Source organism: Macaca nemestrina, chromosome 1, assembly GCF_043159975.1.
Source record: "Macaca nemestrina isolate mMacNem1 chromosome 1, mMacNem.hap1, whole genome shotgun sequence".
Taxonomy (NCBI): domain Eukaryota; kingdom Metazoa; phylum Chordata; class Mammalia; order Primates; family Cercopithecidae; genus Macaca; species Macaca nemestrina.
In genome coordinates this window covers 19,836,272-19,899,706 of record NC_092125.1, presented here as the reverse complement: position 1 = coordinate 19,899,706, position 63,435 = coordinate 19,836,272, and the positions used below count along the sequence as shown (strand labels likewise).

The window sequence follows — 63,435 nt, the reverse complement described above, 5'->3', positions numbered from 1 at the left end:
TGTCTCTGACCTCAGCATATGCAGACACCTAGCACTCATGATTCTCTGTCCGGACCTCCTTTCTTGCTATTGATCTCATTGATTGTACCTTGTCCTTGTTTGTCTTCTCTCCTGGGCTGAGAGCTCCCTGGGACACAGCTTTGGTGTGCCTGATGCCTGGCACATAGGAGGGACCCCAGGGCTTGTGGGAAAAAATGATCACAGAGCCAGGTGTGTCCCTAAGACTTCCCAGCGCATCTGCGTATCGCTGGTGCAGCCTATCCCCTGCAAGATCCCCCTTCGCAAAATTTCCAAACAGGCAGTTAAAACCCTTCCTTCCTGCAGCAGCTCACTTTGTTTTTGAATATTGACTACAGTACATGTTTGACCTTCCGGGATTGATAGCTTCCAATATTTAGGCCTCGTGTTTTGTTGTCAGGTAAACAACAACAGGAGTGCACAGGATTCTGTCTGCACTCCTTCTTGACTCTTGGCACATCTCACAGCACAGTCTGTGAACAAGCAGTTATGCCTGCTGTGTTCTCCATCTTAGCAGGATTTGATATTGTAAGAATGGGGAGCTTTAGCTCGAGGGTTGTCAGATGCAATTGAGGTTATAATTGTCCATGAGCCTCTGATCTAAGGCCTAGCCATGATCAGTTGTTGTAGTATTTTATGCTGCCTCATAAATGATTAGGGGTGAGATGTGTTGAATCTCTCACTTCTGTTAATTACACACTCTAAGTTACAGTTGACAAGTCCCCATGTTGAAGCAGAGGCCAGAACTATAATTAGATCTTGGAAACTTAGTAACTCTGCTGCCTTTTCAAAGGAATAGAGGAATGACAAATAGTTTTCCTGCCCTAATTTTAAGACTCACTCTTTTCACCTGACACTTAAATTCTGAATTCTATTTAGGTTCTTTTTATGTGTTTCTATCTGATTTTTCCAAACTTCAGCCCTATCTGAGCTATAAGAACTTGACTCCTGCACTTGGAGAGATCCCACTGTGAGGATCTGCGGTTGCTGAGGGCTCCTTTTGCTGTTCACTGCATCTCCCATCCCTTGACAAAGTATAGGACTCAGTGGCCACCTTTCTTTTCTTCTTTAAAACCATAGTGTGCTGGAGAAACACTAGATGATATTTAGTTTAACAAGAACCTGTTTATAATACTATCAATTGAAATGTCTGTAACAGTAAAACCTTGAAGGGGCATAGCATATTTTACAACTTGAGCGTATTCTCACATTTAGCATTTAACCTGCAGAACCACCCATTGCAGTGGGTCATTAGGCCCATCTCACAAATGAGGGGCCTGAGCCACCCAGGCAAAGGGCTGGCCCAAGGCCAAACCCAGAGAGCAGGCAGCAGCCCTGGTTGCAGGCCCCTCTGCACGGCACAGTGGACGAGGAACTGGGATTTCTGTTGACTGGAATCCTTTTTCCCCAACATTTTATTATGAAAGTTTCAAATATTTTGAAAATTTGTTTTAAGAACAATAAACAGTTCTGATTTTAATTGGTATAGGAGTATTTTCCATTAAAAAAAATATATATTTTTGAGACCGGGTCTCAGTGTGTCACCCAGGCAGGAGCAAAGTGGTGCAATCACAGCTCACTGCAACCTCGAACTCCTGACCTCAAGCTGTCCTCCCACCTCAGCCTCTCAAGTAGCTGGGACTACAGGAGCACACCACCATGCCCAGCTAATTATTTTTATTTATTTATTTATTTATTTATTCATTTTGAGACAGAGTCTCACTGTCGCCCAGGCTGGAGTGCAGTGGCGTGATCTCAGCTCACTGCAACCTCTGCCTCCCAGGTCCAAGCGATTTTCCTGCCTTAGCCTCCTGAGTAGCTGGAATTACAGGCACACACCACCACACCTGGCTAATTTTTGTGTTTTCAGTAGAGACGGGCTTTCACTATATTGGTCAGGCTGGTCCGGACCTCATGATCTGCCCATCTTGGCCTCCCAAAGTGCTGGGATGACAGGTGTGAGCCACCGCACCCAGCCACTAATTATTATTTTTTTTTTTAGAGATGGGCTCTCACTATTTTGCCCAGGCTTGTCTCAAACTCCGGGGCTCAAGTGATCCTCCTGCCCCAGCCTCCCAAAGTGCTGGGATTACAGGCATATGCCTCAGCACCCAGCTAGTACTAAATTATCTGGAGTGAGGGGTAAACTTATCATTGTGAAACCATGTTTTGATTTTTTAGAAAATCTTGCAAGTTTGGTAGCTTGCTTTTTTTTGATTCTGCCTCCACCAAATTGAATTCATTAAATTAAAAGTATTACAGGTTGGAAGTACATGAGTGAAAACGCATGTCAGTTGACTTTCAGAATGCCCGTCACAGTCTGCTTCTCAGCGGTTAAGGCAGTCTGGTACTGACGTGTTGGTTAGATCTTCCTCTCATCAAGGTAAGAAGGTGCCTGTGAGGCCTTCGCAGGGAGGCTATTCTCCATCCTGTATGATTGGATCTGCCTTTCTAGCCGCAGCAGTTACCGTATTCATTCTGGCAGCATTCCTGTGCTGTCTGCCAATAAACTATTGACCCACGCTAGCCCTCACCTGCGCTACTCATCTCTACTTAGTCCTTGAGCAAGAGTAGAAGAAAAATTTCATTTTTCACTCATGAATTTTTCTTTAATCTGTAACTATGCAAGTATTCTACTACTGGCTATCCTCTCTTCCTCTTTTTTATTTCCAGGAATAATTTTGGCTTTAAATGCTAGCCTGTTGCTCCAGACTTCTACCATATGTAGTTACATTTTAGGAAACGTCTAGTGGCCTGAAGTTTAGGCACGGAGTCTGGTGTTTGTTCACAGGGATCTTCTGTGGGGATGATACCTTACTCTGGTTTGTACCTTGGCTGGGTGATATTATACAGGTTTGTTCCATGGCTGGGTGACACTACACAGCAAAGGAATACTTGAGCTGGGCTTCAAGGAAACATTTAGCTATGTGGTCATTGCAGAAAGCACAGATGACAAACGGGGGCTGAGTGTAAGTATCCACAAGTGAGCACAGGTCGAGGCCTGAGGGCATCGCAGGAGCAGGCTGGGTTGCCATGCATTGTCCATGGGGCAGCACGAGAGGTTGTCCTAGGAGGCTGTTGCCAGAAAGTATGTGCTTAGTCCAGACTTCCCAGGTTCTCAAAAACCAGACAGCATCGTGGACACAGAGGAACTTCCCAGTTCTTCTGAAATCCTGATACTCTAAAACAATGAAACAGAAATGGATGCAGCAGTTGTCACAGGTATTAGTCAATAACCTAAGTGTTAAGAACAGTAAAACATGAACTAATAGCGATGTTAATTTTCACAAAATAGTCATCCCTTTTTTTTTTTTTTTTAATGGAGTTTTGCTCTTGTTGCATAGCCTGGAGTGCAGTGGTGTGATCTTGGCTCACTGCAACCTCCACCTCCTGGGTTCAAGTGATTTTCCTGCCTCAGCCTCGTGAGTACAGGTGCCTGCCATTATGCCCGGCTAATTTTTGTGTTTTTAGCAGAGACAGGGTTTCACCATGTTGGCCAGGCTGGTCTCAAACTCCTGACCTCAAGTGATCTGCCCACCTTGGCCTCCCAAAGTGCTGGGATTACAGGCGTGAGCCACCACACACGACCAAAATAGTCATCCTTAACTGGTTTGGACCATCTTTCATTAGTAAAATGAAAAGCATATGTGCACAGTAAAATTCCTTGCTGCAGATACAGGCTCACCTCCCACTGCCAACCCCTTAGCCCCTTGAACTGCTCATGTGAGGACCTCAGACGCACTTCTTTGAACACCGCGTTTCATATGAAAATACTGGAGGCAGAGTGTCCTTCCATTTGTGAGTTTCTGTTATTTTCGAGACAGGATCTCACTCTGTCACCCAGCCTGGAGTGCAGTGGTGTGATCACAGCTCACTGCAGCCTCAACCTCCCGGGCTCAAGCGATCCTCTTACCTCAAGCCTCCCAAGTCGCTGGGACCACAGTTGCGCACTGCCATGTCTGGCTAATTTTTTTGTTTTGTAGAGATGGAATTTTGCTATGCTTCCCAGCTCAGTCTTGAATTCCTGGGCTCTAGCGATCCTCCTGCCTCGGCCTCCCAAAGTACTGAGATTATAGGCGTAAACCACAGCACCTGGCCCATTTGTGTTCTTAGCATGCTTTAAGACTCTTCCACGCTTTCCTTTTTTGCATTTCCTCCTGTCGAGGTCCAGCTTATGACTCGAGGCAGGCAGTGTGGATGTGACACACTCTGATCCGTGTCCTGCACCGTGTGAACACCTTTGTTCAGTGTGTCTGCACATATGGATGTATCAGAAAACTTTCAGGAGCAAAATGGCTAAATCAAAGGCATACTCCTTAAATATCAATAAAGCTACATTGCCCTCTGAAGAACTTGACCAGTTTACCCTCCCACTTACAGAACAGGAAACCCAACTATTTAAAATGCACAACTTTTTAAAAGAGATTTATGGTTTACATTTTGTCTTTATTAAATTGTAATATTGGCCATCCATTTTATGGTAGCCATGAAGACTGTGTCCTTTCATTCTACAAGTAGCAGTCACACAGGCTTCTGGAGCATCGCATTATGATGCACACATGGTGGGACGCTCCGGCGACAGTCCCTGCTGTGGAAGAAAGTGGAGCAGAACCTGGGTCCAGAACAAGGGAGAGATGAAGTCAGACCCAGGGCTTTCAGAAATGCTGAATGAGCATCAGCAGCAGTCCGAAGATGCTGTACTGTGTATTTTATTGTGGGTTAACAGAATCATGTCAAAATTCTGTTCCTAGAAAAGGTTCATTGTTTTGGTGAAAATCCAGGATTTATACCTTATCATCCAAAACTTGCAGAGTTTTAAATATTGTATTGTGCCAGAGCCCCATTCCAGACCAGCAGGAAGTGGAGGGGTCCCGCGCTGTTCTCCTCTCCGCTGCCAGACAGTGGCCTCCTGAGTGGGAAGCTCCACTTGCAGGACCCTCCAGGTGGCTCGGTTATTAGTCTAGCTTAAGAATCACACAGCTGAGACTCTTCAGTGGGAGGGCATATCTTGAAGAGTGGTTGTTTGTATTTGTTTCTCTTTTGTTTTCTCTAGGATTATTTTTTAATGGTTAATGCATTCTTATGGTTTAAAAATCAAAGCCGCATGAAAAGGTGAACACTGAAGGCTCCCTGCCCATCCCATCACTCCATTTCTTCCTCTAGCCCTGCAAGCAGCCACTAGTTAGTTTGTGAATCCGGAGGTTCTTAATGTAGATACAGATATTTTCATTGGCCTTCACTTTCTTAAAAGGTAGCATGTTACGTACAGCATCTTTTGTACACCTAAACTCTCTTGGAGCTCTTTCCACTTCTCAGTACATTGAGAGCTTTCCATTAAAGGCTACATAGGGTTCCATTTTGTGGAAATAATGTTTTCTTTAGCCAGTTTCTTACTGATGAACTGGGTCATTTCCAGTTCTCTTTTGAGGTAATTGCAAAACAATTTGGTTAATGACAGCATCCTTAATTTTTGTTTTCACTCATATGCTCCTCCCATTTATCAGAAAAGGTAATAATTTTCCTTCCAATTTAGTCCTTTCCCTGCACATCGGCAGGAACCATTTAGAAAATTTGATGGAGGTGGGGAGCAAATCCAACGAGAGGTGTGCAGGACTTTTTATTCATGAAAACTTTAAATCCTGCTGAAATAAATATAGGAAGACCGACCTAAATGGAGACATACTATATTTGGGGATAAAAATACTCAATATTAGAAAGCTGTTAATCTTCCAAAATTAGTAAATTCAGTGCAGTTTAATGAAACTGCCAAATGGAATTAAAAATAGAATTTGACGTGCTCATTTTAAAGTTTATATTTAGAAAATAACCAAGAAAAGAGAACAAGGTGGGCATGTGGAGACTTGGCCTCCCAGATACGAAGTAAATGCAAAATTTATTTTGCAGTTTAGAAGAATATGGTGAGCTCAGGTTTGTCCAAACTGATCCATAGAAGAGCAGCACCTAAAAACCTTCCCATGTATCTATAGGAATTTATTTTTTAAAAAATGATGTAACACTCTATATCAGAAAGGACTGTTCACCAGATGGTGTTAAACCCATCTGCTACCCATTTGATTAAAAAAGAAAGGTTGGGCCAGGCAGGGTGGCTCACGCCTGTAATCCCAGTAATTTGGGAGGCTGAGGCCAGCAGATGGCTTGAGCCCAGGAATTGGAGACCAGCCTGGGCAACATGGCAAAACCCCATCTCTACTAAAAATGCAAGCAGTAACCGGGTGTGGTGGTGCATGCTTGCTGTCCCAGTGATGGGAGGCTGATGTGGGAGGATCACCTGAGCCCAGGGAGGTCAAGGCTGCAGTGAGCTGTGGTCACACCACTCTACTCCAGCCTGAGCAACAGAGTGAGACTTGGTCTCAAAAAAAAAGGAAGGTTAGATTTTTACTTCATATTCACAAAAAATTAACTTCCGTTGGATTAAAGCACTAACACCGGAAGCAAGGTTTTTCTTTTAAACCATTGGATGACAATGTTGCATTTTTTATAATCGAAGGGTAAATCTTTCTGAAAGTGACACAAAGTCCCCCATCTGTAAAGGAAAGGTTTCAGATTTGAGTATGCAAATTGATATTTTCCATAAGACAAAAGAAAGCATAAAGGAAAGCAATGGGCTGTATAAAATATTCACAAAATATCTGTCTGAAGATGGATATCAGATATATAGAGAGACCCTAACAAGGTCAGTAAGAGAAAGAAACTCACTTTAAAAAGAAGTCAGTGAGCTTTTCTATATTTTTTTCCAAAACAATTTTAAAAGGATTGGCAAAGCACATAAGCAGGCCATTCATCAAAGAAGTAAAGATGACTGATTAATAAGAAAAAGATGCTAGCATCACTAATAATCAGTAAGTTCACACCTGACTTTGGGATCCCTTGAACCCAGGAGTTCGAGTCCAGCCTGGGCAAGATGGCGAAACCCTGTCTCTACAAACAAAATACAAAAATCACCTGGGTGTGGTGGCACATGCCTGTAGTCCCAGCTACTTGGGGGGGCTGAGGTGGAAGGATCACTTGAGCCCAGGAGTTCGAGGCTGCAGTGAGCCGTGTTTGCGCCACTGCCCTCCAGCCTGGATGACAAAGTGAGACCCGATTTAAAAAAAAAAAAAAAAAAAAAAATCAGTAAAATGTAAATCATTGCATTCCTGATGTTGATATGCATGGCTTCTTTTTTTTAAAATGTTCAGTCTTACTAGAGGTTTCTCAATAATTTTTTCAAAGCAACAGCTCCCGGCTTCATTCATATTCCATTTTTGTTTTCAATTTCATTGGTGTCTGCTTTTTTTCTTCCTTTGTTCTGCTAGATGTGGGTTCATTTTACTTACAGTTTTCTGTTACTGTGGAAGCTCAGATTATTGATCTGAAACCTTTCATAATAAAAGCACTCAATGCAATAAATGTCCCTCTAAGCACTGCATTATGTGTGCCCACATACTTTAATATGCTATAATTTCACTTTTCTTCCCTTTAAAATACTTTCTGATTTCTCTTGAGAATTCCTCTTTGGTGGTTTATTTATGAGTATGTTGTTTAACTTCCAGGCAATTTCAGATTTTCCTGTTATCCTTCTATGACTGAATTTTAGTTCAATTCCATTTATGGTCAGAAACAAATTTTGTATGATTTCAGTTATTTTACATTCTTTAAGGTTTATTTTATAAACCAGGATATGGTCTTAGAGAATGTTCCATGTGCCCTTGGAAGAATATATGTATCACGCTGTTGTTGGGTGGAGTGCTATAAATGTCAATTACAGCCACTTGATTAATGATACTCAATTCTTCTGTCTTGGCTGATTTTCTGTTAGTTCTATTACTGTTAGGAGTATTAAAGTCTTCAACTGTAATGGTGAATTTGTCTAGTTCTCCTTTCAGTTGTCAGATTTGCTTCACATATATTGCCTCAGCACAATCTTCTTTGTCATGTTAGCCTTTTTTCAGTAATTCACCTGTCCACCATCGCCGTCTGCTTCCTGTCGTAACCCTGCTTTTCCTGGGCATACGGAGAATCTTATGTTCTATTTTTCTTATACTGTCTCATTTTTTAGGGATGACGCTTGCCACACTTAGAGTAAGTCCAGCAGGTTTTAGAGAGTGTCACTGTGCTTGTGCACTGTGGGCACAGAAGCTCTGTGAAGTTCTGCTGCCAGGTGCGTACACCTTTAAACGTGGTGCATCTTCTTGGTGAACTGAACCTTTTGTATAAAAACCCTCTTTATCCCTGGTAATTTCCTTTGCTCTGAAATCAATTTCGCTATTGCTTTCTTTTTTGGTTAGTGTTTTTATTATATTTTTTTATTTTTTATTTTTTATTTATTTTTTTGAGACAGAGTCGTCCAGGCTGGAGTGCAGTGGCGCGATCTCGGCTCACTGCAACCTCCACCTCCCAGGTTCAACCAAGTCTTAGGCCTCAGCCTCCTGAGTAACTGGGATTACAGGCATGTGCCACCACACCAGGCTAATTTTTGTATTTGTTTTTGTTGTTTTAGAGATGGGGTTTCACCATATTGACCAGGCTGGTCTTGAACTCCTGGCCTCAAGTGATCCCTCCTCAGCCTCCCAAAGTACTGGGATTATAGGTGTGAGCCACCGCGCCCGACCTGGTCCATCTTTTTCTGTCCTTTACTATTAACCTACTCATATGATTGCATTTAAAATGAATTTCTTACAGACATCATATAGCTGAATCATGTTTTTGAAAAATCATTCTGATACTGTCTTTTAGTTGGTGTGTTTATACTATTTACATTTAATGTAATTACTAATGTGTGTGGCTTCTTTTTCTCTGTTTTTTGTTCTTTGGTTCCCCCTTTTCCTGTTTTCTTTGGGGTTATTTGAACTTTTTTGTTGTTGTTGAGATGGAGTCTTGCCCTGTCGCCCAGGCTGGAGTGCAGTGGCGTGATCTTGGCTCACTGCAAACCTCTGCCTCCTAGATTCTGGGTTCAAGTGAGTCTCCTGCCTCAGCCTCCTGAGTAGCTGAGACTACAGGCACCCACCACCATACCCGGCTAATTTTTGTATTTTCAGTAGAGACAGGGTTTCTCTATGTTGGCCAGGCTGGTCTCAAACTCCTGACCTCAGGTGATCCACCTGCCTGGGCCTCCCAAAGTCTTGGGATTAACAGGCATGGGCCGCCACACCTGGCCTATTTGAACATTTTTAGTATTCCATGTTATCTATTATGATTTTGACCATATCTTTGTATAAAGTTTTGAAAGGAAAACATTAGCCTATTTAGAACCATTTTTGTCACTTAAATTTACTTGGAATACAGAAACCTTCCCACCATGTGGGTGCCTTTACTCGCCCCTCTTTCTGTTACAGTTGTCTTACAGATTGCATCTACATAAGTTGAAAACCTTATCAGATGATGTTATATTTTTTGCTTTCAACAATCAAACATGTTATAAAAACTCAAGAGGAGACTAGTCTATTCTATTTTACCCATTTTGGTTGCTTTTCTTCATTCCTGACGTTGCAAGTTTCCTTTTGGTGCTGTTTTCCTCTGAAGGACCAGCTGCCTGTGCAGTTCCTCTGAGCAGGTCAGCTGCTGCCAGTCCTCTCTGTTTTCATGCCTCTGACAATGTCTTTATTTCACTTTCATTCCTGAGGGATATCTCATTGGATAAGAATTCTGAATTGACAGTGATTTTCTTGCAGCACTTTAAAAAATGGGCCACTTCCTTCTGACCTCCATGGTTTCTGATGAAAATTCTGATGTCATTCAAACTGTTGTTTCTCTACAGATAATGCGTCATTTTTCTCTGGCTGTTTTCAAGATGTCTTTTAGTTTTTAGCAGTTTATGACGCGTCTGGGCGCTGACTTCTTTGAATTTATCCTGTTTAGGATTTACTCAGCCTCTTGCATCTGTAAGATTTCACCCATCTCGGGAATTTCTCAGCCATTAATTATACAGATGTTTGTTAAGCACTGCACTTTTTTGTTTGTTTGAGAGAGAGTCTCGCCCTGTCGCCCAGGCTGGAGTGCAATAGCACAACCTTGGTTCACTAAAACCTCCGCCTCCCAGGTTCAAACGATTCTCCTGCCTCAGCCTCCCGAGTAGCTGGGATTACAGGCACCCACCACCATGCCCAGCTAAGTTTTGTATTTTTTGTGGAGACGGGGTTTTGCCACGTTGGCCATGATGGTCTTGAACTCCTGACCTCGTGATCTGCCCACCTCAGCCTCCCAAAGTGCTGAGACTATAGGCATGAGCCACCGCACCCGGCCAGCACGGCACTCTCTTATCCATCTGGGACACGACTGAGACCTGTCAATATCATCCCACAGGTCCCTGAAAGTCTGTTCGTTTTTCAGTGACTTTTTTCTGTTCATATTGGATGATTTTATCAATCTGTCTTTCTTTTGTCATCTCCATTCCATTGAATCTATCCAGTTAATTTTTAAAACGTTATAGTATTTTTCAGTTCTAATACTTTCCTTTGTTTCTGCTTTATATCATCTATTTCTTTACTGATAATTTCTATTTTAATATGTTTCAGGAATGACTGCTTATTTAAGCTTTTTATTATTAACTACTTTAAAGTCTATAATGACTTCTGTTGTCTTTTCTCATTAGAATTATTTTCATGGTTCTTTATATGCTGAATAATTTGGGATTGTATTCTAGACATTTTGAATGTTACATGACGAGACGCGACTTTTAAGTCCTATAGAAAATGTTGATATTTTTGTTTTATTATAGCAGGAAATTGATCGGGTGAGGCTCACGCCGAAGACTCCAACCTTCCTTCTCTGAGTTTTGGTCCCAGTGTCACTTCAGTCTTCAAAGCTTTTGCAATGCTATTTGGATTCATCCCATATAGGCCCCATCTTGCGGTCAGTCTGAGGCCTCACAGGGCTCACCTGTAAGCTCAGTTCTCTGCTGTCTTTGGTATAGACTTAGGATCAGCTCTACCCATAAGCACTGTGAACAGTGTGAGTAGGTGGGGAAGGGCTCAGGTGTTCATAAACAACTTTGTGGAGTCACTTTCTTAAGCTCTTCCCTCTCTGCTCTCTCCCTAGCACTTTCTAGTTCCCTGGGGCTCCCCTTTTTTTGGTCCTCTGGCCCAAAATTGCCCACTTCTGCAATTCAGCCATATCCTTCAGAGAGAAAAAAACGCGCATCGGCTCACTCCCGCACTCTTGGTGATGCAGCTTTACTCAGTGGAGATGTGCGAGGCTCTCCCTCAGGCTTTCGGCTCCTGCAGGCTCCCACTGGCAGCCAGGGGGTTACCTGGGAGCTTCAGCACAAAAAAAAATGAGGAAAAGGAGAGGTAAGGGGGGCATTTCCCCCACTCTCTGAGCTTCCGCTGTTCCCTCCCCTCCTGTTCCTGGAGCCAGGCTGCTTCTGGATCTCCACACCACAGTGCTCACTTCTGTGTTTTGGCCTGTGTTAAGGCTGGACGATACGTGAATAATCAAAAAAAAAGGAAGACTCACCACCACTTTAGTGGTCCTTAGAAGTCTAGTGTACCCAATCCGTGTGTTGCTGTTTACTTTTCAGAGTCCTCAAATAGCTGTGTGACGCAGTCCATCTATATTTTATAGATGTGTTCAGTAAGAACAAAGTGGGGGAAATGTGTGCTCCCTCCATCTTCCTGGAACTAGACTCTTCCCTAAGATATTAAGGGGAAAAAAATTGGAGAATGTCCATAGCGTTATCCAATATTTGTGCAAAACAAAACGTGTATGTATCTCCATAAATGCTTAGAAAAAAGGTCTGCAAGTTTACACACAAAATTTAAAAATGATTTATTCTAAGAAGAGGAGTAGAATTTCGATGAGAAGGGAACTTTCACTTTTCACTTTTAACTCTATACTTTTTTTTTTTTTTTTTTTGAGGCGGAGTTTTGCTCTGTCGCCCAGGCTGGGGTACAATGGCATGATCTCGGCTCACTGCAACCTCTGCCTCCTGGGTTAAAGCGATTCTCCTGCCTCAGCCTCCTGAGTAGCTGGGATTACAGGCACATGCCATCATGCCTGGCTAATTTTTGTATTTTTAGTAAAGACAGAGTTTCACCATGTTGGCCAGGCTGGTCACGAACTCCTGACCTCAAGTGATCTGCCTGCTTCAGCCTCCCAAAGTGCGGGATTACAGGCATGAGTCACCACACCCAGTCAAGTCTATACTTCTTTTTGAGTTATTTTAACCATACACTATTACTTTTGTAACTTGGAAAACAATAAGATGTGATGGAAAAGACTGGGAAAAATTATAGCTCAACTCAAAGTGTATAATACACTATCTTCTCATGGACATAACTAATGTATCTTATTAAACATTTATCTACTGAAACATCCATTTAGGAGTCAATATGATCATACATTTTCTTCAAGTCATATATGTACTAAGCCGAATTACTTCTCACAAAAGAGTCTCAGCCTGTAATGTTAATTAACTTTATTCACATTTTTCCAAGTAAATACAATATTAACTATAAGCTAAAAACAATACATAGTTCTTAGAAAATACAACCCCAAATTACTGTGTGGCCTGGGCTCTATGATTATATGTGCCCAGACTTTGTTCCTCCGAATTTTTAAAGTGAATGCAGTGCTCAAAACAAACTTACAATAGCACAGGGAAACCTTCCCTAAATAAAGTTTTGTTATAATTATAAGATACATCCAAAAAGAAGCCTCTACCGTCTTCATTCAAGTGTCCAGAATTTCAAAATGGAAATAATATTAAAAGAGCAATCGATTTGTTTCCATCTCACACTAGTAGGCTTGAAGGAGGCAAATTTGGACCAAAAATCTAGACATAACTCCTTGCATAGGGTTTGGTATTAAGCGCACACTTGCACTGAATAACTCCATATCCACCCTGTAGTACAAAAATTCATTTCGAATGCAAACATTGTGAAATGACCAGGTCATATTTTGAAGATCACTCTTTAAAATATCATTTAACTGATCACAAAATTATATAATAAGGACCTTATATGGATCAGGTATTAAGTTTGATACCAAAGCAACTACAGCATCAAGCTACATAAATATTAGCACCATTTTTTATCTAGTCCAGTGAAATGTAAAACTGTGCATCACACGGTTTTTTAACCAAAGCAGTCAACAAGAAAAATTGTTTTAATTCTGATATATGCTTTGCTCCCCCCTCCTCTTTGCTGGTCAGACTTTTGAACACTTTAAACAAAGTGCAGTTGACCCTTTATCCGTGAGTTCTGCGTCCATGGATTCAACCACATACAAATTGAAAATATTTGAGGGAAAAAAGGATGGTTTCATTTGTGCTGAACATGTACAGGCTTTTTTTCCTTGTCATTATTCCCTAAACAATACAGTATAACAACTATTTACAGAGCATTTACATTGTATTAGGTATTTTAAGTAATCTAGAGATGATTTAAAGTATACAGGAGGATGTGTCTAGGTTATATGCAAATTCTACACCATTTTATAGAAGGGGCTTGAGTATCCGTGCAGTTTGGCATCCTAAGGGAGGCCTGGAACCAATGCCCCATGGATACTGAGAGGCGACCATACCATAACATACAACAGACTTTGTAACATAAATTACAAAGTCTGTGCCCAGTACAGCATTATCAACCTAAAAAAGGATAGTGGAAGACCCTACAGATTTTTCTTAACTTACAAATTGTGCAGAATTCTCTTCTGGAAGTTATGGCTTCCAATAACAGCCATGTTGCTTGCTCTCTTTCTTACCATTTAGTCAGCTGAGTTCAAGTGACCTAAGTATAATACCCTTCAAGTTGCTAGCAATTGTGTTCTTTGATGGAACACAATGACAAAGATACTACATATGAAATGGTATAAATATGTGCCTCCTACATAATATGCAAGATCATCTATAGCCTATTATACATCTATTCATTTTTAAAATGAATCATGTGCTTAGAAATTTTAGGGGGGAGAACATATATATAACCAGAGGTGCCAAGTATTTTAACAGCTCCTAAATAAGGGCAGTTAAAAGACAAAAAATCGATTCCATTCACTTCTCACCCGCAGACTTAAATGTCCAGCAGAGTGCTAGACAATATTGCTTCAATATTCTATTACTTTTATCTTATATTAAAATTGGTAACATAAAAAACAAAAAGCATATTTATGACAAATTGTTTTAATTAAGAACTTAAAATCAAAATTTTGAAAAGTTTTATGTAGCATTTATTTTTAAATATCATTGGATTCTCGGTTTCAGGCTTTTTCAACATGAAAGGTAGTTTTTAAACTATCTCACTGTCTTGCAGGTTGTCCCAAGAATTAGGAACATGATTACAACCACATTCATTTCTAGAATAAAAAGAAAGAAGTAGGATCATCAAATTGTAACAACTATAAAATCTGCACAGGTTCAAAAGGTAATTGTCACTCTTTAAAAAAGAAAGAAAAGAAACCCTAACCAACTAAGGACTTGGACGTAAGATGAAGGCTTACAATTCATACTGGTTTATTCACTATTCTTGCACTTTAAAAGTACTTTAAAAATCCCGTTCATTTGTCTTCCACTTTAAAAGAGGAAAAAATTTGCCCATAATTGCTTTCTATGTTTTATCTCTGTCTGGAGTTTTAAGTAGCAAGTACATTAAGTACAACTTTGTTTTCTAAACAAGAGAAAAGTCTGGCTGTTCAAAGTCTAGAGGAAGTTGGGTTTCTAAGGCAGTCCATCAGTGTGGGGTCTGAACCACTCTCTAAGGCCATCTTTCCTGGATTGTCAGCTGCAACACAAGCCTGAGCTGGATGGCTAACACCGAACATGCAAGAAGCGACTTTAAAGGAACAGTTTTCACAATCAGCTAGCTACACCATCACATATTGCCACATTAAGGTGATCTTTAGGTACCTGTGTCATTTAAAGACTTTAATAATAGTTAATACCAAAATTCACCAGTTACTAGCAAGGCTGTTTTGGACAACATGTAAAATTTCCTCTTTTGAAATATGCATCTCAATGATTAGGAAAGATCTCTAAGGAAACAAATTCACCTCAAAACGATGCAAATATTTTAAAAGGTTTTTTAAGCTCACAATACTTCAGTATGTGTTTTCAAAGCTTAAACAGTTATGATCATGTGTGAAGATTTTATGGGGAATGAAAGCAATCTGTTCTAAAAATTGACTATGGTCTTCCAAAGACCCGGAGAAAAATACCAAGGTAATGCTCAGCCTCACGTCCACTCACACATCTTCGGTGCCAAGCTGGCACAGGCAAAGCACCTTTCTTATCTCTCATAAGAAACTTAGCATATGTCCTTCTAGCAGATTCTTGTCTCCACAGGATGGAGAAGATGTCATTCATTTGATGGAAACCAGCGTTTGTTAAAACCATTTTCTACCCCCAAAGCAAACACACTAAAGAGAAGGAGCACTATTTACATAAATTTCTGCCTACCCACACACCACCATTCTCTCCCATTGAAGTGTAGATAAGATCTACTGGCTAGGAATCAAAGAGTAATGTATTTCAACCTAAAGTCTGAATACTGTACATCATACATCATCAAGACTTTGTTATTGTTAAGTGCTGTAAAGAAAAAGTAGAGAAAGTAGAGGTGGGCAGTCTGTCTAACAGGCATCTTAACACTGGTCCCCATCCCAGTGGAACAAGCAATGCCAGTGTACCAAATGCAATTCCAGATTGTAAGTTCGAAATGTCATTGCCAGCCATTACAGAAGAGGCAAAAGTCCACAGGGGGTGTATGCCAAAAGGTCAAGTGTGACAAAGGACTGAATCCACAGTATGTGTTCTAAAAAAAAAAAAAAAAAAAAAAAAAAAAACTTGCAATAAAAATGGGAGTCTTTGACTACTCAAAAGAAACTTACTACTACTCTACACACATATTGTGTTGTGTGCACTTTGTCTATTGGAATGTATTTGAGCTATTAAACTATTAAATAATAACTGCCTAGATGATCACTGAAAAAGAGACCCTCGCCCAGCCCAGATAATTCTTAAATATCACAGTCTACACAAAGATGCTGCTGAACTGAAATACAAATAAGTTAAAATTTTTCAGGAACTAGCAAAGTTCTAGTTTCATTATACATGGAATCAATAGTAGTGTTGACACTCATTTTTGACTTGATATTCTTTCACAAACAAAACAGCACATAAGGAAAACGAGTCTTATGCTGTAGGATGGAATGATCTTATAGCTATGGAATCTGGAAAGTTATTTAGAACAAGATGAAAATAGGCTCTACCTAAACTTATGAAAAGAATACTGAAGTGTAAGCATCTGTCGCCATTTAAAGGCATTTGGTGTCAGTATCTTAAAAGATTAAGATGCTTTAAAACAAAACCCTTATAAGAATATCAAAGATTTAGGGAATTATCTTCATAAATAACCGAATATCTATGGCTTCAACTGTCTGCCCTACTGCCGAGGTAGGTGACCAATATTCATCAAAATAAAACAATCTTTTACAAATTCCCTAAAAAAAACCTTGCATAATCAGTTGGTTTCTTAAACCTGTGTCCAGTTTCTTTTGATGGTTTTTGTTTTGTTTTTCCTTTCAGTCATTTACACTTTTTAAAAGAGGCTGTCCACGCAAGTGTTTCTTTAAGCTCTTGCCGAATAGCACCTCATGTATTCTGTCATCCACGGGTTCTCTGACGAGGAAGCCTTCACCTTTCTGTTCTTCTCCACGTCCACAGAGTGGGCACGCTGTCTTTGAGCAACCAGTCTCCTTTTCTCCACCTGTCTTCTGTTCTTGGCTCGTAATGCTGATTCATGAATCTAAAGAGAGTTCAAAATAAAAGGATAGCAACTTAACGGGCTATTATACTAATGTTCAACAAAGGTTGCAATGAAGCTGGCTACTGCCAGGTCACCTGCAGCGGGGCAGAGTCAAGCCCTGCCTCTCTATATAGTTCTTGTTTACATAAAACCTTCCACAGAAGAGCCATTCTCACTTCATGCTATTCTCACTTGATTCATATCAGGGATAATGAAACTAAGCAACAGCAAACTAAATGTTAGAAATGGTAAGCAACCAATTTGCATGTACCTCTAGAGTTGGCTCTGGAAAGCTGTCTGAACTGCTTAGCATTAAGCATAAGTATTTCATCAAACACTTATAAACAGGTCATAAAAAGCAGGGAAAATAAAAGAACTTTTAAATGTTTAACATCAGTAGACCAAAGACATCTCAAGGGATTTTACCACCTAAGATGTCTTATACTACAGATAAATCCTGTTAAAATTAATCCCATGGACTTGTCAGAGATCTTTTGTTAAACAGCAGCTTTGTTGTCTCAAATATCACTCCAAATAACACCATCTGCTGGGGTTCAGATGTCTGTTCAGTGCAATTTTCATTATGCTATTTATCCAGAACTCAAGCAGTTTGCAGTTTCCGTTTCTGCTTCCTTAAACGCATCCTTTGCTTTAGGCTATCCTAACAGTATTAATGCTAACATACATGTTTTGTGACTACACCCATGAAGGTCCTCTCATTTGAAATGTTTCCGGGTCTTGACACAGGGAGACAAGCTAAGGCTAAGTCAGGGAAGGACTAAAGCTCCTGAGAGTAAAATGCATTTGTTACAGATGAACAGGGGAAATGCAGCCATTTGAATTTAATCAGAAGAGCAAAAGGGAGTCTATGGCAGATGCCAGGCAATCAATCAGACAAACCAAAGATAAAGGAGTCAAAGAAGTGCCAGGTTATCCAAGCTGAAGGAAACTAAAATGGCTCAAGAGACCAGTGGCAAATCCAGATGGGCCATTACCAGCCTTGGCTGTGCTGCTCCTCCTGACCTCCCGGCCCCGCAGGAACTTGCGAACCCCAACTCCATCTACGTCTTTGCCTGGCTTGGTGTCACTAAACCCTTCTAGCTAACTCCCAGCCAAAACCCCTCGCTCTCCAGGCCACCAACATACAGAATCCTCCTTTGGTTAATCAGAGGTTCCATTCTGGAGTTCCCCAACCCACCACGCTATCCCCTAAGATTTCCCATGGGCCCAAAGCACTCAGTGACCAAAGACCTGATGCCAGATAACAGGCGCATGGCCCAGCTCGCCACTCTCAAAGGGAACACAGAAGCACAAGGGCCCAGAGCGCACCTCGTGCACAGGAGCGGACGCGCAGACGTTGTGAGTCTTCTGGCTTCCTGTATCCGTCTGTTTTTCTCCCCAGCCATAAAGAGCAAATGGATGCTTGTTTTCTTTTATTTTACTCGATGATCTTTGGGGACTTTTGACCGCTTTCCTGTTTCCTCTAGCAAATAAGGCACTTGGTTGCTGTCGAGGCTCAGTACTGGTGGGTGATTTGTCAGTTTCTCTTGTTCTGGTTTGTTGTTCAGGTTTGTCTTCTACATCCTTCACTGGCAGTGCTTTTGAAGAGAGATAAATGAGATGAAAATACTTTGAAATCAGATTTATATGTAATTACTTAAAATATTTAGGTTGAAAAATCATAATGCTTAAGTCAGTAACATTTTCACGTATGGCTCAACTCACACGATCCACTTAAAGCAGAAACACGGGAATAAATTAGCATAATTTTCAAACCATTTATCTCATTTTAAAATCAACAACAAATATACCAAGATTGAACCAAGCCTATTCAAAAGCAACCACTGCCACTCTGATTCTGAGATTTGGCACCTGGAATGTTAAAAGCTAGACAGCACCAGGCCCTAAGGGCTTTCTCCGCAATCCCCCAAAATAAATCGAATCATCTCAATTTTGCTTTCCTTCAGGGAAAGATCTGGATTTGTGGTCATTCTCCAGCAGCTGCAGAAAGTAGATGTTTGAGTTACTCCACCCGAAAATGCTCCTTAGTCCTTCCGGGCTCCTCCTGAGAGCCGCCTCCTTCACTGGAAAGCCCCTCCACCCAACAGGCAGTGGTTTCCATGTTACGGCCTAGGTGCGCAGCCAGGCGTTCCCCGTGGGGAGAGTTAAAAATGAGGGCCCCAGCCGGGCGCGGTGGCTCACACCTGTAATCCCAGCACTTTGGGAGGCCGAGGTGAGCGGATCACAAGCTCCAGACCATCCTGGCCAACATGGTGAAACCCTGTCTCTACTAAAATACAAAAAAAAATTAGCCTGGCATAGTGGCGCGTGCCTGTAGTCCCAGCTACTCGGGAGGCTGGCGCGGGGGAATCGCTTGAACCTGGGAGGTGGAGGCTGCAGTGAGCAGAGATTGCGCCACTGCACTCCAGCCTGGCGACAGAGCGAGACTCTGTCTCAGGAAAAAAAAAAAAAAAAAAAAAGACGGCTCCAGTTTTAAGGGAGCTTCCCCAACGCTTGCAACGGAAATGACTCCATGAATCAGGCTCGGGTCTGTACCACAGCCCTAAATTCTGGGGAACCCCTGCTGGTAAATGTGGCTGCCCCACCTAAGGGGAACCTCAGATAGCAAGGATGTACTCCAAAAAATACCTGTTCCCCTGAATTACCTTTTATGATTTTCCCATTTATTATTTTGTAAGGTTTTGTTTTTTGTTTTTTGTTTTTTTTGAGACAGTCTCACTCTGTCGCCCAGGCTGGAGTGCAGTGGGCAATCTTGGCTCACTGCAAGCTCCGCCTCCAGGGTTCACGCCATTCTCCTGCCTCAACCTCGTGAGTAGCTGGGACGACAGGTGCCCACCACCATGCCCGGCTAATTTTTTTTGTATTTTTAGTAGAGCTGGGGTTTCACAGTGTAACTCGATCCCCTGACCTCGTGATCCGCCCATCTCGGCCTCCCAAAGTGCTGGGATTACAGGCATGAGCAATCGTGCCCAGCCAAGCCTTTCTTTTTTTATGAAATCAATGCAATTCGGTATAAACCCTTTGTGAGCCTGTTTCCTTCCACCTATAGCTCCGCTGAAGTAAGAGTTCCTGATGGGTCTAGGGCTCCATCTGAGGTGCCCCAGTTGTTTAGGCCACAGGAGACCCTTTGTTTCAGGTGCTCCAGAGTTTTGCTGTTGGTCATGATGTTATTTTTTTGTTTCCTTTTTCAGAGACAGGGTCTTGCTCTGTCGCCCAGGCTGGAGTGCAGTGGCGCAATCATAGCTTACTGCAGCCTCAACGTTCTGGGGTCAAGTGATCCTCCCACCTCAGCCTCCTGGGTATGTGCCACCAGGCCCGGGTAATTAAAACAATTTTTTTTTTTTTTTTTTTGGTAGAGATGGGGTCTCACTATGTTGATCAGGCTGGTCTTAAACTCCTGACCTCAAACAATCCTCCTGCCTCAGCCTCCCAAAGCGCTGGGATTACAGGCCTGAGCCACAGCACCCAGCCATCAGTGATGATTTTACAGACTGCTATTACAATCTATATAAGGTCTCATCACCTCTGTAGGACAGAATTTTGCCATTACTTTTAGTTGTGACTCTTCTCTTGGCTATTTCTACTTCCCTTTAAAGTTGAAGGAACCCCTGCGTGGGCAGTGCATGCAAACTGGCACATACTTGTAAGAAACCTTTAGAGGTCATCTGCCATGTCTGCCTTCAGGGATGACCCTGACTCTAGCAAACCATTGCATTTATTACTAAACATCTGAAGGAACAGACACTTCATGTCTGAATCTGGGTGTAATGTTCTGCATTGGTGTGCATCGTCTCTTTAAACCCAGCACTGGAGTTGCTGGGGATGAGGCAGGACACCAGCCTTCCATTTCATCATGAGACGATATCCATTCACTGCTCAAACGTTTATCTGAGTGATGTGTCCATACACTCTCCTCTCCTCTTCCCTGGTGTTTAAGAAGAAAAGGAAAGAAGAGATCATCAGGACCAAGACGAAAGGGAAAGAGAAGTGGGGAAGTGCAAGCAAGAACTGTACAGTGGCACAGTGATACTGAGAGACTCTGAGAGAAGAGCAGCCACCCAGGTCATCTTCATTGATTCACTTCCCCTCTCTTCCTCCTGTTCCAGGCGTGTCTAGCCCAGATCTCCCACAGAAGCCTGCCCATAGAAGGCAATAAGGATTTTGCTGAAAGGGCAATCTGGGGCTAGCCGGGCAGAAAACAGGAAAGAGAATTCCAGAAAGAGGGCGTGGCTTCTTCAATGGCACGGAGAGAAGAGAAAAAAGGGAATTATAAGTAGTTCAAAATGGCAAGTACGTAGAGGCCATGGATGAAGGCCTGGAGCAGATAGCGTGGGGAAAATAAAGGCTTTCCATGCCAAACTCTGGCATTTTTATTTTATTCTGGAAATGAAGAATCATCATGGGAGGACTTTAAGCTGCAAAATGACATGGTCCTATTTGTATTTTAGGAATGAGGCCCCTGGCTCCACACGTGGAGGATGGATGAGATCAGAAATAGGGGCAGAGAGGCCAGTTAGAAAAACACACTGATCAGATCAGCTGGGAGGTGGTGCCAGGATGCTTTTTTTAACAAGGCCCCTCCAGCCAAGCACGGTGGCTCAATCCTGTAACCCCAGCACTTTGGGAGGCCAACGCTGGTGGATCACCTGAGGTCTGGAGTTCGAGACCAGCCTGACCAACATGGTGAAGCCCCGTCTCTACTAAAAGTACAAAAATTAGCCAGGCGTGGTGGCACACACCTATGATCCCAGCTACTCGGGAGACTGAGGCAGGAGAATCGCTTGAACCCAGGAGGCAGAGGTTGCAGTGAGCCGAGATCGCACCATTGCACTTTAGCCTGGGCAACAAGAGCAAAACTCCATCTCAAAAAAAAAATAAGGCCCCTCCAAAGCAGACAGCCCAGCAGCACTGCATCAGACTTACAGGTGGACAGACAGACACCATGAGGACACCAGGAAGGACCATGTGGGTGCTGGGTTCTGTGGCTCCTGGAGGTGTTCTGAGTGGATGGTCATGCTGCCCTCTGGCATAGACTCCCCAAAGGATCAGGAAAGGGTGCTTGTCACCTCGGATGCAAGACACTCCTGGTCCCAGCGGCCAGACCTTCAACTGGAGCTCAGGAAAGACAGCATGAGATGAAAGCCACGGCTCTGGGTGTGGACCAGGTCACCCAGAAGAAACGCAGAGCCAGAAGACAGGAGGCACAAACAGGCCTGGGGACACCGTTATTTAATGCACAGGCAAAGAAAGGAGAACTCGAGACGGGGGCACGGGAAGGGTAGCAAGAGAGTAAAAAAGTAATAACCAGGAAAGAGGCTGAGCAAAGAGTTCCAGAAAAAGCAAGCACAATTAACAGTCCAAAAATTATAGAGAGATTGGTACGATGAAGATGAAGAGACTTTGCCATGGCAGCTCGGTGGTCATTGGTGCCAGAGGGGAAGTGTGGGAAAGTCCAGGCTTTGGAACCAGACCCCAGCTTTTAGAACCAGACCCCAGCTGGCTGAGGACTGAACAGAGTGGAGCCTACCCATCCTGGTTCTGGGAGGCCACTGGACACACCCTCCCCACTAAGGATGACGTGGAAAAGCTAAATGAAATTCAAAAGTGGCCCCAGGTTAACAATGTCTATGGGTACCCAACACAAGAAACTAAAAAATCTTCTCAGGAAACCCTTAGGCCTCAAATTATTCCTAGAAATAGCTTTTCCAACACAAAGACCAATGTGTGGTAAAGATAACCAGGCACACAGGAGGGCAGGCAACAAGGGGGACCTGGAGAAACAAGAGGCCTGAAATCCAGGGAGTCTTATTCAGACTACAAAATAGCTGTGCTTATAGAAAAAGACACAGGAATTATCTGCAACAGGAGGAGAGAAAAGATGGAAAATACAGAAGAGAAAAGGGAAAACTCATCACCGTAACATTAATATTTATAAAACTCTTTTGTAAAACTCTTGAAATAGTGGCTGGCACAAGAGAAGTGTATATAAGTGTGGTATTATTATATTTGTGTGTGTGTCTCTATGTGTATTCGTTTTTGTCCATAGTTCGTGGCTCCTAACTCCCATAGCCCTTGTTCCAGCCTTTTGTTATAATGTTGGCTGTGTTAAACCTCAGGGGCAGGCCCCCAGAAACCGAATCTCTCCTGCTCTCCTTTGCCCTGCCCCTAGGCAGGACACTAATCTTTCAACCTTCCGATTGTAGCTGAGCTCAGGAGGTTCCTGGAGGCTGGCGAGAGAGCATGGAAGCTTCTCACCCCTTTCCCCATATCTCACCCCGTTCATCTCTTCATCTGTGTCCTTTCTAATATCCTAGTATTATTATTATTATTATTATTATTATTATTATTATTATAAGAGACAGAATCTTGCTCTGTTGCCCAGGCTGGAATGCAATGTTGCGATCTCAGTTCACAGTAACCTCTGCCTCCCAAATAGCTGGGATTACAGGTGTGTGCTGGGCTCAAGCAATTCTCTCCCCTCAGCCTCCCAAACAGCTGAGATTACAGGTGTGTGCCACAATGTCCAGCTAATTTTTGTATTTTTAGTAGAGACGGGGTTTCATCATGTTAACCAAACTGGTCTCGAACTCCTGACTTCAAGTGATCCACCTGCCTCGGCATCCCAAAGTGCTGGGATTACAGGCGTGAGCCACCGTGCCCGGCCTCTAATATCCCTTATAATAAACTCGCAAACATTGTTTCCCTGAGTTCTGTGAGCCACTCCAGCAAATTAAACCTAAACAGGGATCATGGGAACCCCAGTTTGAAGATGGTCAGTCAGAAGTTCCCAAAGCCTGGACTTTCGACTGGTGGGAAGGAGGGGCCAGTCTGTGAGACTGAGCCTTCAACCTGTGGGACCTGACGCTATCTCCAGGCAGTGTTGGAACTGATTGCTTGCTTGCTGGTGGGGAAATAGCCCCACATATTTTGGGGTCACAGAAGTCTGTGTTGATGGTTGTTGTGTGACAACAGAGAAAAGAGTTTGAGAGTTTTTTCCAAACAGTAAGTATATGTTTCTAAAATCCTGTTTGAAAATATAGTTTAAAATACAGACTTCTTCAAACAAAAACAGCATTATCCACCAGTTACGGTGGAAGATTACAATGCCCCTCTCAGTAACTGGCAGATCATTCAAATAAAAATAAATTCAGTCTCAATTTCGAACTGGGCGCTCCAATACAATAGCCATGAACCAGATGTGGTTAGTAAATATAAATTGTAATTAATTAATTAAAAGTAAATAAAATTAAAGATTCAGTTCCTCAGTTACACTAGTTATCGTTCAAGTGCTCAATACCCACATGTGGCTAGTGGCTACCCTGGTAGACAGCGCAAATGGAGAACACGCCCATCATCACAGAGAGAGCTATACCGAACATCTGATTTTCCAAATGTACTTAAACAGAATTAATAAACTTGACCTAATGGGTATATATAGAACATTGAACCCAACAACTGCAGAATATAAATGTTTATCGATCATACATGGAACATTTATATGAATCTGCATATCCAAGGCCATAAAGAAATCTTAAGATATTTACAAAACTGAAATTTTGTAGAATGTATTCTCTAACCACAATGTAATTAAACTAGATACAACAAAAAAAAACTTCAAAAAATCCCTCCCAGTTTTGAAATTTAAAAACATTTCTAAATAACCTATAGGTCAAAGTGAAAACAGGGTTGCACAAAAATGTGAAGGTACTTAATGCCACTGAGCTGTACACTTTATTTATTTATTTATTTATTTATTTATTTATTTAGAAATGGAATCTCACTCTGTCGCCCAGGCTGGAGTGCAGAGGCGTGATCTCAGCTCACTGCAACCTCCACTTCCCAGGTTCCAGCGAGTCTCCTGCCTCAGCCTCCCCAGTAGCTGGGACTACAGGTGCCCGACACCACGCCTGGCTAATTTTTTGTATTTTTTAGTAGAGACGGGGTTTCACCATGTTGGCCACGCTGGTCTCGAACTCCTGACCTCAAGTGATCCACCCACCTTGGCCTCCCAAAGCCTCCCAAAGTGCTGGTATTACACACGTGAGCCACTGCGCCCGGCCAAACTGTACACTTTAAATCAGTTAAAGAAGGCCAGGCACGGTGGCTCACGCCTGTAATCCCAGCATTTGGAAGGCTGAGGCAGGAGGATCACTTGAGCCCAGGAGTTTAACACCAGCCTGGCCAGCATAGAAAAATCCTGTCTCTACCAAAAAAAAAAAAAAAAAAAAATTTTTTTCATACAGGGTCTCACTCTGTTGCCCAGGCTGGAGTGCAATAGCATGATCTTGGCTCACTGCAACCTCTTCCTCCCAGAGTTAAGCAATCCTCCTACTTCAGCCTCCTAAGTAGCTGGGACTACAGGTGCACACCATCACACCTGACTAAGTTTGTATTTTTTGGAAGAGACAAGGTTCCATCACATATCCCAGGGTTCAAGCCCAGGTCTTGAACTCCTGGGCTCAAGTGATCTGCCCACCTCAGCCTCCCAAAGCGTTGGGAGTATAGGCATAAACCACTATGCCCAGTGCCAGCTCCTCCCCACCGTTTTATTTTTTTTCTTAATTAGCCAAGTATGGTGGCATGCAGCTGCGGTAGAAGCTACTTGGGAGGCTGAGGTGGGAGGGTTCGTGAGCCCAGGAGGTTGAGGCTGCATGCAGTGAGTAATGACTGTGTCACTGCACTTGAGCCTGGATGACAGAGCAAGACCCTGTCTCAAAAATAAATAAGGCCAGGCACATGGCTCACGCCTGTAATCCCAGCACTTTGGGAGGCTGAGGTGGGTACATCGCCTGAACCAGCCTGGACAACATGGGGAAACCCCATCTCTACTAAAAATACAAAAAATTAGCCAGGTGTGGTGGCACATGCCGGTGGGCCCAGCTACTCAGGAGGCTGAGGTGGGAGGATCACTTGAACCTGGGAGGCAGAGGTTGCAGTGAGCCAAGATCATGCCACTGCACCCCCGCCTAAGTGACAGAGTAAGATTCCATCTCAAATAATAATAATTAACAAATAAATAATAAAATGGTTAAAATCATAACATGTACTATGTGTATTTCAGCACCATTTTTCAAAATTTCAAGTAGTGGTAATACAGGGCATTCCTTTCTTTGATATTATTGGGAATGTTTCTAGTTTTCTCATTGAGCATAACGTTTGCATTAGGTTTTTTTGTTTGTCTGTTTGTTTTGAGACAGTCTCGCTGTCACCCAGATTGCAGTGCAATGGCGTGATCTCAGCTCACTGCGACCTCCACCTCCTAGCTTCAGGTGATTCTTACGCCTCAGTCACCCAAATAGCTGGGATTACAGGCACGTGCCACCACACCCACCTAATTTTTGTATTCTTAGTAGAGATGGGCTTTTGCCATGTTGACCAGGCTGGAATATATGTTTTCTTTAAAAAATAAATGTTTCTTTATGTGAATACTATATATAAATGTTAAATTTTATGAATTATTGTGACTATCTTTAAAAATCATAATGAAAATTTGAAAATGAGTTAGAATAAAAATGTTATATGGCAAAACATATGTGATGTAGCTAAAACAGTTATCAGAGGGAAATTTATAACCTGACATGAACATATCAAAAAAGAAAGGCAGGGGGCAAAAAAATCAATGATAAGCATCCATCTCAAAAAGTTAGAAAAATTAAACTAAGGAAAAAATAATAATAAATGAATGAAAATATACAATAAAGAGAATCCACAAATCCTTAGTATAGGGAAAAACTAAACAAATTCACAAACCTCTGGCAAGTCTGATCAAGAAACAGAGAAAAAAGTAAAAATAAAAATCAGTTAAACAAATATAGCAAATTGGAGGGTTCAGGTTAAATTTGCACTGAAAACCTGTGCCTTATAGTTCCTTAAAGCTTAGAGTCTCTTCCTCTCCAAATCCTACTAAAGCGAAGGAAAAAAGGTATAAAGCCACAAGGACAGAGAGCAAGGGAGGTGATGACATCAGGCAAAAGGCATCAGTAAAATTTGGAGGAAAAGAAAAGAATAGCAGGTGAAGAGGTAAAAATGGCCTCACAGAACTGAGTAGGATGAATCCTAACTGCCAGAGGGGAAAGGCCTCCAGGACAGAAGCTGAGCCCTAGAAAGAATGACATGAGCCAGGTGTGGTGGCTCACATCTATCATCCCAGCACTTTGGGAGGCCAAGGCCAGAGGATTGCTTGAGCTCAGGAGTTTAAGACCAGCTAGGCAACACAGCAAGACCTCACCGCTACTAAAAATTAAAATTAAAAATTAGCCAGGTATAGTGACGCTCACTTGTGGTCCCAGCTACTCAGGAGGCTGAGGCTGGAGGATTACTTGAACCTAGGAGGTCAATGCTGCAGTGAGCTTAGATCATGCCATTGCACTCCAGCTTAGGCAACAGACTGAGACCCTGTCTCAAAAGAAAAAAAAAAAAATGAAATCGTTGTACAAGGCACCAGCTTCCTCAGAAAGCTAGTGAAGTGGATTCTCTTTTCCAAAAGTTCAGTATCAATCAGCACCCCAGCCCTCGTGCTCTTCTGACTATAATATGGATGTGCTCTGCTGAGAGTTGGGATCCATGGGTCCTCCCCTTGAACCTGGGCAGACTTTTATAATAGGGTGTTGTGAAAATAATTGCACCAAGTAATAACTTCCCCAGCGAGGGTAGAATGGGGTGAGAAAAGGCCTGCAAAGCTCCTGAGGATAAAAAAGAACAAGCAACGCAGCATCCACCTGGGTGTGTCTCCGGACGCTGTCTTTATAGGCCAGCCAGTGTGTTCTGAGGAAGGCCAGGCACAGGAAGAGGTCATGCATGTGAGGGTCCCAGCAACAGCCCAGCCGGGTCCCTCCAGCCTGGAGCCTTCCAGTACAGGCTGCAGACAAGGTATCTCACTGCCCAGGGCCAACTTCCAGCCCAGGAAACCACAGCAGCAGCAAAGGAGGACAGCAGGCCGGGGGCCTCGGTATCCGGGGGTTCTGCATCTGCAGACTTACTCAACCATGAATTGAAAATATTTGAGAAAAATAAACAAAAAATAATACAACAATAAAAAGTAATACAAATTAAAAATACGGTAGAAAAACTACATAGTATTTAATTGTATTAGGTATTATAAGTTATCTAGAGATGATTTAAAGTATTCGGGGGATGTGTACAGGTTATATGCAAATACTATACCATTTTATATAGGGACTTGAAGATCCACGGATTTTGGTATCTGTGGGGGTATTTTGGATGCAATCTCTCACAGATACCAAGGAACAACTGTTTTTACTAATTTTAAGCTACTCATTTTCAAGGTAATTTTGTTACACAGCAATTGACACTTCTATATTCTTTCCCCTAGCTCATGTGCCAGGTAGTCGCTCCTCTCCTACCCAGAAGGCCTGTGGATTTCAGTCTCAAGTGGCAGAAGCAGGGGAGGCTTGGACTTCAGATGACCCTAGGGACAGCAGAAGCCAAAGGAAACAGCTTCCTGAAAACAGAATTAGGTGAAAGGCCTCATGGTAAAGGAGACCCCTCCTCAGCACCTTCCTCTGCCTCTGTTCCCAGGATGCTGGTGCCAGGCTTATTCCCCATGAGACAGGAGACTGCAGATGCACTGTCTGGGCAGCTCACTCAAGAGACGCTGGCAAGTATACATGTTTGGAGTCCCCAGAGGAACAGCTGGGTCCTCATCCAATTACAGAAAACAGGCATCCCCCATGCACAGCTCTCCTAAAAAGCTCTTTCAGGCCTTACTCTTAAATATGAGCAGACAGGCTAAGAGCAAACATCTGAGCACATCCTCTATTAGTAAGGAAGAGACCAAAATTATGCAGAAAAAGGCAAGGCAGGGAATGGAAGACAGCTTTGAAAAGATATTTCTGTCCTTTTCTTTTATTTTCTTTTTATTTTTTTTTCTTTGTAGGTTAAAAGAAATCTGAAAACAGAATGCTATTTTTTTTTAATGTAAAGAACATTAGGGACCAAAAATAGATGATCTCTTGGGAATTTAAAGCTAAGGTGAGAATTAAAAATTTCAATAGAAATGTTGGGAGATAAAATTGAAGGGTTCTCCCAGAAAATAGAACCCAAAATTCCAAATTCCAATGTAGAAACATTTTTAAGTAAAAATGTTAGAAGACTGATCCAGGAGGTACACCATCCAACTAAGGATAATTATAGAAAGAGAAAATAAAGCATATGGAGCACAGAAAATTATTTTTAAACAGGAAAATAGGAAATATCACTGAACTGAAAGAAGCTTCCAGAACGAAAAGGGCCAGCCAAATGAAAGAAAAAAAGACACACACAGGCACATCACAAAATTTCAGAACATCTCCTAAAAAGATAAAAAGATAAAATAAAAAAGATAAAAAGAATCTCCTAAAAGTTTCCAACAAAACAACAAAAACAAACATAGTGGGGTCACACACACAAAGCGGGTGTCAGAATGGCATGGTACTTCTCAACACTATGACCAGAAGCTAGGATTCAGTGTTATTATAACGCCTCAAATGCTGAGGTTTCCAATCTAGATGTATCTACCTTGCCAAAATATCAAACCTGGATATAATAAAGGCATTTTCAGATATGCAAGGTTACAAAATTTCTAATTCCCACTCTGTAGATCCTCAGGATCTACAGAGGATGTGTTCCATCAGAAGGAAGGAATAGGCCAAGCAAAAGGAAGACTTGAGATGTGCAAGACAGGGGATCACACAAAGGAGGGAAATGGTAAAGAAAGCCCAGTTCAGCAGCTGTGCCAGGGCTGGACAGTATAAAATCTAGACTGGAACAAAAAGATCAAGGGCTCAAAAAAAAAAAAGTCTCCAAGGGAAAAAAATAAAATCAGATGAATAGAACACCCAATATATCTGACATATGGCAAGTTTCACAGTACTATCAGACCATTTCAGGCATTAGTGATAGCTAAAACAAGTAAGAAATAAGAAACAGTGATAGGCAGTGATAGGTAGCTTATTTTTAAATAATCCTATTACTGGAGTAGGCGCAAAAAACAAAAACGAAATGAGCAATAAAAAAGTGAAACAATTATTAATTTCAGGAAAACCATAAATTTTAACAAAAAAAAATGTAATCAGATATATATTACATGGCTCACCTGCAAATATTTACACAGTCATAATTCAAACACAGAACAGAGATTAAACAAAGCAATCATATAGTTAATATTGTGGGGATCTGGTGGAGATGGGTGTTGGTATGTGTCTGGGGGTAGAGTAGGGAAGGCAGAGCTAAGATCCTGAGCTAAATCTTCATCTCCCATAATGGGAAGTCAGTAAATAATGTTCACAATCAAAAAAGCCAACAGATAAGTTTAAAGGAAAAGAGGGTGGCCAATGCTGAAAGGAAAGTGAAATTGAGTTGAAAGCAGCAAGGGACATACGTGGGAAATGGGGCAAGATCATATTTTTTTCATTTTAAGTGAAATTTTTAAAATTACTGCATATGTAAACTTTGCTAAAAATAAAATCTAACCTAAAAAGAAAACGTGACTATGAAGTAAGGAATGGGAGACAGTCTAGACCACTCTTCACAGCATATTGGCTATGGGAGGAAAATAATCTCACACACACACACACACACACACACACACACACACATACACACATACACACACAGAATTTCCTAACAGCTTTTTAGTATCCATTCCTTAAATAGGAATAAAAAACCAAGGATCATTAGACATTTCAGAAAAGTGCCTAACAAGAGGCAGGGGTGAAAGACTGCTGAAGAAACACAGGAAGAGAAGAAAACAAACAAAAACTTCTAATATATATCCTCAGTAAGATAAAACCCTATATGCATGAATCAGGAACCAGATACTGTGTTTTAAAAAGAAATAAAAAGGGAAGGAAAGGAGTGACGGGAAGGAAGGGAATAAATGGCAGCCCAGAAAACAATTCAAGAGCTCTTAAATTTAAAAGAAAAATAGGATCTGAAAGACCCTGAAAGCTTCCTGAGAGGGACACGTTACCTATGAAACATCAAGATGAAGAATCATAATGATGCAGGCTGTAACATCAGCAGTCATAACACATAAGGAGGAATGCCTCCAGACAACTTTTCCAACCTAGAATTCCATGCCCAGCCACACTCACCAAATTGTAAGGGTAGAATAAAGCTACCTCTTGGCATTCAAAGAAAACTAACCTCTGAACCATCCTTTCTTGGGAATCTACTAGAAGATGTGCTCCACCAAGAAGGGGTAAACCAAGAAAGAAAATGACATGAGAGCCACACGACAGAGACTCAAACCCAAGAGAGAAGCCAAGAAAGGTCCTAGGAGGATGGCCAAGGGCCCTCCCAAGATGCCAACCAGGCAGCAGTCCACAAGAGCAGCAGCAGGCCACAGGAGCAGCAGCCAGCCCGGACAGAAGTAGGTCAGGGGCCCTGGGAGGGGTGACTTTAGATGACAAGAGTGATAGAGAACCTGATGTGTTGGTTATATTGTGAAAGAAAAAAGGGAATCATGGGAAACAGTATGGGTCGGCTTTGAGTAACTTTTTCCATGGGCACAATATGGTAGATACTAATTATGAATCCAACAAACTCTATGACGACTGTACTGAGCAGGTGTGGAGATGGGTCGTGTCTGTGTGGGTGAGGAGAGCAGTAAAAAAGAATTAAAGTCAACAGATAATGTTAAAAACTGAAAAAAAAAAAGCAATCAAATATCAATAAAAGTCATGTTACTTAGAGGTACAGAAATAAATACCAAAGGAAAAACCAGGGTGTTATGTGTGGCAGGAGGCTGATGTGATTTTGTAGTAAGTCAGATGGAACTACGTGATTCTATATGCATCTGTGGCTTCAGGGAAAGTGAGAACTTTTATATTTCATAGAAACTCAAAAGAGTGCTCATTGCACTAGTATTTAAAACCATCCACTTAAAAACCAGGATATTTAATCTTGTGCAAGCAACACAGGAGTCAAGAGGGCCTCTTACAGGTGGGAGCAAAACAAAAGATGCTGTGATTGTGAGTCCTGAAAGCAGAAAATATCCTTTCTTCTTCCTGATGCCTAAACCAGAAATGTGAGCAGGGAAGAAATAACTGAGAGGACGCTCTCTCTAAGGAAACCAAAAGGATCATGAACTCAGAGCTTACCCGAGCTGGTAAACACAGGCACCATTCATAGCACAATGCTGCCTAAAAATTGTATTTACATTGCATATAAACATTTGACAGCTCCATCACAAACCATAAAAGATGGGGTAGAGAAAAGCCATTTAGCCTGATAAAGTACATCTCAATTTAGCTAGCAGATCAGCACCCACAGGAATAATCTGGAAGGCATGTTCCCTACCCCCTCCACCTTCTGTTATTTGCATTTCTAGCAGTGATCACTGAAGCATCAGGATTTGTGGGAATTCACAAGTAACATGATGATGGCAGGAGGCAGCCCTGCCTCCCATGATGTGCTGAAAATAGCTGAAGATGGTAAAACCAAGAGCAAAGCAACCCGGCTCACAGCCGAAATTTCATCTCCTCCTCAGCCTCTCACAGAGAAGCCAGGAACAGTCTGATTGGCTTGCAATCGGGTAAACAAAAATAAACACATAAGTGAATAAAGTCACTGATTCTGAGCTTCCGTTTCTTCATCTATAAAACTGAGACTAGGGCCGAGCATGGTGACTCACTCCTGTAATCCCAACACTTCGGGAGGCCGAGGCGGGCGCATCACGAGGTCCAGAGTTTGAGATCAGCCTGACCAACATGGTGAAACCCCGTCTCCACCAAAAACACAAAAATTAGCCGAGCGTGGTGGCGCGTGCGCGTAATCCCAGCTACTCCGGAGGCTGAGGCAGGAGAATCGCTTGAACCCGGGAGGCAGAGGTTGCAGTGAGCTGAGACCGCGCCACTGCACTCCAGCCTGGGCTACAGAGCGAGACTCCATCTCAAATGAAAACACACACACACACACACACACACACACACACACACAGATTAAAACAGGGTCTGTTTGGGGATTGTTTTGAACATTAAATGACAACATACATATTCCTAGATCAGTGATTGATCTAGGAATACATTTTCCAAATACATCTTCCATGTTTTCCTCACTCAAGCCTTTTTAAAATCCAGTGATCTGGTGGTGCCTGGCCAACGTAAGAGGAGCAGGAAGGAACCATTGGTTACTCCAGGCTGTACTGAGGCGTTGAACTGGGTCCTCGGCACCAGCCTCACATGCTGACAGTCCCCAGTCTACAGCCTTCTGGGCAGGAAAGAAGGTGAAGGGCCATGGCTGAAAACACGCGCAGCGCCACCGGTGCTTTCGGATCTGGAGGGGCGAGGGAGGATGCGGTGGGAGGGAAGGGGAGACGACCTAGCACTTACAAAGATGCTCTCACAGCCAAGTTATACAACACTCCATGTAAACAAATGCAAAATATTCTTTAGGGACAGCGCAGCGAGGTCGGGGAGTTAATACGAAAAACAACGGCCCCATTCATCAGACAGAAAGCTTAGTCCTGTGGTTCTTAACCTTTTGGGTCACCTTTGAGAATGTGATGAAAGCTGGGGCTCCTCTGATCAAAAATGGGCGCTTAGAAATAAGCAGATGGGACTCAGTGGTTCGCCAAGCCGCAGAGGCCCACAAGGAAAGACCCCGGACTCAGCCAGCGGCGTTTGAATTGAGTTCACCGCTGGCTCCATCGAAAGCCACCTAATTAAGCAAATAAAGGGTGGCAAAGGCTCCCACCTGATTCTGTCAACCGGAAAAAAAAAAAAAAAAGGAAGAGCCCACTCCAAGCGGCGCAAGAAATAGAGATCAGCTGCTGCGAGCTTCGAGCAAACTGTCCCTGCGCGCAGGCCCCTCGCGTTCCCCTCCAGGCCCAGTACCTGGCAGAGCCGCGTCCTCCGCGTCCTCGGCCTCCGCGTCCCCGGCCTCCGCGCCCTGCTCCTCCGGGGCCCCGCGCGCCCGCCGTTCCGCTTCCTCCTGGGCAGCCTGCTCTACCGGCGGCGGGGGCGAGGGCGGGGCGCACCGGGGTGCTGGGCCCCCGGCGCCCGACGACTCTGACGACGCCGAGTCCTCCGAGGAGCCGGCCGGGCCCCAGTCGTCCCAGAGCCAGGGCGCGTGCGCCTGTTCCAGCAGCCGGCGGCCCAGGCGGTAGTGCAGCAGCTCGCGGTAGCACGGCCCGTACTCGTCCCAGCGCGGCTCCTGGTAGCGCTTCATGTACTCGCTCTTCACCCCGCTCCCCGGGGACATGGTGCCGTCCGCCGTCTCAAGCGCCAGCCGCTCCGCGCTGCCCGCAGCCTACGGGACCCGGTACACGACACAGAGGCCGCCCCGCCCCTCCGCCGGCCCTGCCCGCCGCGACGTTTAAACCCGGAGCCCCGCCCGGACGGGAGCAGGGGGCGGGTCCCGGCGGGGGCGGGGCGGGGGCGGCCTCACTCGGCGGCCCAGACCAAGAGCGGAGGCGGGGACCCGGGCTGCTGGGGTTGAGGGGCGCGACGCCGAGGAGGGCTGCTCAGAGGGTGGAAGGCAGGGAGGCTGCGGGCTGGGGCGAGGGGACCGCGGGAAACGGGGGCTGAGCGGGGGGAAGAGCGAGGCAGGGGAGCGGCGGGGCCCGTGATCGGGTGATCCTGGGGTCTCCCGAGACGCCCCCTGAGCTAGGCGTGCGGTCCCGCGGGGCTGCCTTACCTCCTTCCCGCCACGCCCGGCCGATCCTCTGCGCCCAGGCCCGAGGTGCGCGTGGCGCAGCAGCTAAAGCGCGCCTCGCTCTCCCGCGCGCTTTCCTCCTGAACAAGATGTCGCCGCGGCTGCCCGCGCTCCAGCAGCAGGCGGGAGGCGGTGGCGCCGCCTCAGTCCCGGAGCCTCCCCGCGCGCTCCTGGCCCCTGGGCCTCCGCCCGCTCCGTGGGGGCGGCTGCTTCCGTGCAGAGCGCGAGGCGTGGGGGTGCGGGCGGGCCTGACAGTCCAAGGGGCCCAGGCCCAGGTCCCTGGCCCACTTATTCGAGGTGCCCGCTCACCTTGGTCCCAGCACGCGTCACTCTGCAGGAGTCGTCAGTTAGGGGCAAGAGATGCTCCCTTCAGAAATGTAGCCCCCCAGGCTGCGACTGGGGGCGACACACTCTGTCCCCATTCGAAGCCTACCCGTTCTTCTTCTCTGTGTTCACAACACCTGTTACTCTGGCTCCCTTTTATGTCTACACCCCCCAAATTCTTTTAGATTTTCATCAAAACCATTTCACTTGCTCAGAGACCCGTTTGCACATAAAACCTTGACAGATTCAGTTACGTTGTGCAGAAGTGTACAACATTGCCCCATTTGTTACAGTTTCAAAAGTGGCCCCGCACTATTTTCCCTTTTTGCACTTAAAACCTTCACAGATCCAGTTACATTGTGCAGAAGTGTACAACGTTGCCCCATTTGTTACAGTTTCCAAAGTGGTCCTGCACTATTTTCCGTTTCTTAAAAAAGAGCCTTGATACAGTAGCCGCAAAAAGATTTGAAAGGAAAAAAACTTTTGGAAAATCAAAATATATGTAGCAGTTAAAAAGCAGGCCCAGGCCGTGAGTAGCACTCACGGCTTCCACGTCAGGATTCCCACGAATTCACCTACTTTCTACGTGTCCGCATCCTGCCTCCCACCAGCGCCCCCAACCTCATCATAGCTAAATGATTCAGAGGCGGGTACTGGCCCAAAATGGGGAGGCTCAGACCGTCTGCTCTGAAAACTTGAAGATACTAGTCCAGTCATTAGCACGGGATTGTGTTAATGGCAGTCTCTTCTGGACGGAAACTCCATGATACCCTGCTGCTAATGAGTCCGCGGACGCCGTGATTTCTCCGCTTCCCAACTTTATTTTCCCTTCCTTGACTTACATTAGGGACATTCTAATGCACTTTCCTTTTGTTTAAGCTGGCTGGGGTTGGTTTATGATGTTTGCAACCAAAGTAGCCTTAATAAAGATTTAATAAGGTGGGGAAATGGTTATATGCAGTTCTGTGGGACATGCAGGACACCATCAGTTTCAGCTTTTGCTGCATAATTCACTCCAAAACTTAGTGGTTTAAAACAGCTAAGATTTATTATTTCTTATGATTCTGAGGGTTAGCTGGGCAGTTCCTCCACAGTTGGATTCTGATGGAGAGACAGCAGGGTTCAAGATGACCTCCTGATATAGTTGGGATAATTCTCTCCTCCAAATTTGAAGTTGAAATTGGTCCCCAATGTTGGAGATGGGGCCTAGTGGGAAGTGTGTGGGTCATGGGAGCAGATCCCTCATGCATGGCTTGGCGCCGTTCTTCAGTAATGAGTGAGTTCTCACTCTTTTAGTTTGCATGAGAGTTGGTTGTTCAAAAAGATCCTGGCATGTCCTCCTCTCTCTCTCGCTCCCTTTCTCTCTCCATGTGACATGACAGCTTCCCTTCCCTTTCCACCATGATTGGAAGCTCCCTGAGGCCTCACCAGAAGCAGATGCTGACACTATGCTTCCTGTATAGCCTGCAGAACCATGAGCCAAATAAACCTGTTTTCTTTATAAATTACCCAGCCTCCGGTATTCCTTTATAACAGCACAAAACGAACTAGTACACCTCCCTCACATACCTGGCAGTGGGGTGGGCTGTGGGTTGAGCTGTCTTGGTCACACCCTCCAGAAGGTTGTACTGGCATCTCAAGGTCATATACATCTCCTGCTGCATTCTCACGTTTAAATAAATCACAAGGCTAAGAGTCAAGGGAGAGAAATAAACTTCCCTTCTGCATAAGGGGAGAGGAAAATTCACATTCCAAAAGAGATTGCATACTGGATGAAGGAATTTGCGGGCATATTTTACAATCTTCAACACAACACACACGCACACACACACACGAATATAAGGGTACTCTGGGAGGCTAAGGCAGACGGATCACCTGAGTTTGAGACCAGCCTGGCCAGCATGGCGAAATCTCATCTTTACCAAAAATACAAAACTTAGCTGGACTTGGTGGTGCCTGCCTGTGGTCCCAGCTACTCTGGAGGCTGACAGGAGAACTGCTTGAACCTGGGAGGCAGAGATAAGCTGAGATCATACCATTGCACTCCAACCTGAGCAACAGAACAAGACTCTGTCTCAGAAAAAAATTAAAATAAAAATAAATAAGGTTAGGAATGATTTGGGGTTTTTCTACTTGTCTCTATTTTTCATAATTAAAATGTATTACTTCATTCTAATATTTAAGCATATTATTATGTCAGGACTTATCCATTTGGAAGTGACAAAAAAATTCAAACTAGCTTAAACAGAAAGGATATTTGTGGGTTCAGGCAGAGCTAGAGCCGGGGGTTCAACCAATGTCACTGGGACTGTCTTTCCTTCTCTTTATCTTTGAGCTCTGTTTTCCTGCTGAAGGCTGGCCTCTTCTCCCACTGGAAAAGGACTTCCTCCATATAGCTGGAGAAAGTGCCACTTATAACCTCGAGCTTATATTGTCTGAGCCAAAGACCACCAGCAAAAGAGAACTTCTTGGTATTCCAATTATAGACAAAGATTCTTCCAGTTACATGCGCAGCTGTTTCCAGGGGCATGAGATGATCTGATTGCCCAAGCCCAGGTCACATCCCTATCCCTGTAGATGGGGACAGAGTGGGAGGCTGGGGTCGACAGCCCCACAAGAACCACAGGGGGACAGGGAAGAGCAGTGAGCAGATGAAGCAATAAGTGGCCATCTATACATTTGCCTTTGTGTTAAAATAACAAGAAGATGATGAGAAAGACCAAACTGGACTGCACTCATGGGGTGGGAAGGGATATAATTGACTATATGTAAGGTCCAGCTGTTAAATAATCAAATATAGTCACAAGCAGAATCTCTAAGATTGTATTTCTAGATCAGAGGAGGTAAGCCTTCCTCCAGAGAATCCCCCATTGATACAGCACTGAAGGACAGACACAGTGGACGAGGGTGTCCATTTGTTCTGCAGATGAGATGAGGACTGACGAGCAGAGATAAAAGATAGGACTGTGGCAAACGTTACTGGCTTGGGACTGGTTTCTTAAGCAAGAGGGAACTTTTAGGAATGGCCTAAGGCAGTGGTCCTCAAACTTTTTGGCACCAAGGACCAGTTTTGTGGAAGACAATTTTTCCACGGATGTGGGGTGGCAAGGCAGCGTGGTTTAGTGATGAAACTGTCCCACCTCAGATCATCAGGCATTAGATAGATTCCCATAAGGAGTGCGCAGCTTAGATCCCTCACATGCACAGTTCATAAGGGGATTCGCACTCCTATGAGAATCTAACGCTGCTGCTGATCTGACAGGAGGCTGAGCTCAGGTGGTAATTGTTCACCCGCTGCTCACTTCCTGCAATGCGGCCCAGAACCTAACAGGCCACTGACGATACCAGGACCCCTAGCCTAAGAGGCTCGCAAAAAAAAAAAATGGAAAGAGTGGAAATTTAGGAGACACCAAGGGGACTCCAGAAACCAGGCTGCAAGATCCAGGCATAGGCAGGAGAGTCTGTGCCCTTAATTTCAGCAGAGGAAGCCCTGGCTGGGAGGCAGCCCTGGGTGAGGAGGGGCATCTCCCCCTGGTGGACATTGGGGAGCCAATAGAAAGGAAGATCTGGCCGGGCACAGTGGCTCACACCTGTAATCCCAGCACTTTGAGAGGCCTAGGTGGATAGATCACCTGAGGTCAGGAGTTCAAGACCAGGCTGGCCAACATGGTGAAACTCCATCTCTACTAAAAATACAAAATTTAGCTGGGCATGGTGGTGGGTGCCTGTAGTCCCAGTTACTTAGAAGGCTGAGGCAGGGGAATCGCTTGAACCCAGGAAGGGGAGGTTGCAGTCAGCCAAGATCGCACCACCATGCTCCAGCCTGGGCGACAGAGTGAGACTCCATCTCCAAAAGAAAAAAGGAAGGTCTGGATCTGTACATCTGAAAGATAAACAATAGATATTTGCCACGTAGGCCTACAGATTCCACATGAGAAAACCTGCTGGCGACCAAGTCTGGCCAGGAGCAGAACAGGCAGCCTCACAGGGACATGAAGGCTGTCCACCTCTCAGGGGGCGTGGCTGAACCTCTCAGAGCCCTTCCACCCTAAGCCTCTGGCACTATCACTCTCTCGGCTTGCCAGCCCATCCTGTCTGAATAACTTTTTTCTTCTGAGCCAGGGGAGGCCATCCTCCGAGGGCTTCCTTGACTTCCCTCTTCCTTGCTTCTGAGAAAAAGCTGATCTTCCATCTCGCATGCTCTGAACCCACTCCTCCTGACTCCTTCCCAATTCACGTGCTCTGTATCCACTCCTCCCACAAAGTGCTCCCTCCCTCCACTGCCCTCTCCTTCCCATTTGTCTCTGGATGGTGCTGTTCTCTCTCTCGGCCCCCCACCGCTCCTTCCAAATACAAGCATACTCAGGAGACATTCCCTATCCACTTGACACTTTTTATGGATTCCCATGCCAGTGTAGAAGCTAGAAAAGCCAGATATTTGCAAGCCTTCCTTGTAAATAGGGTGCAGTTGTGAGACCTACCTCTGCTCTCCAGGTACCCCATCCCCAGACTTCGATTCAGGATCTATGATGCATAGAAATAAAGACCAGGAGGATCCCTCTTTGACTGAAATGTCAATTTAAAGACCAAACTCTTAGAGCAGCAGTGGTCACAGTGCTGAGAAAAATGTCAGCATCTAGAGCTAATGGTGTCAGTGGTGGGATACAGCATATCTAGTACCCCAAAAGAGTGGCAGTCTCTATTGGTATTCTTCCTGCCAGAGCACCAAACCTGGTGTTTCAGCCCTTCCAGAGAATCTTTTAGATATGTGTGGTTTATCCTAAAATTAACCAGAGTTGATTTTTTTCTTTTTCTTTGTCTTTTTTTTTTTTTATGGGGTCTCATTCTGTCACCTAGACTGGAGCACAGTGGTGCAATCACCTTCTTTGGGATCCCATGATCCTCCCACCTCAGCCTGCTGAGTAGCTGAGACTAGAGGCATACACCACCATGCCCGACTAATTTTTTTTTTTTTTTGTATATTTTGTAGAGACAGGGTTTTGGCATATTGAAGGCTGGTCTTAACTCCTGGGCTTAAGCAACCCCACCTCCCAATGTTCCAGGATTACAGGCACCTGCCTCCCACTGTGCCCAGCCCAGAGTTGATTTCTATAGTGTGCAATTAAGTATTTTGTTTAATACATTGGACTGTCCTGCCTCCTTCCTCTTGACTTGGCCTCTCAGTTTCTTTGATAGCTTCCTATGCCTTCTCTTCCTTTTTTTTTTTTTTTTTTGAGATGGAGTCTCGCTCTGTCTCCCAGGCTGGAGTGCAGTGGTGCAGTCTCCACTCACTGCAACCTCTGCCTCCTGGGCTCAAGCGATTCTCTTGCCTCAACCTCACGAATAGCTGGGATTACAGGAGTGCAACACGACGCCCAGCTAATTTTTGTATTTTTAGCAGAGATGGGGTTTCACCATGTTGGCCAGGGTGGTCTCGAAATCCTGACCTCAAGTGATCTACCCACCTTGGCCTCCCAAAGTGCTGGGATTACAGGCATGAGCCACTGTGCCCAGCCTCTCTTCCATTTTAAACCAAGGATTCCCCATCCTTTCCTCATCTCTCTTAACATACCATCTCTGCACAGGTAACCACATGAGGGTCATTATAAATATCTCAATGTCTGGCCTCTCTGGAGGTCCAGACCACCCTTTCAACTTTATTAATCATTGTCTCCTTGTGCACAGCTTGCCAACACCTTCTGCTGTGATCATATCTACATTTTTCTTGTCTTCCCCCACCTCCATCCTCCATCAGTCCCTTTTTCTATATTCCTGATTTCTATTAGTGACACTTTCTTTCTCCCAGTCACAGAATCAGAATGTCAGACCCACCTCTGAGACTGGGTGCCTTACATGCAATAACTTGCTAGGGTGAGTCTTGTCTATCAGACCATGTCTCACTTGTCTATCCCCTCCCTTATCACCTTGGCCGGGGCTGACCAGCCACAGTGTCCCAAGTGGTACACAGTCATACACACATCAAGCCCCTTCATTGCCCTGCAGAGAGGAAAGGCCAGATCCACACAAAGGGTCTGCAGGCAGGGCCCGCCTAACTGAGCTTCAGCACTCACAGAGGCCTAACTGAGCTTCAGCACTCACAGGGCCTCCAGTCCACGGCTGATAGGAGCCACAGCTGCGGTTTAGGAGGGAGCTGTCAGAGCTCCCAGCTCCCAGGCTGATCCAAACTGCTAAATGGCAGCAAAGAGAAAGACCTAAAAAAAAAAAAAAAAAAAAGCAAAAAACTACAACCATTACTGTTTAACTGTCCTATTTTCCTTCTTGTCTACATGAAAACAGCCAGGAACTAGCATAAGAAAAATGTATGCGTGTAGTTACTATTATATGGACAAGATTTAGCCTAAGCATTTGTTCTACTGGATTACTCCTGGTAGTCACAATCTTATTTCTCAAGGCCATATTAGCCACAGGAAAAAGTAAGGATATGTGTTAAAAACAGCGAACTATTTAGCCTGAGTTCCTATCAAGGAGCCTGGGGAAATACTCCCAACTAGGTGGCCTGGATCCACTGTTAACAGGAGGAGGATTGCTGAGCAAAGGCACCATCCACATATCCTGTCTCCATGCAGAAGTCACAGCTACCAAGACGCCCACCTACATCAGGGCCTTCTGGAGCCCCACAAGAAAACTACCTTGAGACCTTAACTCACTGAGAAGCAGCGAAGGGATGTTCTGGGCCAGGACCCACCAACCACAGACTCTACTATGAGATGAGCTCCTGAAAAGCTACTGAGACCCTTGTGTCTCTTCTCCGCCCTTCCTTCACTGTGCTGCCTTTTCCCTACAAGTGACTTCTCTGAGCAAGCAACGGAGTCTCTTCCTCTCCCTCTCTACTGCCTTCTCTCTCCTTCTCATCCGCTCTTCATTCCCTCTTCCCTCCCTCCACCTCCCACCCTCCCTCCATTGGCTTTTCCCTCTCTTCCTTTCTTTCTCTCTGCATCCCTCCCTCTCTCCTTTCCCTTTCCCTCTCCCTCTTTCTCTCTCTTCCTCCCTCTGCCCCTCCTTCCCTCTTTCTCTCTCTCCCTCCTTCCCCTCCTTTATCTTTCCGTCTCCCTCCCTTCCTCTCCCTTCCTTCCTCTCTTTTTCTCCCTCCCTTCTCTCTCCTCTCTTTTTCTCTGCCCCTCCCTCTCTCTCCCTCCTCCCCTCTCTCTCTATCCACCCATCCCTTTCCCCCTTTTCCTCTCCCCCACCTTCTCCTCACTTCTAAGTTTCACAGCACTGTGCCTCTGTCTCCTTCCAGAACAGTCTCCTTTCCCTGATGTTCCCACTCTTAGACCTATCTAACAAAAAGCAAAAATCTCCCCCAATTACCTTGACTACCAGATAATAAGCCATCAAATCCAGAAGCACAGTGTGACTGCCATGGCAGTTTTCAGAACATAGAATTCTATGCGCAGTCTCACTGGAAACGCCTGCTTTGAGAGAGTGCCCAGACTGCAATGCTTCCTGCTTTGCCCTACGGGTGTATAATGCTGAGGCCAGGGTTGCCCATTGGTTTGCATTTCTGAGAAAATTCTTGGTCCTATCTATGTAGACTCCATCAGTCTGCCACATGCAGATCAGGATACCAATCTTTTTATGAAGCTTCAGACTTTTCATGAGTGGATGGACATTCCATTGTCCACTTAGTTAAGCAGTGTAGAATAGCTGCACTCCAGCTTCTTTTTTTTTTTTTTTTTGAGACGGAGTCTCGCTCTGTTGCCCAGGCTGGAGTGCAGTGGCGCAATCTCGGCTCACTGAAAGCTCTGTCTCCCGGGTTTACGCCATTCTGCTGCCTCAGCCCCCAGAGTAGCTGGGACTACAGGCGCCCGCCACCATGCCCGGCTAGTTTTTTTTATATTTTTAGTAAAGACGAGGTTTCACCGTGTTACCCAGGATGGTCTCTATGTCCTGACCTCGTGATCCGCCCGTCTCGGCCTCCCAAAGTGCCGGGATTACAGGCGTGAGTCACCGCGCCCGGCCTGTTTTGTTTGTTTGTTTGTTTGTTTGTTTTTCTACTAGAGATTATAGTCTTCAACTCTATTAAGCTGGAGAACAAGAAAATAATTTTCATGGAAGATTGCCTAATGCATATACTTGCCTCATTGCTTTAGGCCAAATCATTAGAAAGCAAGGTACTTTAAGAACATTTCTCTGACCCCTCACGGAATTGATTTTTCTGGGCCGGGCAAGGTGGCTCATGCCTGTAATCCCAGCACTTTGGGAGGCCAAGGCGGATGGATCACCTGAGGTCAGGTCAGGAGTTCAAAACCAGCCTGGCCAACATGGTGAAACCCCATCTCTACTAAAAAAATAATAATAATAATAACAACAACAGAAAAAAATAGGGGTGATGGCACACACCTGTAGTCCCAGCTACTCGGGAAACTGAGGCAGGAGAATCACTTGAACCTGGCTGGGAGCCAGAGGTTGCAGTGAGCCAAGATGGCACCACTACACTCCAGCCTGGGTGACAGAATGAGGCTCCATCTCAAAATAAAATAAAATTAAATAAAAATAAAATAAAATAAAATAAATTGCTTTTTCTGAATCGCACTTAGTGTTAGGGTACTGGCTTCACTGACACACTCTACAAGCAACGGCCAAACTCAATTCCCTCCTACATCGTGCAAGACAAATTGTGCAACTTGGCCTGCCACTTCACCCGTTATCCCCTTCGCGAAACCCACAGGAGAAATCCTTCTCGGTCCTCTATTGACAAATGCACTCATTTTTTACCTTTGGACACTGCAGGTTTTGGATTTTGTTTGTTTGCCTGTTTGTTTGAATTTGGTTTTGAGGTTGTTTGTTTTAATTAGGTTTCTGTCTTTTTGTTTTTTGTTTGTTTATTTTTTGTTCATCTGTTTGTTTGCTTGCTTTGACTCCTAGAATGTAGACAGCCAACCTGATGGCCCACTTTTATGCACTCACCTATCACAATTTTCTTCTATTTTCTATGCTTATCTCAGTCTTGCTCTGGTTTCCTCTCTTGCTGATTTTATTCGTTTGTATTATGTACACTTTGGGAAGTTTACTTAAATCCTTTTTCAAATGTTTGAAAATTGTTATTAATTCTCTACAATGAATGTAAAAAGTAAGCATTTTAAAAAATTCAGCTGGGCACGGTGTCTCATGCCTGTAATCCCAGCACTCTGGGAGGCTAAGGTAGATGGATCACCTGAGGTCAGGAGTTTGAGACCAGCCTGGCCAACATGGTGAAACCCCATCTCTACTAAAAATACAAAAATTTGCCGGGCGTGGTGGCAGGCACCTGTAATCCCAGCTACTCAGGAGGCTGAGGCAGGAGAATTGCTTGAACCCGGGAGGCGGAGGTTGCGGATCACACCACTGTACTCCAGCCTGGTCAATAGAGCAAGACTCCATCTCAAAAAAAAAAATTCAGTGAGACTGGCAGCAGTATGTCATATAAAACTATACAGATGCCACATAGAAAGGTGATACAGTTCGGGTACTTGTACATTCCAAATCTCATGTTAAAATTGATCCCAACTGCTGGAGGTGAGGTCTGGTGGGAGGTGTTTGGCTCATTGGGGGCGGATCCCTCAGGCATGGTTTGGTGCCCTCCCAGCAGTAATGAGTGAGTTCTTGCTCTATTAGCTCATGTGGGAGCTGGCTGTTTAAAAGTGCTTGGCATCTCTCTTGCTCCCTCTTTTTCCGTGTGACATACCTGTTGCCTTTTCCCCTTCTGCTATGGCTGTGAGCTTCCTGCCCCCCGCCACCCCCCGCCACCCCCCACCACCCCCAGCCAGCCCCCGCCCCCCTGCAAGAAGCAGATGCCAGCACCGTGCTTCTTATACAGCCTGCAGAACCATGAGCCAAAAAAACCTCCTTTTTTTAAAAAATAAGTTACCCAATTTCTGGAATTCCTTTATATCAACGCAAAATGGACTAGTTCACAGAAGATAAGACATATTAAATATCTTAATTGGAATCAGTATCTAAATGTGCTTAGATTCATTTTGAATTGAGGAGGGGTATAAAGAAACCATAAGAATGGATACAAATTAAAATAAAAGAGTTTTTGTTTGCGTTCTTTCTGTGGTAGCTGCTATTATCTTAAATCCTCAAATGAAGGTAAGGCAAAGAATGCTAACACAGACCCGCCACATCAACAGCTGCCCCCTGCACACTTCAGCCAGCAGTGAAGGTCACAGTTGTGCCGTTTGAGGGATGTAATCAGCACCGTTTCCCAATGCAGCATGTGAAATACTCAGCTTTGAAATGTTGTTATTGGACTGAAGAAGTGATTTCAGAAAACTTTTCACAGTGGGCATCTTTGTGTAGAATGAAGACAGGTGACAACGTCAGGAACCCTACTGTCCACGGCCTTGACATAGCTGCTGCGTTCCAGTGAGGATTCAATTCCATGCACATTAGTGAAAACTTGCTGTATCCCTGGCTATGCTGAGGGCAGGAAATGTAAAAGACGCAGGTCTCAACCTTTAGGCTTATTTATTTATTTATTCATTTTTGAGACGGAGTCTTGCTGTGTCACCCAGGCTGGAGAGCAGTAGCATGATCTCGACTCACTGCAACCTCTGCCTCCCTGGTTCAAGCTATTCTCCTGCCTCAGCCTCCCAAGTAGCTGGGATTACAGGCACACGCTGACATGCTGGGCTAATTTTTGTATTTTTAATAGAGACAAGGTTTTGCCATGTTGCCCAGGCTGGTCTTGAACTCCTGACCTCAGGTGATCCGCCCGCCTCAGCCTCTCGAAGTGCTGGGATTACAGACATGAGCCACCATGCCAGGCCCTTTTAGACTCATTCAAAGCTCGGCGGTTCCCAACTTTTGGGGGTCATATACTCCTTTGAGAATATGATCGAACTTATGGACTTTCTCCCCAGAAAAAAATAAATGTACACACAAAACATTTGCCTGCCTGTAACCCTTCCCCATGCTGGCTTATGGATCCCAGGAAAAGAACCTAGGTCCTCTGTTCCACAGACAAACAACATATAATTAGATGACTAATAGTACCAGCATCCAATGCCTTCTCAATGTCAGGCATTTTACTCATATTAGCTCGATTAATTCTCATAGCAACTCTGTGAGAATTAGAAATAGAATCTGTTATGTGCCCATTTTACAGATGATGAAATTGAGGACTAGACCTAATAAAGAACTCAGCTAAGATTACACAGCTAATAAGTAGCAGTGGTGGAATTGGAGCTCAGAGATGGCTGACTCTGGAGTTAATAGCCATTTGAGGTTGGCCAAGGGATAATTGGCCAGGCACTCAAAGGCAAAAGATAGAGAAGGTGGAGACTGCGTAGTCTGCCTCAAGGCAGAACCAGACTGCCTGAGTTTGAGTCTTGGTTTTGCCACTAACTACGTGACTTTGGTCAGGTAACTTCTCTATGTTTCAGTGTCCCTAGGCATGAAACAGAGATAATAACAGTTCTCCTGAGGAGTGGATAAAATTGCAGTTTATGAAGTAGTGAGAAGTGTGTCTGCATTGAATAAGCAATCAATACGTGGTAACTCTTTTTATTGTTAAGCAGGATGACCCCAGTGCTTTGGGGATGGCTCCACATAAGAAAGAATGACAAAGAACAGATGTATCCAGAAACAAAAGCAGAGAACTGGGTTAGGGTCTTCAAACTGCAGGTGAACAGTTGTCACTAGTACTATGTAATTTAGGATAGTGAGGAATGAAGAAAACTTGGGTTTTGCAGTAGAATAGTTCATGGTGAGTTTCAAGAATGAGGTTTTGGGCCGGGCGCGGTGGCTCAAGCCTGTAATCCCAGCACTTTGGGAGGCCGAGACGGGCGGATCACGAGGTCAGGAGATAGAGACCATCCTGGCTAACACGGTGAAACCCCGTCTCTACTAAAAAATACAAAAAAAAAAAAAAAACAAACTAGTCGGGCGAGGTGGCGGGTGCCTGTAGTCCCAGCTACTCGGGAAGCTGAGGCAGGAGAATGGCGTGAACCCAGGAGGCGGAGCTTGCAGTGAGCCGAGATCTGGCCATTGCACTCCAGCCTGGGTGACACAGCAAGACTCCGTCTCAAAAAAAAAAAAAAAAAAGAATGAGGTTTTGCCAGCCATGGTGGCTCATGCCTGTAACCCCAGTACTTTAGGAGGCCAAGGCAGAAGGACCACTTGAGGCCAGGAGTTCAAGACCAGCCTGGGCAATGTGACAAGACCCTGTCTCTTAAAAAATAAAAAATATTACCCAGGCATGGTGGAGCACGCCTGTAGACCCAGCTACTCAGGAGGTTGAGGTGGGAGGATTATTTGACCCCAGGATGTCAAGGCTGCAGTGAGCTATGATCACACCACTTCACTCCAACCGGGGTGACAGAGCAAGACCCATCTGCTTAAAAAATGAGGTTTTGACTGGGCACAGTGGCTCATGCCTGTAATCCCAGCACTTTGGGAGGCCAAGGGTAGTGGATCACCTGAGGTCAGAAGTTCAAGACCAGCCTGGCCAACATGGTGAAACCCCATCTCTACCAAAAAATACAAAAATTATTCAATCGTGATTGATGCATGCCTGTAGTCCCAGCTTCTCGGGAGGCTGAGACACAAGAATGGCTTGAACCCAGGAGGCGGAGGTTGCAGTGAGCTGACATCATGCCACTGCACTCGAGCCTGGGTGACAAGAGTGAGACCCTGTCTCCAAATAAAGTAAATAAAAATAAAAAATAAAAAATGAGGTTTAATAAAGCGAGAGGGTAAATGTCAAATCTGGGAAGCTAAGGGATGTGTGAATAGTGAGGAAATGAATGTAGCTGGTATAAGTCTCTCATTTAAAAAGTCTAATACAGAGCCAGGCTTGTTATCATGCTGATCCCATCATTGATGGATTAAAATAAATCAGGCCAGGCGCGGTGGCTCACGCCTGTAATCCCAGCACTTCGAGAGGCCGAGGCGGGCGGATCACCTGAGGTCGGGAGTTCGAGACCAGCCTGACCAACATGGAGAAACCCTGTCTCAACTAAAAATACAAAATTAGCCAGGCATGGTGGTGCATGCCTGTAATCCCAGCTACTTGGGAGGCTGAGGCAGGAGAATCACTTCAACCTGGTAGGCAGAGGTTGTGGAGAGCCGATATCGTGCCATTGCATTCCAACCTGGGCAACAAGAGTGAAACTCCATCTGAAAAAAAAAAAAAAGAAAGAAAAACTTTGTGTTTGTAAGAGAGTCATGTTGATAACTTTTTGGGGAATTATACTCCATTAGTCTACTAGAGCTGCCATAAAAAAAAGTACCATAGACTGGGTGGCTTAAACAACAGAACTTTATTTCTCACAGTTATGGCTGTGAAATCCAAGAGTAAAGTGCCGCATCATTGGTTTCTGGCAAAGGGTTTTCTTCCTGGCTTGTAGATGGCCCCTATCTCCCTGTATCCTCACATGGCTGAGAGTTCTGGGGTCTCCCTCTTCTTATGAGGGCATCAGCCCTATCAGATCAGGGCTTAAGTCTTATGACCCCATTCAACCTTTAACACCTCCTCACAGGCCCCATCTCCAAATATAGTCACATCGGAGGTCAGGGTTTCAACATAAGAATTTTGGATTAGCACTTCAACATATACAATTCAGTTCATTGCACATACTTTGACAGTTTTGGTTATCTCATTGAGATGTCCAAGCGGACTCAACTTCCAGAACCAATTAAACTTAAATGACCAAAAAAGTGCACTTCCTGGCCAGGTAAGCCCAGGAGCACCTTTTGTTGGCTCCTGAAGTGAATCTCAAATGCAAACAGAATTTATCTTCCTTGACTCTGTTTCTCTGTGCATCTCACCACCCCGTCCCTGCTGCCACCCCATCTCATTACTTTTGTTTCTGTTTCTTGTCCTTAGACAAGTTTGTTTCCAGTTCAGATTTGCGCATGGCCAAGAATTTATTCCCCAATGGTAGCAGCAATGATTAGGAATGTGGTTTTATGGTCCAACCATTTTGTGATATAGCAGGATGATGTGAACCTATTCTCTGCCATGTGAGATACGACAAAGAATTGGGTAAATAACCTTGCTCATTTGTCTGTCAATTTATGAGTTCAAATGAATTAAGAAAATATTTCATGCACACTGGAAAGGAAAATGATTCTTTGTGATATGGACTGGCTCTACTCTAAGCTATAGATTCTAAAACTTAGATCTACAACAAAGGACTGTCTCAGAGTGTTGGTTGGAAAGGACTGTATCAGATACTTCTAACTACTGATATCTCAAGGAATGGATTTATGACTGTAGACTTGCAAGCTGATGCTGCCTAGACAACTGTCAGTATTCGGGACTGAGTGGGGGATTTCAGAACTCTTATTCGTGGTTCTCAACTGGTGGTGATTTTGTGCCCCGGGAGGGCAGCATTCGGCAATGTCCAGAGACATTTTTGGTTATCACAGCAGGGGAGGGGATTGCTACTGAGATTGAGTGGGAAGACAGCAGGGATGCTACTACATGCCCCACAAGACACAGGACACTGCCCACAACAAAGAATTATCTGGTTCAAAATATCAGTAGTGCTGAGCTTGAGAAACCCTGTTCTAGAGGCAGGTGCCTTTGTTTGGCTATTGCTTTGGAAATTTTAAATTCTGTAAGGATTGATGTAACTTATAAAATGCAAATGATTTTCTGTTGTTGTAGTAAAATATATGTAACATAAAACTTACCATTTTAAGAAATAAAAAAAGAAAAAGATTACCATTTTAACCATTTGTAAGTGTACAATTCAGTAACACTAAGTGCATTTATGTTGTGTGCAAATATCACCAATGTCCACCTCCAGAATTTTTCATCATCTCAAACTAAAACTGTGCCTATTAAACGATATTTCTCTATTCTCCTCTGCCCCAAGTCCCTAGTTATCACTATTCCATTTTCTGCCTCTATGAATTTGCCTACTCTAGGGTACCTCATGTAAGTGAAATCATACAGTCTGGCTTATGTCACTTAAAATAATGTCTTCTAAGGTTCAACCACAATGTAGCAATGTGTCAGCATTTTCCTCTTTTCAAGGCTGAATAATATTGCATTGTCTGGATAGACCACACTTTGCTTATCCATTCGTCTGTCAACAGATACTTTGGTTGCCTCTGTATTTTAGCTATTGTGAATAATGCTGCTATGAACATGGATGTACAAGTATCTCTTCCAGACCCTGCTTTCAATTCTTTGGTATATGCCCAGCAGTGGAATCACTGTATCATATGGTAATTCTATTTTTAATTTTTTTTGAGGAACTGCCATACTATTTTTGACAGAAACTGTACTTTTTTTTTTTTTTTTGAGACAGGATCTCGTGTCCAGGCTGGAGTGCCGTGGTACAATCTCGGCTCACTGCAACTTTTCCCTCCTGGGTTCAAGTGATCCTCCTACCTCAGCCTCCCAAGTAGCTGGGACCATAGACACGCACCACCATACCTGGCTAATTTTTGTATTTTTTGTAGAGATAGGGTTTCACCATGTTGCTCAGGCTGGTCTTGACATCCTGAGCTCAAGCAATCTGCCCACCTCAGCCTCTCAAATTGCTGGGATTACAGGCATGAAACACCACACTGAGCCACCATTTTTATCTCTGCCAGCAATGCACAAGGATTCCAATTTCTCCATATCCTTGTCCACTCTTAATATATTGTTTGTTTTTTTAATAATAGCCATCCTGATATGTGTGAGGTGGTATCTCATTGTCGTTTTGATTTGCATTTTCCTAATGTTAATGATGTTCAGCATCTTTTCATGGGCTCTTGGTCATTTGTATATCTTCTTTGCAAAATGTCTATTCATGTTATTTGCCTATTTTTGAATTGAACTGTTTGTTTTTCTGTTATTGAATTTTAAGAGTTTTCTATGCGTTTGAATACCAATCCCTTATCAGGTATATGATTTGCAAATATTTTCTCCCATTCTGTAGATTTCCTATTATTCTAGTGATAGCTTCTTTTGGTGCACAAATTTTAAAAAAATTTTGTAAAGCTCAATTTGTCTATTTCTTATGTTTTTGCCTGTGCCTTCAGTGTTATATCCAAGAAATCACTGCCAAACCCAATGTAATGTAGCTTTTGCCCAACTTTTTCTTCTAAGAATTTTAAAGGTTTAGGTCTTACATTTAGGTCTTTGACCCATTTTGAGTTAAATTTTGTTTATGGTGTTAGGTAAGGGTCCAGCTTCATTCTTTTATGAGTAAATATCCAATTTTCCTAGCATTATTTGTTGAAAAGACTTTACTTTTCCCATTGAATGGTCTTGGCATCCTTGTCAAAAATCATTTGACCATATGTCTGAGGGCTGATTACTGGGCTCTGTATTCCATTGGTCTAGATGTCTGGCTTTTTGTGCATACTATACTGTTTTGACTACTACAGCTTTGCAATATGTTTTGAAATTGGGAAGTGTGAGTCTTCCAACATTGTTCTTCTTTTCCAGACTATTTTAGCTATTCAAGGTGCCTTAAAATTCCATATGTATTTTAAGATGAGTTTTTCCATTTCTGCAAAAAAAATTGTTGGGCTTTTGATAGAGATTGTATTAAATATGTAGGTTATTTTGGGTAGTAATAGCATCTTATTAGTATTAAATCTTCCAATCCATTAACATGAGATGTCTTTCCATTTACTAGTATCTTCTTTAATTTATCTCACCAATCTTTTATAATTTTAATCTGTTTTTTTTAAAAGACAGGGTCTCATTATGTTGCCCAGGCTGGTCTCAAACTCCTGGGCTCAACTGATCCTCTCACCTCAGCCCCCTGAGTAGCTGGGACTGCAGGCACACACCACCATGCCTGGCAACAATTTGTAGTTTAAATGTGCAAGATTTTGCATCCTTGATTAAATTTATTCCTAAGTATTTTATTCTTTTTGTTGCTATTTTAAATAGAATTTTTAAAAATTTCTCGTTGGATTGTTGATTGTCAGTTTATGCAAATGCAACTGATTTTTCTATGTTAATTTTGTATTCTGCAACTTTGTGGAAGTCATTTATTAGTCCTCACAGTTCGTGTGTATGTTATATGTCTTTAGGGTTTTCTATATATAAGATCATTTATCTGCAAACAGGTAATTTTACTTCTTACTTTCTAATTTGAATGGTTTTTATTTCTTTTTCTTACCTAACTGCTCTGGCTAGGACTTCCAATGCTATGTTGAGCAGAAATAGCAAAAGAAGGCAACCTTGTCTTGTATCTGATCTTGGGGGAAAGCTTTCAGTTATTCACCATTGAAGGCAATGCTAGCTGTGGGGTTTCATATATGGCCTTTATTATGTTGAAGAAGTTTATTTTCCAGTCCTAGGTTTTTTCTGAGTTTTGGTCACAAACAAGTGTTGAATTTTATCAAATGATATTTTTCTGAATCAATTAAAATGTTCATAGGATTTGTTTCCTTCATTCTGTTATCATGGAGTATACATTGATTGATTGATTGATTGATTGATTTTGGAGGGGGCGGGGCAGGGATAGGGTCTCACTTCCATCACCCAGGTGGGAATGCTGTGGCACACTATCACAGCTCACTGCAGCCTCAACCTCCCGGCTCAAGTGATGCTTCTGCCTCATTTTTAAATTTTTTTGTAGAGATGAGGTCTCACTGTGTCACCCAGGTTGGTCTTGAATTCGTGGGCTCAAGTGATCCTGCCACCTTGGCCTCCCAAAATTCTGGGATTATAGGCATGAGCCACTGCACCTGGTCAGATTTGTTTTCATAGTTGAACTATCCTTGCATTCTGAGAGTAAATCTCACTTGGTCATGGGGTATAATCCTTTTACTATGCAGCTGATTTTGTTTCTCAGTGTTTTATTGAAGCTTTTTATTTGCATCAATATTTGTAAGTAGAGATTTGTGGTTTTCTTTTGCTGTCTTTGGTTTTGATGTTTGAGTAATGCTGGCCTCAAAGGTTAAGTTAACAAGTGTTCTCTCTAACATTTCAGCAGAATATGAGAAGGATTTGGTGTTAAATCCTCTCTAAATACTTGGTAAAATGCACCAATGAAGCAATCTTGTCCAGGGTTTTCTTTGTTGACAGGTTTTTGATTACCAATACAGTCTCCTTATTACTTATATATCTATTCATATTTTCTGTTTCTTCATGATTCACTCTTGATACATTGTGTGTTTCTATGAATTTGTGCATTTCATCTATGTGTACATAATTTGTTGGCATATAGTTGTTCCTACTACTCTCTTATAATTCTTTTCATTCCTGGAAAATCAGTATGTCCCCACTTGTACTTCTCACTTTAGTAACTTGAGTCTTCTCTTTTTCATGGTCAATCTACCTAAAGATTTGTAAATTTTGTGGATCTTTTTCAAGAATCCCCTTTCATTGGCTTTCTCTGTTGTTTTTCTTTTTTATTTTATTTTTCCATAAGTTATTGGGGTACAGATGGTGTTTGGTTACACGAGTAAGTTCTTTAGTGGTGATTTGTGAGATTTTGGTGCACCCATCACCTGAGCAGTATACACTGAACCATATTTGTAGTTTTCTATCCCCTTGCCCACTCCCATTTTTCCCCCAAAGTCACCAAAGTCCATTGCATCATTCTTACCCCTTTATATACTCACAGCTTAGCTCCCAAATATCAGTGAGAACATATGATGTTTGGTTTTTCATTCCTGAGCTACTTAGAGTAATAGTCTCCAATCTCATCCAGGTCATTGCAAATGCTGTTAATTCATTCCTTTTTATGGCTGTGTGGTATTCAATCATATAGGTATTTCATCACAGTTTCTTTATCCACTCACTGATTGATGGGCATTTGATTTGGTTCCATGATTTTGCAACTGTGAATTGTGCTGTTATAAACATGCATGTGCAATTATCTTTTTTGAATAATGATTTCTTTTCCTCTGGGTAAATACCCAGTAGTGGGATTGCTGGATCAAATGGTAGTTCTACTTTTAGTTTCTTAGGAATCTCCACACTGTTCTCCATAGCGGCTATACTAGTTTGCATTCCCACCAGCAGTGTAGAAGTGTTCCCTGTTCACTACTTCCACACCAATATCTACTGTTTTTTGATTTTTTTTTTTTTTAATTATGGCCATTCTTGCAGGAGTGAGGTGGTATCACATTGTGGTTTTGATTTCCATTTCCCTGATCATTAGTGATGTTGAGCATTTTTTCATATGTTGGTTGGCCATTTGCATATCTTCTTTTGAGAATTGTCTATTCATGTCCTTAGCCCACTTTTTGATGGAATTGTTTGTTTTTTTCTTACTGATTTGTTTGAGTTTGTTGTCGATTCTGGATTTAGTCCTTTGTCAGATGTATCGATTGTGAAGATTTTTCTCCCACTCTGTGGGCTGTCTGTTTACTCTGCCGGCTGTTCCTTTTGCTGTGCAAAAGCTTTTTAGTTTAATTAGGTTCCAGCTATTTAGCTTTGTTTATATTGCATTCACTTTGGGGTTCTTGGTCATGAAATCCTTGCCTAAGCCAATGTCTAGAAGGGTTTTTCCAATGTTATATTCTATGATTTTTACAGTTTCAAGTCTTACGTTTAAGTCCTTAATCCATCTTGAGTTGATTTTTATATAAGGTGAGAGACGAGGATCCAGTTTCATTTTCCAACATATGGCTAGCCAATTATCCCAGCACCATTTGTTGAAAGGAGTGTCTTTTCCCCACTTTGTGTTTTTGTTTGCTTTGTCGAAAATCAGTTGGCTGTAAATATTTGGGTTTATTTCTGGGTTCTCTATTCTGTTCCGTTGGTCTATGGGCCTGTGTTTATACCAGTACCACACTGTTTTGGTGACTATGGCCTTATAGTGTACTTTGAAATCAGGTAGTGTAATGCTTCCAGATTTGTTCTTTTTGTTTAGTCTTGCTGTGGCTATGTGGGATCTTTTTTGGTTCCATACAAATTTTTTAATTTTTTTTCTAATTCTCTGAAGACTGATGGTGGTATTTTGATGGGAATTGCACTGAATTTGTAGATTGCTTTTGGCAGTGTGGTCATTTTCACAATATTGATTCTACCCATCCATGAGCATGGGATGTGTTTCCATTTGTTTGTGTTGTCTATGATTTCTTTCCACAGTGTTTTGCAGTTTTCCTTGTAAAGTCTTTTGACTTCTTGGTTAGGTATATTCCTAAGTTGTTGTTGTGTGTGGGGGGGGGGTTTTTTTGTTTTTTTTTTTTTTTTTTGCAGCTATTATAAAAGGGGTTGTGTTCTTGATTTGATTCTACACTGGGTCACTATTGGTGTATAGAAGAGCTACTGATTTGTGTACATTAGTCTTGTATCTGGAAACTTTGCTGAATTCTTTTATCAGTTCTAGGAGCTTTCTGGAGGCGTTCTTAGGGTTTTCAAGGTAAACAATCATATTGTCAGCAAACAGGGACAGTTTGACTTCCTCTTTACCGATCTGGATGCCCTTCATTTCTTTCTCTTATCTGATTGCCCTGGCTAGGACTTTCAGTACTATGTTGAAGAGGAGTGGTGAGAGTGGGCATCCTTGTCTTGTTCCAGTTCTCAGAGGGAATGCTTTCAACTTTTCTCCATTCAGTATCATGTTGGCTGCCGGTTTGTCATAGATGGTTTTTATTACATTAAGGTATGTCCCTTGTATGCAGATTTTGCTGACAGCTTTAATCATAAAGGGATGCTGGATTTTGTCAAATGCTTTTTCTGCATCTATTGAAATGATCATGTGATTTTTGTTTTTAATTCTGTTTATGTGGTGTATCACATGAATTGATTTGCATATGTTAAACCATCCCTGCATCCCTAGTACGAAACCCACTTGATCATGGTGGATTATCTTTTTGATATGTTGTTGGATTCGGTTAGCTAGTATTTTGTTAAGGATTTTAGCATCTATATTCATCAAGGATATCAGTCTGTAGTTTTCTTTTTTGATTATGTCCTTTCCTGGTTTTGGTATTAGGGTGATGCTGGCTTCATAGAATGAATTAGGGAGGGTTCCTTCTTTCTCTATCTTGTGGAATAGTGTCAAAAGGATTAGTACCAACTCTTCTTTGAATGTCTGGTAGAATTCAGCTGTGAATCTGTCTGGTCCTGGACTTTTTTGTGGTTTTTGGGTAATTTTTAAATTACCATTTGAATCTCACTGCTCATTATTTGTCTGTTCAGGGTATCTAATTCTTCCTAATTTAAGCTAGGAAGGTTGTATGTTTCTAGGAATTTACTCATCTCTTGTAGGTTTTCTAGTTTATGTGCATAAAGTTGTTCATAGTAGCTTTGAATGATCTTCTGTATTTCAGTGGTGTCAGTTATAATATCTCCTGTTTCATTTCTTAGTGAGGTTACTTGGATTTTCTCCCTTCTTTTCTTGGTTAATCAATTGTATAATAGTCAATCAATTGTATTTATCTTTTCAAAGAATCAGCTTTGTTTCATTTGTCTTTTGTATTTTTTTCTTATTTGTTTCAATTTCATTTAGTTCTGCTCTGATCTAGGTTATTTCCTTTCTTCTGCTGGGTTTGGGTTTGGTTTGTTCTTGTTTCTCTAGTTCCTTGAGGTGTGACCTTGGAGCGTCAGTTTGTGCTCATTCCGTCTTTTTGATGTAGGCATTTAGGGCTGTGAACTTTCCGCTTAGCACCATGTTTGCCATATCCCACAGGTTTTGATAGGTTGTGTCATTATTGTTGGTCAGTTCAAAGAATTTTTTAATTTCCATCTTGATTTCATTTTTGATCCAGTGCTCATTCAGGAGCAGGTTATTTAATTTCCATGTATTTGCATGGTTTTGAAGGTTCCTTTTGGAGTTGATTTCCAGTTTTATTCCATTGTGATCTGAAAGAGTTCTTGATATAATTTCAATTTTCTTAAATGTATTTAGCCTCATTTTATGGCCTACCATATGGTCTATCTCAGAGAAAGTTCCACACACTGTTGAGTAGAATGTGTATTCTGCGATTGTTGGATGAAATGTTGTTCTGTATGTATCTGTTAAGTCCATTTGTTCCAACGTATAGTTTAAATCCATTGTTTCTTTGTTGACCTTCTGTCTTGATGACCTGTCTAGTGCTGCCAGTGGAGGACTGAAGTCCCCCACTAATATTGTGTTGCAGTCTATCTCACTTCTTAGGTCTGTTAGCAATTGTTTTATAAATTTTGAAGCTCTAGTGTCAGGTGCATATATGTTTAGGATTGTGATATTTTCCTGTTGGACAAGGTTTTTTACCATTATATAATGTCTCTCTTTGTCTCTTTTAACAGCTGTTGCTTTAAGGTTTGTTTTGTCTGATATAAGAATAGCTACCCCTGCTCACTTTTGGTGTCCATTTACATGAAATGCCTTTTTCTACCCCGTTACTTTAAGTTTATATGAGTCCTTATGTGCTAGATGAGTCTCCTGAAGGCAGCAGATAGTTGGTTGATGAGTTCTTATCCATTCTGCAGTTCTGTATCTTTTAAATGGAGCCCTTTAGGACATTTACAGTCAATGTCAGTATTAAATTCAACATGCATTCATCATGCTCTTTGTTGCCTGTGTGCTTTTGTTTTTTGTTTTTGCTTTTTAACTTGTATTTTTGCTTTATAGATCCTGTGTGATTTATGCTTTAAAGAGGTTCTGTTTTGATGTGTTTCCAGGATTTGTTTCCAAATTTAGAACTCCTTTTAGCAGTTCTTTTAGTGGTGGATTGGTAGTGGCGAATTCTCTCAGCATTTGTTTGTCTGAAAAAGACTATATCTTTCCTTCATATATGATGCTTAATTTCACTGGATACAAAAATTCTTGGCTGATAATTGCTTTATTTGAGCAGGCTGAAGATAGGATCCCAATCCCTTCTAGCTTGTAGGGTTTCTGCTGAGAAATCTGCTGTAAATTTGATAGGTTTTCCTTTATAGGTTACCTGGCACTTCTGTCTCACAGCTCTTAAGATTCTTTCCTTTGTCTTAACTTTGGATAACCTGATGACAATGTGGCTAGGTGAAGATCTTTTTGCAATGAATCTCCTGGGTGTTCTTTGTGCTTCTTGTATTTGGCTGTCTAGGTCTCTAGTGAGGCCGGGGAAGTTTTCCTTGATTATTCCCCCAAATATGTTTTCAAAGTTTTTAACATTCTCTTCTTCCTCAGAAACACTGACTATTCTTAGTTTTGGTTGTTTAACATAATCCCAGACTTCTTGGAGGCTTTGTTCATATTTTCTTATTCTTTTTTCTTTGTCTTTATTGGATTGGGTTAATTCGAAGACCTTGTCTTCAAGCTCTGAATTTCTTTCTTCTACTTGTTCAATTCTATTGCTGAGACTTTCCAGAGCATTTCACATTTCTAAATGTGTGTACAAAGTTTCCTGATTTTTTTATTGCTTTTTCTTTAAGCTATCTATTTCCCTGAACATTTCTCCCTTCACTTCTTGTATATTTTGGATTTCCTTGCATCGGGCTTTGCCTTCCTCTGCTCCCTCCCTGATTAGCTTAATAACTAACCTCCTAAATTATTTTTCAGGTAAATCAGGGATTTTTCTTGGTTTGTTGAATCCATTGCTGGTGAATTAGTGTGATTTTGCGGGGGTACCGAAGAGCCTTGTTTTGTCACATTACCAGGGTTGGTTTTCTGGTTCCTTCTCATTTGGGTAGTCTCTGTCGGAGAGAAGGTCCAGGGCTGAAGGCTGTTGTTCAGATTCTTTTGTCCCATGGGGTGTTCCCTTGATGTAGTACTCTCCCCCTTTTCTTATGGATGCAGCTTCCTGCAAGCCGAACTGCAGTGATTGTTGTCTCTTTTCTGGGTCTAACTACCCATGGAGTCTACCCAGCTCTGGGCTGATACTGGGAGTTGTCTGCACAGAGTCCTATGATGTGAACTGTCTATGGGTCTCTCAGCTGTGGATACCAGCGCCTGTTCTAGTGGAGGTGGAGGGAACGGGGGTTGCAATAGGCCTGTTGTTTTTCTTCTCTTTTTATTTGTCCCTGCTGTGATTTTTATTTTTCTTTCTGCTCGTTAGCTGTGGGTTAAGTTTTTTCTTCTTTTTCTTATTACTTAAGACATAAACTTTTGAGATGGGTTCTCACTCTGTCGCCCAGGCTGGAGTGCAGTGGCGTGATCTTGGCTCACTGCAACCTCCACCACCCGGTTCAAGTGAGTCTCATGCCTCAGTCTCCTGAGTAGCTGGGACTACAGGTGCCCGCCACCATGCTTGGCTAATTTTTTTGCATTTTTAGTAGAGATGGGGTTTCACCATGTTGGCCAGGCTGGTCTCGAACTTGTGACCTCAGGTGATCTCCCCACCTCCCAAAGTGCTGGGATTACAGTTGTGAGCCACGGCGACTGGCTTGGCTGACTTTAATCTGTATCCTTTCACTGTAGTAAACTATAACCAGCTAGGTGCAGCGGCTCACACCTCTAATCTTTTTTTTTTTTTTTGAGACGGAGTCTCGCTGTGTCTCCCAGGCTGGAGTGCAATGGCCCGATCTCGGCTCACTGCAAGCTCCGCCTCCCTGCAAGCTCCGCCTCCCGGGTTCACGCCATTCTCCCGCCTCAGCCTCCCAAGTAGCTGGGACTACAGGCGCCCGCCACCACGCCCGGCTAGTTTTTTTTTTTTTTTGTATTTTTAGTAGAGACAGGGTTTCACCATGTTAGCCAGGATAGTCTCGATCTCCTGACCTCGTGATCCACCCGCCTCGGCCTCCCAAAGTGCTGGGATTACAGGCTTGAGCCACCGCGCCTGGCCTCACACCTCTACTCTTAACACTTTGGGAGGCCAAGACAGGAGGATCACTTAAGCTTAGGAGTTTGAGATCAGTCTGGGCAACAAAGCAAGACCCTGTCTCTGCTAAAAATCAAAATTTAAAAAAAAAAAAAAATCAGCTGGGCGTGGTCATATGTGCCTGTAGTCCCAGCCATGTTGGAGGTTAAGGCAGGAAGATCACTTGAGCCTGGGAGACTGAGGCTGTAGTGAGCTATGAATGCACCACTGCACTCCACCCTGGGTGATACAGCAAAACCCTGTCGAAAAAAAATTATAACAAAAACAAAAATAGAACAAAACAAAAAAAACCTGTAACCTGTAACTATGGGAATTTCAGCTTTCAGTGAGTTCTATGAGTCCTTCTAGAGAATTATCAAACCTTGACAGTGGTCTTGGGAAGCTTCAAATTTGCAATCAATGTTTGAAGTGAAAGTGGTCTTGTGAACCATGCCCCCTAACTTTACACTGCTACAGACTAAACAAAAGCACACAGTGGATGTAGGAATCGGAGGCTGAGAAAACAGTATCTGAGGCTTCTGACCATATGACGAAGTTAGGTTAGAATCCCTGTTGAAGAGGTCGGATATAACAAATCTTTTTTCGCGGACCTTCTGAAATTCAGAAGCTGCTCAGATATTTGTTCCTCTACATCCCCTTAGTCTGCAGCTGAGAACACATTTTAATTAATTAATTAATTAATTAATTTTGAGACAGAATCTCACTCTGTCGCCCAGGCTGGAGTGCAGTGGCACAATCTTTGCTCACTGCAACCTCCGCCTCCTGGGTTCAAGCCATTCTCCTGCCTCAGCCTCCTGAGAAGTTGGGACTACAGGCGCCCGCCACCACGCCCAGCTAATTTTTTGTGTTTTTAGTAGAGACAGAATTTCACCATGTTAGCCAAGATAGTCTCCATCTCCTGACCTTGTTATCTGCCCACCTCGGCCTCCCAAAGTGCTGGGATTACAGGCGTGAGACCCCGCGCCCAGTCAAGAATGCATTTATAAGGTCCTAGTGAAAGGGAATCAGAGCTGAGACTAGAATTTGTTATGAATGACATCATATTAGTCATTCACACAGGAAGAACATATATTGTATTTTGAGAGTGTGCATCTGATTTAAGCCCCTAGGATGATTCAGGGGAAACACTGCTGTCCATGAGTCACAATAAAGGTGTTTCAAATACGTGATTTAGATGTGCAGGATGTTAAAAGACCAACAAGACTATAGCATCGGCGGGGCTATGGATCCTAGAACTGACGGCCAATGCCATATGCATTCCTTGCTAGGATGTTGAAATGCACTATTTTATAATAATCATTGCTGTTGCATAACTCCTCTCTCTGCAGTGGAAAACTATAATATCTGGAAACAGTTTATTAGCTCTTTCCTTTTCGTAGACAAATCCTTTGTTTTCTTAAAATGGAAAGATACATACATAACATAGCAGTCCCAGTATAGGAAGAAATAAATGACTCTAGTCAAGAAGCATTTACGAGAGTCCCGGGAGGCAGATTTTCCCTTTGGGTAAAGAAGAACTTTCTTACAAATTAAAAAAGACAGAGCTGTGATTGGCTGTTCTACCAGGTAGGAAGTAAAAGATCCTTGCTGAAGATTTGAGCCTTCAACGGACGACTGAATTAGACCAGTGGAGTCACTCAGGAGTTAGGAGCAAGTGCTTTGCAGTCAGATAGAGCTGGGCTGAAACCCCGGCTTTCCCTACCCACTCCCAGTGTCACCCAGACTAGCCATTCGCTTCTGTAAGACTTAGTTTCCAAACCTGAAAAATGCAGATAGTGACAATATCTACATCACAGAGGTGTTATGAGGAGTAAGCCAGATAACACACACTGAAGGCTTCACTGTGGGCAGGTGGTTAACCAGCCGCCATTGATGCTAATTTCATTTATTTTATGCCTTGGTGGTTTTTTTAATGCAAATGAGTCTTTTATTAAAGAAAATCTGAGTGGCCGGGTGCGGTGGGTCACATCTGTAATCCCAGCACTTTGGGAGGTTGAGGCCAGCAGATCACAAGGTCAGAGGTTCGAGACCAGCCTGGACAACATGGTGAAACCGCATCTCTACTAAAAATACAAAAATTAGCAGGGCGTGGTGGTGTGTGCCTGTAGTCCCAGCTACTCGGGAGGCTGAAGCAGGAGAATGACTTGAACCCGGAAGGTGGAGGTGCAGTAAGATGAGATGATGTCCTGCACTCTGGCATGAGCGACAGAGCAAGACCAGGTCTCAAAAAAAAAAAAAAAAGAAAGAAAGAAAGAAAGAAAGAAAAAGAAAAAGAAAATCTGATCAATAATGCTTAAACAAGTGTGCTATAGTTTGGATGTTTGTTCTCTCCAACTCTCATGTTGGAATGTGGTCCCCAAAGGTGGAGGTGGGGCTGAATGGGAGGTGTCTGCATCCTGGGGATGGATCCCTCATGAATGGCTTGGTACTGTCCTTGAAGTAACGAGTTCTCTCTCTATTAGTTGCTGTGAAAGCTGATTGGTAGAAAGACACGGGCACCTCCCCTTTCGCTCTCTCTCTGGCTTCTCTTGCTGTGTGATCTCCGCCCATGCCAGCTCGCCTTTGACTTGCACATGAGTGGAAGCAGCGTGAGCCCTCACCGGATGCCCAGGCTTCTGATCAGCAGAACCATGAGCCAAATAACCCTTTTTTTCTTTACAAATCCTCCAGTCTCAGATATTTCTTTAAAGCAACACCAATGATGTAAGACAAAGCAAGATAGATAGAAAAAGTGTTGTTTTAGATGAAACTGAGGTGAGAATGCTCACTCTCTAGAAAAGTAGAGAAAGCTACATGAGATTTTTACTTTTTGTTCATCTCATCTGGATAAGGACGATGCCTGTGAGCATTCTCTACTTGGTCAGTGTATCAGATGGGTGTATTCACCGCCAGCATCTACAGAAGCCAATTCCAGATTTATTACTCACCCAGACAAAGAGCAGGCTCTCCGCCAGGCAGTGAGTCAGAGATCCAGGACCCCTTCTTGTCACACGGCCATCCCAACATGGCCATCCGTGGTCCCAGGGAGGAGAAAGGGAAGGAAGGGAGGGAGGAGACACACCAGCTCTTAACATCCTTGGCCAGGAAGTATCACGCATCATTTTTAGATCTGGTCACATGAACTCAACTGAAAAAATAGAAAGTGCAAGGGAGCCCATGGGTTTACTCACTGAGCTCTGTCTCTGCCAAGGGCAGCCATCTGGGCCTTCCAATGTGTGATGGGCCACCACACTTCTGGGATTCTGTCTGGATGCGCTGTTCCCCCTGCAACCCCCTTGTCCTGGTGTCAGGTGGCCGGACTCTGACTTGTCCTTAAACTCAACTCAGGAATTCAGTCCTCAATACCTTGACCAGCACCAACTCTCAGGAAACACGGAGCACTTCTTCTCCCAGATGATTTTTGGCACATACTTGCATTTCAGGAATTATCTTGTGGAATCCTTGTTGTTCGCCTCTCCCTACCAGACTGCAAGGTCTTTGAGGCAGGGACCTGTCATCTGCTCAACAGATACTGATGAAGCCCCTACTGGGTTCCTGGCACCCGTGTAGGGACAGAAGGTACAGCATGAACAAGACCTAACCTCCAGGAGGTCACAGAACAAACAAGTGAAAAAGCAAGTAGGATAATTTCTGGGATTGAAGGACATGTAAACGGGGGGAAGACTTCTCTGAAGAGGGGACATTTGAGCAGAAACTGAAGCTATGCAAACATGGCAAGGAAATGAGTCCCAGGCACAGGTGACAGTAAATGAAAGGCCCGAGAGAAGAAATGCCTCCGCTGGCTGGGAGAGGAGGAAGGAGAGTGGTCAGACAATTCGTGACGAGACCCCTGTGTCTTCCCGATTCCCACCAGCCTGTGACGTGTGTGACATTTGTGAGAGAGCAGGATTCAAGAGCTGTCATCCACACAGTTATCCTCCCTGAACTTTATCCGAGAGTTGTTCATTTCCAGTCTTGCAGGAATACCAGCATTTTCCAAGCAAATCACCATCTTAAAATTAAGGCTGATACTGAAATCTACAGAGAATTCCTTATC

At 43.3% G+C, this 63,435-nt stretch overlaps 1 protein-coding gene across 4 annotated transcripts; it reads right to left on the bottom strand.

Annotated features, from left to right (window-relative positions):
* Positions 1–10,622: 10,622 nt before the first annotated feature.
* CCSA (centriole, cilia and spindle associated protein) lies at positions 10,623–34,524 on the bottom strand. Of its 4 annotated transcripts, XM_024786884.2 has the most exons (5): positions 34,416–34,524; positions 33,614–34,028; positions 18,087–18,355; positions 16,603–16,757; positions 10,623–11,648 (listed from the first exon to the last, which is right to left on the bottom strand). In XM_024786884.2, the coding sequence occupies exons 2-5, from the start codon at positions 33,978–33,980 to the stop codon at positions 11,498–11,500; spliced, it is 942 nt and encodes a 313-aa protein (XP_024642652.2). In that variant the 5' UTR covers positions 33,981–34,028; positions 34,416–34,524; the 3' UTR covers positions 10,623–11,497. The 4 variants fall into 4 exon arrangements, with proteins under 4 accessions (XP_024642652.2, XP_070930688.1, XP_070930697.1 ...); XM_071074587.1 differs by lacking the exon at positions 34,416–34,524 and having other exon boundaries at positions 33,614–34,094; XM_071074596.1 differs by lacking the exons at positions 10,623–11,648; positions 34,416–34,524 and adding an exon at positions 12,419–14,310 and having other exon boundaries at positions 33,614–34,087.
* Positions 34,525–63,435: the final 28,911 nt, after the last annotated feature.

Bases quoted from the DNA above. Each gene is read 5' to 3' on its own strand.
- CCSA (XM_024786884.2), bottom strand. From the start codon at position 33,980: ATGTCCCCGGGGAGCGGGGTGAAGAGCGAGTACATGAAGCGCTACCAG. The intron at 18,356-33,613 runs GTACTGGGCCTG...TCTCTTCAAAAG, and splicing joins GGAGGACGCGGCTCTGCCAG to CACTGCCAGTGAAGGATGTA. The intron at 11,649-16,602 runs GTGCTATTCGGC...TTAATATCTTAG, and splicing joins TGGATGACAGAATACATGAG to GGAAGAGTCTAGTTCCAGGA.